Below are 70,214 nucleotides of genomic sequence, written 5' to 3'. Positions count from 1 at the left end.
AAAGGTAAGTGAACATTTTTGTTGTTGCTGTTAATCCTCTCTCGAGGATATTTCTCCGTTGATTTTTAGAGAGAGTGGAAGGGAGTGGAGAGACAGAGAGAGAAACATCAATGTGAGAGAGACACATGGATTGGTTGCCTCCCGCACATGCCCTGACCAGGGCCAGGGATCGAGCCTGCAACCAAGGTACATGCCCTTGGTCGGAATTGAACCCGGGACCCTTCAGTCCTCCAGCCGACACCCTATCCACTGAGCTAAACTGACTAGGGTGAACTTTTATATTATTTTTTAACAAACTATTAAAGGAAAAGAATTTACAAACCTAAACTTTTCCATCCAGCCAAACTTTCATCCAAATATAAGGGTCTGACGAAACATATATACCAGTCCTGAGAAGGTTGGGTTATGGGCACATAGCCTCCTGCACACCTTTTACTGGGGATGTGCCCGTAACCAAGTGGTCCCAGATTACAAGAGGGATGTCCGACTGCCGGTTTAGGCCCGACCCCACAGGGATCGGGCCTAAACCGGCAGTAGGACATTCCCCAAGGGGTCCCAGATTGTAGAGGGTGCAGGCTGGGCTGAAGGACAGCCCCCACACTGTGCATGAATTTCGTGCACCAGGCCACTAGTATAATAATAAAAGTGTAATATGCTAATTAGATCCAACGTCCTTTGGATGAAGCTGGGGCTGCGAGGGAAGCCTGGGTCCCAGGTGCCGGAGGGAAGCCGGTGCCAGCAAGGAGGAAGGAATTTCCTGCATCGGGCCTCTAGTGTACATATAAATCTATAGACAAGCTTCTATGATATCTATTTATTTTTTTAAATATGTTTTATTGATTTTTTTTAAGAGAGAGAAAGTGAGAGGGATAGAGAGAGAAACATCGATGAGAGAGAAACATCATTGATTGGCCGCCTCGTGCGCACCCCCCACTGGGTATCGAGCCCCCAACCCAGGCATGTGCCCTGACCGGGAAATGAACCAGTGACCTCTCGAACCAGTGACCTCCTGGTTCCTGGGTCGATGCTCAACCACTGAGCTACACCAGCCAGGCTATCTATATTTCTTTATCTGTATTGAAAACCATGCATTCACAGGACACCTAGAATTGCACTCCAGCCCCACAGGGAATATTGTAGCTACCCCCACCCCCTTGCATATTTGTAACTCCCTTCTCTGACCTGGTGAAACTTGATTTCCATTGTCTTTGGTAAGTTATATGATTAATCCCCTTGTACGTAGTTAATCTGTTATTGCAATTGCCACCCTCCTCCATAGACACCTTCCTTATCTCTCTTGGGCTCTGTCTCCCCACAAAGGGTCACCTCCCCCACATGAACCCCTTCTGATCCCTCAGCTCACGCCAGGTTTCACCTCCTGTTTAGAAACATCGATGAGAGAGAAACATTGATCAGCTGCCTCCTGCACACCTCCTACTGGGGATGTGCCCACAACCAAGGTACATGCCCTTGACTGGAATCGAACCTGGGACCTTTCAGTCCGCAGGCGGACGCTCTATCCACTGAGCCAAACTGGTTAGGGCCCTCCTACTTTTTAAACACTTTATGTTCTAGTGTGAAACTTGCTATGGCAAACCTTCTCAGGCCTGGTATATATGCTTCATGACATTTTTCATCAGACCCTTATATTTGGATGACAGTTTGGCTGGATGGAAAAGTTTAGGTTTGTAAATTCTTTTCCTTTAATAGTTTGTTAAAAAATAATATAAAAGTTCACCCTAGTCAGTTTAGCTCAGTGGATAGGGCGTCGGTTGGAGGACTGAAGGGTCCCGGGTTCAATTCCGACCAAGGGCATGTACCTTGGTTGCAGGCTCGATCCCTGGCCCTGGTCAGGGCATGTGTGGGAGGCAACCAATCCATGTGTCTCTCTCACATCGATGTTTCTCTCTGTCTCTCCCCTCCCTTCCACTCTCTCTAAAAACCAATGGAGAAATATCCTCGGGGGAGGATTAACAGCAACAACAAAAAAATGTTCACTTACCTTTTTGCATCCTGTGCTGCTATTGAAAAATTGATGTAAATCTGATGTTTGTTCCTTTGATAAAATCTATTCTTTTTCCTTGTACACTTTCAAGTTTCTCTTTGTCTTGGACGTTCTGAAGTTTCACTGTAATTTCGCCAGGTGTGGCTTTTCCTTTTCTCGTCGTTGTTTAAGTCTAATCAATCTGTCGCCATTATCTTTTTAGTTATTTCCTCCTATATAATCCTCTCCCTCCTTCCTGGAGGTTTATTTCTTCTTTTCTGTTTAACCCTGTTTCTGATTGGCTATACTTTTTCTGTGGTCGGCAGAATGATGGCCTCCCGAAGACATCCATGCTCTCATCCCCAGGACATGGAGCATGGGAAGTCCCATGGCCAGGGGGAAGCCAGGCTGCAGATGCAATAACGGCTGTGAATCAGCTGACCTAAAGACGGAAGCACCCTGGGTGGTTTAGCTCAGTGGATAGAGCATCGGCCTGCAGACTGAATGGTCCCAGGTTTGATTTGGCAGGGGTCCTCAAACTATGGCCCGCGGGCCACATGGGGCCCTCCAAGGACATTTATCCGGCCCGCCGGGTGCCGCTGCCTGTCTTGCTTAGCAGCCGACTTGTCCCAGGCCCGCAGTGCACATAGGAATTTGTTCATAGTTTTTTTTTTTTTTAACTATAGTCTGGCCCTCCAACGGTCTGAGGGACAGTGAACTGGCCCCCTGTTTAAAAAGTTTGAGGACCCCTGGAAGGGCACATGCCCGGGTTGCGGGCTCGATCCCCAATAGGAGGCGTGCAGGAGGCAGCTGATCTTTGATTCTCTCTCATCATTGATGTTTCTATCTCTCTCTCCCCCTCCCTTCCTCTCTGATATCAATAAAAATACATTTTAAAAAAATAAATAAAAGAATGAATTATATTTAAAAAAACACTATAAGCTAATAAATGTGTGTTGTTCTAAGACACCAACTTTGTGATAATCTGTGTTAGCAGCATGAGGCAACCAATATCCTTTTTCTCCCCCTAACAAAATGAATACACTTCTTTATATTGTTTTTTTTTTTTCCGTTTCTTTTCCTACCATTTGTTGGATTAATCACATTTCTTTATTCCATCCCCCCCTCCCCCACACTGATGGTTTGCAAGCTCGAGATCCTATCTTTGTTATTCTGGTGGTTACCCTCATGTTTTCGCCTTTTCTCAGTGTCAGACGTGCCCTTAAGGTGAGAGCCCAATCATTGTGGAAGTCTCGTTATGAAAAACAGCATCTCCTCCGCCTCCCCCACCATTTCCTTCTCCGCAGCGGAAACCACTTTCCCTCCTTTAGCGGATCCCGCGCATATTTTCTTCTTTATCTCTCACCCGTATGCACGTATTGCTCCGTCTTGATTTCTCAGATTTAGTCACTGTCTGTTGACTTTCCACTGGAGAGGATGAAGGTTGAACTCTCACTGTTAGAATACATGTGCATGCACACACACACACACACACACACACACACACCCCTTCCAGTCCTCCTGAGGGGGTAGGAGATAGGAGAATGAATGAATGAATGAATGAACTTTAGTATCCTATATAATAAAAGGCTAATATGCAAATAGACCAAACTGCAGAACAAACAACTGAACAATCAGTCGCTATGATGTGCGCTGACTACCAGGGGGCGCACATGGATCATGGCAGGCATCGGCGGCGACGGGATGGTGGAGCAGGTGAGCGGGGACGCCAGACCAAGGTGGGGCACTGGTGGCTGTCATCAGGGTGAGCCTCTGATGGCACTGAAAATTCTTTGCTCTAGTATGCCACAGTCCCACCTGGCGCTGGCACCTGCTGCTGGCGCCGGCCCCGCTCCCACCCGCTGCCGGTGCCCAGTGCCAGCCCCGATCACTCCTGAGGGCTTCTCCACCTCCCCCTGCTCCTGAGGGGCGATCGGGGCACCAGCCCTACTCACACCCACTGAGGGCACCAGCCCCGCTCGAACCTGCTGCTGGTGCCCAGTGCCGGACCCGATCACTCCTGAGGGCTTCTCCACCTCCCCCTGCTCCTGAGGGGCAATCGGGGCACCAGCCCCACTCGCACCCCCTGAGGGCACCAGCCCGCTCGAACCTGCTGCTGGTGCCAGCGCCAGTCGCTCTGTGCCATCAGCAGAGCCATCAGTGGAGGCCAGCATGTGGGGGCGGCAGCAGCGGGAGCGTGAACCACCCCTGTGCCCACCGCAGCCTCTCGGCCCACAGTTCCTTGCAAGGTGCACTAGTGTTCAAATAGACTATCATACCGCTGTGAAAATGAAAGAACTATGGCTTCAGGTAGCAACCACTTCAAATCTGGACAGTGTAATGATGAGTGAAGAAAACCATGTCTCGCCCAGCTGGTGTAGCTCCATGGTTGAGCATGGACTTATAAAACAGGAGGTCATGGTTTGGTTCCAGTCAAGGGCACATGCCCAGGGTTGCGGGCTCAATCCCCTGTAGAGGTTGTGCAGGAGGCAGCCTATCAACGATTCTATCTCATCATTGATGTTTCTATCTTTTTCTCTCCCTCTCCCTTCCTCCCTGAAATCAATAAAAAAGATTTAAAAAGAAAAGCATGTCTCAGATGACTACATGGCATCTTTAAAAAAATCTATTATTATATTTTTATTGGTTTGAGAGAGAGACAAAGGGAGAGAGAAACATGGATTTGTTGTTCCACTTACTGATGCATTCATTGGTTGATTCTTTTTTTAAATTTCTTTATTGATTAAGGTATCACATATTTGTCCTCATCCCCCCATTCCCATCCCAAACTCCTCCCCACGCATGTCCCCACCCCCCTGTTGTCCATGTCCATTGGTTAGGCTTATATGCATGCATACAAGTCCTTTGGTTGATCTCTCCCTCTTACCCCCACCCTCCCCTACCTTCCGTCTGAGGTTTGACAGTCTGATCGATGCTTCCCTGTCTCCGGGTCTGTTTTTGTTCATCAGTTTATGTTGTTCATTATTTCCCCCAGATGAGAGATCATGTGATACTAGAAATACACTTATAAGAACCGAAAATGAGACAAGCAATAATGGTTATGCTGAGAGGCAAATGAATCAGTCTGTAGTGAGTTTCTTTCTGGGCCAACAGTTCTTTTGAGTCCCAATTTCAATGTCAAACAGTTCCTTATGTGTACATGTCAGCAATGATATTTCAGTTCTGGATGGTGGACAAATGGTGGTAATGCAGGTCCGACCCTCTCTGGTTTGGTCCTGGGCAACCTGCCGCGACACACAGCTGCTGACTGCTAGTATGGCAAGGCATCGTCAGCGTCTTCCATCTCTGGACTGTTTCTCATCTGTCTTCATGGCTGGAGCAGTCCTGTCAATTCCTCTCTGTTGCAGGAATCCACATGGTCTTGGAGTTGTTTTCTGAAAATATACAAACATATTCTCGACCAAAAGTTAATAAAGGAATCTTTTCTATAAATTTGACTTGGGATCCTTTTTCATTTTTTGCCCAAACGATTTTCCTTTGGCTTGTTTTGACACCATGTGTGTTTTTCATGGGTGTCTTGCTGTTAGCCATTGGTTGATTCTTAATGTGCCCTGGCCGGGGATGGAACCCACAACCTTGGCATATCTGGACGCCGCTCTAACCCACTGAGCTACCCAGCCAGGGCCCCGTATCTTGCATTTCTGAGTTAAGAGCCGCTAACTGCTCTGGGCTTCTGTGGAGTCATCTTCTTGCCTGTGGTTTAGGCTGCAATTTCCTCCTTTAATCTAGTCTCATTCTCTTTCCTTCTTTGAAGGGTTCCTGACCACTTCTGGTCTATTGAGAGCACTCCTGGTCTATCCAGTGTTGCCAGAGTGTGTGTGTGTGTGTGTGTGTGTGTGTGTCTGCCTACCTCACATTTGATCCAGTAACTATGATTTATATTCATGAAAAGAATAGTCAGCCTTATTATTATTTTTTGTTAATCCTCACCTGAGGATATATTTCCATTGATTTTTAGGGAGAGTGGAAGAGAGCGGGAAAGACAGAGAGAAACATCGATGTGAGAGACACACATCGGTTGATTGCCTCCTGCATGAGGCCCGACCAGGGCCCAGGCCAGGGAGGAGCCTGCAACCGAGGCACGTGCCCTTGACCAAAATCGAACCCAGGACCCTTTAGTCCACAGGGCGATGCTCTATCCACTGAGCCAAACCAGCTAGGGCCATTCTGGCATTCTAATCCTGAAGACAATTCACTTCTCCATAGGCACCAAGGACAAACAAAGGTTTAAATGCAGTCCCGTTGTGACAAGGTGAAGACGGCGCCCTGTCTGCTGGGGCAGAGGGGGGTCCAGCGATCAGAGCAGGGGAGCATGGCTCGAAGCCTCTGAGGTGACGCTCACAGAAATCCCACCAGCCTGTCCCTATCAGCGAGCATGACAAAGTTTGCCACTTTGAATAGAAGGACATTTATTTCCTAAAGCTCAGTGACTTGGAGATAGCATGGAAGGTAAAATCACCTAAGAAAGCTCAGCTGGTGTGGCTCAGTGGTTGAGCGTCGACCTAGGAACCAGTAGGTCACAGTTTGATTCCGGGTCAGGGCACATGCCCGGGTTGTGGGCTCCATCCCAGTGTGGGGTGTGGAGGAGGCAGCCGATTGAGATTCTCTCTCATCATTGATGTTTCTACCTCTCTCTTCCTCTCCGAAATCAACAAAAATATGTTTAATTAAGAAAAAAAACACCTAAGAAAGTGGTTGGAGGGCCTCTTAGGTGTATGCATGCAATATCAAGCTGTTTCACTTCTTTTTATTTCTCGGGCGTCTCAGCACCCCTGACACCCCTGTGCCCAGTGTGGAGACATCTAATCCAAAGAAGAACGGGTTTAATCAATTCATAGAAACAGGGAAGTTTCAAGTGCTCTGAGTACATTAACCACACGGGGTGAGCAGCAGAGGCGCATCTACTGAAACAGGACACTCCAGCCCTAGCCGGTTTGGCTCAGTGGATAGAGCATCGGCCTGTGGACTCCAGAGTCCCGGGTTCGATTCCGGTCAAGGACACGAACCTCGGTTGCAGGCTCCTCCCTGGCCTGGGCCCTGGTCAGGGCTGGATGTGTTTCTCTCACGTGGATGTTTCTCTTTGTCTTTCCCGCTCTCTTCCACTCTCTCTGAAAATCAATGAAAAAATATCCTGGGGTGAGGATTAAAAAAAGAAGAAGAAGAAGAAGAAGAAACAGGATACTCTTTAATATTCTGGAACGTGAGTCTGGGAATGCCCTTAGGCACACCTTGCTTCAAATAGGGAGGTATTGTCACTCAGACTGTGCCTTAGCATGGAGGGTTCTGCTGTGGGGGGAGAGAGAGAGAGAGAGAGAGAGAGAGAGGCAGGCCTGCCCGAGAAGCCCCACATCCTTTTGCCCTAAGCCCTAAAGCAGTGGTCGGCAAACTGCGGCTCGCGAGCCACATGCTGCTCTTTGGCCCCTTGAGTGTGGCTCTTCCACAAAATACCACGGCCTGGGCGAGTCTATGTTGAAGAAGTGGCATTAGAAGAAGTTTAAGTTTAAAAAACTTGGCTCTCCAAAGAAATTTCAGTCATTGTACTGTTGATATTTGGCTCTGTTGACTAATGAGTTTGCCGACCACTGCCCTAAAGGTTGATTGTCACTCCAGAGCTTCCGATTGGTCAGGAGTAGATAGGTACACCTATAGAAACAAGTGCAGGAGGAAAATTCAAGGTCAAGTTAAGAAGAGTGACAAAGGGGAACTTGCTTAGTTATGGAAAAATCTCATAGAACTACAGACATGAAAACATCACGGACCCACCCAGGCAGACAGTGGACCAGAATAAAAAGGCAAGAAATAGGCAGGTCAGTTGGTTAGAGCATCGTCTGATACGCCAAGGTTGTGGGTTTGGTCTGTGGTCACGGCACATATTAGTATAAGAATCAACCAATGGCCCTACCTCAGTGGTCGGCAAACTGCGGCTCACAAACCGCGGTTTGCTGCTCTGTTGACTAATGAGTTTGCCGACCACTGCCCTACCTGGTTTGGCTCAGCGGATAGAGTATTGGCCTGTGGACTGAAGGGTCCCGGGTTCGATCCAGGCAAGGGCACATGCCTGGGTTGCGGGCTCCATCCCCAGGAGGGGGCGTGCAGGAGGCAGCCGATCCATGACTCTCTCTCATCATTTATGTTTCTATCTCTCTCTCCCTCTCCCTTCCGCTCAGAAATCAATAAGAATATATATATATATATAATGAATCAACCAATGAATGCATAAACGAGTGGAACAACAAATCAATGTTTCTCTCTCTCCCTCTCCCTCTCTCTCGAATTGATAAATACATTTAAAAAGGAATATTTGCAAGTAGAGTAGCCATATATATTTTTTAAAGGATCTAGCAAAGATGGCATTTCAAATAAACTTTTAGGGATGCATTTAGTTCAGAATATAATGACAAATTGGGGATGGAGGAGGGAATATGAGGAGCTCTTATAGATGAACAAGAAATAGCTCGTATTTGATAACTTATATATAACTTATGATAACTCCATGACTTATATATATATATGCTCATTTCCGTGAGTGAAACATACAGACAGTCCCGGAGTTCATTTTCTCATATCCTCATCAGCTGTGAGCTTTATTCGTTTTGCAGTCCTTCCTAAAAAAATGTTATTTCCATGATGTTTTCATTTGCATCTCTCTGATTACAACTGAGATTGAATATTAAGATGTTTCCACCGTTTAAAAAATTAACTAGTTTTTAATTGAAAAAGTAATTCACGTACATGGTAAAAATATCAAAGAGCATAAAAAGCTACCCTGTGAAACATACATCTCCTTCCCACGCCCGAGGAGCCCCGGTCCCTCAGGCAGCCACCGCGATCCGCTCCTTCTTTCCCCTTCCAGAAATATTATGTGCACAAGCCAGCACATTATGAAAGAAGAAATGCATTTGTGTACCTCTGTATCCTCCTTTTTTTTTTTTTTTTACACAACAAGAACATGTTTTTAAAGTAAAATACAAATTCTGAGCCCTTTGTACCACTCAGATGTTATCTGTACCTTGGCTGGACTGGCCAGCATTGTGGCCCTTAGCGCTCTAAGCTCTTTCCTGCCTCTGGTTCTTGTTCTTTTCTTTTTTATATATTTTTATCAATTTCTGAGAGGAAGGAAGTGGGAAAGTGAGATAGAACGTCAATGATGAGAGAGAATCATTGATCGGCTGCCTCCTGCACGCCCTCTGACCCCCACTGGGGATCGAGCCTGCAACCAGGGCACATGCCCTGACAGGGAATCGAACTGTGACTTCCTGGTTCATAGGTTGATGCTTAATCATTGAGCCACACTGGCCAGGTCAACACCTAAGTAATTTTTTTAAAGTATTTTTATTGATTTCAGAGAGGGAGAGGGAGAGAGAGATAGAAACATCAATCATGTGAATCATTGATCGGCTGCCTCCTGCACGCCCCCTACTGGGGATTGAGTTGGAAACCCAGGCATGTGCCCTTGACTGCAGTCGAACCCAGGACCCTTCAGTCCGCAGGCTGATGCTCTATCCACTGAGCCAAACCAGCTAGGGCAACACCTGAGTAATTCTGATGCCACTTCATGCCAGAGGTTATCACCACCCACTTACCATTAGCAATCATGTCCCTTTGGCCATGGGAGCAATAGGCGATGCAATTTCTCAGGCCTCTCCGGAGAGGGCTCTTGTAAGGAGCACCCCGGGGACCGGTTGTCTGAGGGGGCAAGTGGTGTGGCGTGGCCAAAAGGTTCGGCGTGGAGGATGCTTCTGCCTGCAGCCAGTGCAGCCCAAGCGGAGCTGGTCACCACGGCGAGTGGCTGGGACAGGGTGCGTCCAAGGCCCTGTGAGGCCGAGAGGCTGAGATGCGGCAGGACGAGCTGTCTGATACGAAGGCCTGTCACGGATTTTCCTTCCAAACAAGGCTTGCCCTATTTGCATTTATTGATGCCACGTGATGGATAGGTTTAGTTCTTATTCTGACATCTTATTTTACATGATGTCTTCTCTCCTGAGTGCTTTCTTTGTTGTGCGTCTTTGGCTCTGTACCGTGTGTGTGTGTGTGTGTGTGTGTGTGTGTGTGTGCGCGCGCGTGTGTTTCCTTCAGGTAATGTCGCTGTATTTGTGGCCCTTTGGCATTCTAGCTCTGGAACCACCAGACTTTGTCAAGATGAGACAGACGTTGTCAGATCTGCTAAGATGTGATCTGACGCATAAAGACCTAAGACTCCAGCCCAGCTTGTGCACCAAGAGGTTGCCTGTTCGATTCCTGGTCAGGGCACATGCCCAGGTTGTGGTCTCAATCCCCAGGGGAGGGCATGCAGGAGGTAGCCCATCAATGTTTCTCTCTCTCTCTCTCTTTCTTTCTCTCTCTCTCTCTCTCTCCCTTGCTCCCTTAAAAAAAAAAAAAAGAAGAAGAAGAAGAAGCCCTAGCTGGTTTGGCTCAGTGGATAGAGCGTCGGCCTGTGGACTAAAGGGTCCTGGGTTCGATTCAGGTCAAGGGCATATGCCCGGGTTGTGGGTTCAAACCCCAGTGCGGGGTGCAGGAGTCAGCTGATCAATGATTCTCTCTCATCATTGGTGTTTCTATCTCTTCCTCCCTCTCCCTTTATCTCTAGAAAAAAACAAAAAACAAACAAACAGAAAACACCTAAGCCCTGGTCGGTGTGGCTCAGTGGATAGAGCGTCAACCTGTGTACCAAAGGGTCCTGGGTTCGATTCAGTCAAGGGCATGTACCTAGGTTGCAGGCTCCTCCCTGTCCCCGGCCCTGGTCGGGGGCGTGTAGGAGGCAACCAATCGATGTGTTTCTCTCACATCTGTGTTCCTCTCCGTCTTTCCCTCTCTCTAAAAAGAAAAAAAATGAATGGAAAAACATCCTGGGTGGGGATTAACACACACACAGACACACACACACACACACACACACACACACACACACACACACAACTAAGACTCCAGCCCTGTCCGATGGCTCAGCCCTGTCTGGTGGCTCAGCCCTGTCCGGTGGCTCAGCCCTGTCTGGGGGCTCAGTTGGTTGGAGTGCCAGCACACCCTAGAAGGGGACATATTTGGACAAAGGGCAGTGGGGAGCCTGCCAGGGGTCCAGGAATGTCAAGGGAGGACAGAGAAGGTCAAGTGCTGTATTCTGGAGTGAGTTTATTACTGTTTTTTAAAAATATATATTTTTTATTGATTTCAGAGAGGAAGGGAGAGGGAGAGAGAGGAACATCCATGATGAGAGAGAATCATGGATCGGCTGTCTCCTGCCCGCAACCCGGGCATGTGCCCTGACCAGGAATCGAACCTGGGACCCTTCAGTCCGCAGGCCGATGCTCTATCCACTGAAACAAACCAGCTCGGCGAGTTTATTACTCTTTACAGCCTCCCTGATACTAACCCCATTTTATTTTTAAAAATAAATTTTTATTGATTTCAAAGAGGAAGGGAGAGGGAGAGAGAAACGTCAATGATGAGAATCATGGATGGGCTGCCTGCTGCACGCCCCCTGCTGGGGATCCATTCAGCAACCCAGGCATGAGCCCTTAACCGGAATGGAACCTGGGACCCTTCAGTCCGCAGGCCGATGAGCCAAAACCGGCTGGGGCCTAACCCCATTTTACAGAGGAGGAATCACAGGCTCAGAGATTGAGGAACTTGTCCAAACGCGCACAGCTGGGGCGCACAGCGGGGGTTCCAACCCGCGGTGAGTCCCGGATCTGACACCCAACCCTAGGTTCCTGCATCGCAGATCCCAGGAACCTCAGCCATTGTGGGACCTGGGGCGGGGCCCCAAGAGCAGCTTCGGCGCCCACCACCGCCGCCCCCCCCCCCCCCCCCCAAGGGCTTTTCCCTTTTCTCCATTCCTGTTCTCTGGAAACCCGTTCTTTCAGAGCTGATCCTACAGGATCTCTGGGCTCAATTTCTCTGTGCGCGTGTTGGGGCAGGGGTCTCTCTCCAGTAATAGGAAAAGGGAGAGAAAAAGGAAGGAAGTGCTAGGGCCCCAGCCCAGGGTCTTCCCAGATGCCCCCTCCCAGCGCGCATGGTCCCAGGGCAGGAATGAGGCTCGGCCCCTTTAGGTCCCGCCCAGGAACTCCCAGCGCCGCGGCCTTCCCGGAACCGCAGCGGGAATCGCTAGTCTCTGCTCCTTGTCCCGGTCCCGGCACAGCGGCCTGGCCTGGGGAGAATGAGCCGCATCTACCAGGACAGCGCGCTCCGGAACAAGGCGGTGCGGAGTGCACAGCTGCGCGGGGCCTGGGAGCCGGCCGCCCACCAGGGGTAACCCGCGCGCCCCGCCCCGCGCCTCCGCCGGGCCTCCCGCCCGCCCGGCTTTAACCTGGGGCTCCTGGATCGGGTGGGGTCTCCTGGGCGGGGGCCGGCGGGAGGAAAAGCAGGCGGTGCCAAAGCTCCTCTCGCGCCCCCCTTGGGCCGCAGGCGCGGCGCACCCCCTGACACCGATCGATCGGTTTAAAGCGCCCCTGCTCTCCCCAGACCCTTGGAGAGGGTTGGGTCTCGACCCCCAAACATGGCTCAAAAGTGGGTGCTGGGTTCTCAAGATCTGGGTCTCCACCCCACTCCCTGGCGGCCACTTGCCAGCTTGCCGAGCCTTCCTTCTGGCCTGGGCACGGGTTGCACCGGATCCAGAGTCCAGAGTGAGAACCACCAGCGGGTGTCGGGGCCGAGGGGTGGGGCGGGTGTGGGATGGGAGGTCCAGGCCTGCCCGGAGGGACACAGAGGTTCTGAGAACGAATGGGCCTTTGAGGGTTGAGGGGGGTGATAGGGGCACTTAGGTACAGCCAGTTGCCATGTTTTGCACCCCCCCTCCTCTCCCATTCTGTGGTTCCCCGAACAGGAAACCCACAGCTTCTGCTTTCAGGAAACGTGGAATTGGGAAGTGGGGTCCAGCTCCTCTCAGTGGGAACCCCTCGATCTGGACTGTGGGAGCTTTGGCACCGCCTGGAGAGAATGCGGCTCATTCTCTCCAAAGTGGCCATGAGAACAGGAATGTGAGAGTGCTTTAAACGGGTGAAAAAGGAAAGACTTTATTTATTTTTTATTTTTTTATTTATAAGACTTTTTCCTTTTTTTCTTTCTTTTTTTCATTTTTTTATTGTTTAAAGTATTACATATAGTAGTACATATATCTCCTTTTTTTCCCCCAATTGACCTTCCCCCAGCCTTCCCCTCCCCCATCCCATGCCCTCATCCCACCCCCCAAGATTTTATTTTTTAAAACAATTTATTGATTGATTTGAGAGAGATAAGCATCAATTTGTTGTTCCACTTATTTATTCATTGGTTGATTCTTTTAAAAAATATTTTTATTGATTTCAGAGAGGAAGGGAGAGGGGAGAGAGTGAGACAGAAACATCAATGATGAGAGAGAATCATTGACCAGCTGCCTCCTGCATGCCCCCTACTGGGGATCGAGCCTGCAACCCGGGCATGTGCCGTTGGCTGGAATCGAACCTGGGACCCTTCAGTACACAGGCTGATGTTCTATCCACTGAGCCAAATCGGCTAGGGCAGGAAAGATACTTTATAGCAACTTAGACACTCCTCCTAATTTGGTTAAAATAAAAAAGTAAAACCTTTTATACTTATTAAACACTGATTAGTTTACCAAACACCTTCACATATATGATCTTACGTCATCATCATAGAAGCAGAGTGAGATGCCTGTTACTCTCCCATTTTGCAGATAGGAAGACTGAGTCTCTGGTTACAGTCCTCCCTGCAGGAGGGGCCGTAGTTTGGCCTTGCAGGCTGACAAGGTTCCCTCCTACCCCCTGCGCAGCACCCCAACCTTTGGGACCCTCAAAGGAATGGAGGCCCCACGTGGGAAGCACAGAAAAGGGGGCTGCTCATACACATGGGAGTTGCCTCAGTCCCGGTGCAGACGCTGACCTGGGCTTGGAACTTGTGGCTCTTTCCTGACGACTGGCAGGACCAGCTAATCCCTCCTTCTCCTCCCATCCCAGGGGAAATGGTGCCCTGCTGGAGGGAGAACTGGTTGATGTATCTCGGCACAGCATCTCGGACGCCCATGGCAGGAAGGTGAGGATGTTGGGGGCACCTGCAGGAACAGACACCGGCCCCTCAGTCCTCACCCACCCAGGCTCCCCGTGCTTGGCTCAGTTAGTGCCAAGTCTCAGGTCCAGCTCTTTCCTCCTTGAGGGACTCCGGTGGGAGATGGATCGGGAGATTAGCAGCCGAAAGAGGCCACCGAGTGGAAAGGGATCCGTTACAGCGCACTAGGCTGTGGACAGATGGGAGGGTCTGGGTTCTTTCTGAGAAGACAGACCAGGCCCTGAACCCAAGTGGTGTGTTGGGGTCGGAGGTTGGGAGGGTCGAGCACAGGAAGGGGGTGAGGTGAGGTGAGGTGAATGGTTCGGGACTAAGGCTGTGGGTGTGGAGTGGGCTGGAAGGCCCTTGGAAGAGGTCCCGTGGCCTTCTGATGGGAGAGATTTATTTCATTTATTTACCAGAGGCCCGGTGCACCGGTGGGGTCCCTCGGCCTGGCCTGTGGGGATTGGGCCAAAACCAGCTCTCCAACATCCCCCGAGGAGTCCCCGATTGCAAGAGCATGCAGGCCAGGCCGAGGGACCCCACCAGTACACTATGGGGGCCAGGGAGGGACCTCGGGAGGTTGGCCAGCCGGGGAGGGAGGGCTCCAGGGCGTGTCCAGCCTATCTTGCCCAGTCCCAATTGGCTGGACCCCAGCAGCAAGCTAACCTACCAGTTGGAGCATCTGCCCCCTGGTGGTCAATGCGCATAATAGCAACTGGTCTAATGGAATGGTCGAACAAACAGTTGGACACTTAGTATATTAGGCTTTTATTATATAGGACTAGAGGCCCGGTGCATGAAATTCATGCATGGGGGGGGGGTCCTCTCAACCCAACCAGCACCCTCTCCAATCTCAGGGAATGTCTGACTGCTGGTTTAGGCCCGATGTGGATCGGGTCTAAACTGGCAGTCGAACATCCCTTTCACAATCCTGGACCGCTGGCTCCTAATCGCTTACCTGCCTTCCTGCCTGGTTGCCCCTAACTGCCCACCCCCCGCCCGCCCGCCGGCCTGATCGCCCCTCACTGCCTCTGTGTGCCGGCCTGGTCACCCCTAACTGACCCCCTGCCTGCCTGGTCACCCCAACTGCCTTCCCTGCTGGCCTAGTTGCTCCAACTGCCCCCCCGCCGGCCTGGTCACCCCTGATGGCCCCCTTGCCGGCCTGGTCGCTCCACACAGCCTGCTGTTCAGTCGTTTGGTCGTCCCTCACTAACCCCCCTGCCAGCCTTGTTGTAGGCAGCCATCTTATGAGGGCGTGAGGGTTAATTTGCATATTACCTCTTTATTATATAGGATTTTTAAATATATTTTTATTGATTTCAGAGAGGAAGAGAGAGGGAGAGAGAGAGATAGAAACATCAATAATGAGAGAGAATCATTGATTGGCTGCCTCCTACACGCCCCCTACTGGGAATCGAGCCTGCAACCCAGGCATGTGCCCTGACCGGGAATCGACCCTTGACCTCCTGGCTCATTGGTCGACGCTCAACCACTGAGCCACGCTGGCCGGGCTGATGGAGCAGATTTAGTGCCGGGTGCCTTGCTGGTGGCTCCACCTTCAGGGCCTCGCTTTCCTTCCCTGTTCCTCCCCGGAGGCGCTTCCCTCTTCTTCGGTCCCTGGAGCATTTTGCCGCCTGCTTTGATTAGAGCAGCTGCAGCCAGCCCTACAGAGTCTTCATGCTTTCTGCTGTGCTTGCTCCTGCGTTCTCTCACTGAACCCGTGCGACATTCCTGAGAGCAGACATCACGTTGTCCCCGTGCAACAGGGGAAGTGAGGCTAGGATGCGCCCCAGTTCCCGTATCTGTTGGAAGAGGCACAGCGGCTGCCCTCAGTCACCTCTCCCTGTCAGCGCCTTTCCAGGGCATCTTGGCTGCTGCCGCGCCTGCTGCACGGTATTTGGGGCCCTTGGCGCTCTGGTTGGGGCTGTCTGTGTATACTTTCTTTCTTGGCTGTGGGGGGACCTTGGGGTCAGGCTGTGGGCCCACCCTCTCATTGTGCCTGGTTCATTGTGTGAGGTGATACTCTACTAAACACGTGAATGGCCCATCCCGTGTGGCTCAGTGGTTGAGTGTCGACCTATGAACCAGGAGGTCACGGTTCGATTCCCCGTCAGGGCACATGCCCGGGGTGCAGGCTCCATCCCCACTAGGGAGTGTGCAGGAGGCAGCCGATCAATGATTCTCTTATCATTGAATATATATATATATATATATATATATATATATATATATACATATATATATATATATATTTTAATATATTTTATTGATTTTTTACAGAGAGGAAGGGAGAGGGATAGAGAGTTAGAAACATAGATCAGCTGCCTCCTGCACACCCACCACTGGGGATGTACCTGCAACCAAGGTACATGCCCTTGACTGGAATTGAACCTGGGATGATTCAGTCTGCAGGCCGACGCTCTATCCACTGAGCCAAACCAGTCAGTGCCCATTGATATATTTTTTAATTAGATTTATTTATTCATTTAATTTTAATCTCCACTTAAGGATATTTTCCATTGATTTTTAGAGTGGAATAGAGAAATATAGATGTGACAGAAACACATCAATTGGTTGCCTCCTGCACGAGCCCTGACCAGGGCCCGGGCCAGGGAGGAGCCTGCAACTGAGGTACATGCCCTTGACCGGAATCGAACCTGGGACCCTTTGGTCCGCAGGCCGACAATCTATCCACTGAGCTGAACCAGCTAGGGCTATCATTGGTATTTCTATCTCTCTCTCTCCCTTCCTCTCTCAGAAATCAATAAAAATATATTAAAACAAAACAAAACATGTGAATGAATGAATGAACGGGTGTATGTATGGATGGACAAATGGATCAATATTGGAGTAGGGATCTGCGGAGCTTGAATATTTTTGGAGCTGAGGGTGGGGTCCCAGGGTAGAGAGTGAGTTTGGGGAGGGCTGCGTGGAGCCCTGCGGGGAGTGTGTGTGTATTGGGGGTGGGGTAGGGGGAGGGGAGCAGCCCTCTAACTCTCTGCCTGCCCCCAGGAGCGCTACTACGTGCTGTATGTCCGGCCCAGTCACATCCATCGCCGTAAGTTCGACCCCAAGGGAAATGAAATCGAGCCCAACTTCAGCGCCACCAGGAAGGTGAACACGGGCTTCCTCATGTCATCCTACAGTAGGTACCTCTGCCCTCGGCCCTCCTCTCTCCGGCCCTGTGGCCCGAGAAAGGGTCTTTTATTGATTTCAGAAAGGAAGGGAGAGGAGGAGAGAGATAGAAACATCAGTGATAAGAGAGAATCATGGATCGGCTGCCTCCTGCACGCCCCCTACTGGGGGGATTGAGCCCGCAATCTGGGCATGTGCCCTGACGGGAATCGAACCTGAATCTCCTGGTTCATAGGTCTACTCAACTACTGAGCCAAGCTAGCCCATGTCTGGCCTGAAGGCCCCGTGGCTGGAATTCTTCCTGTACCCCGTTCACTCAGATGATCCAGTGCCCCCCCACCCCCCTCAGTCTGGGAGAATTGTCCATGAACCTGGCTCTGGGCTCTCACTGCCTTGGTGCAGAGCCCAGGCCAGGGCCCTGGGGGCCTCCACTTTCCTCCCCAAATTCTCATTTGGGTCTTGGGCCCTTCGGGATGTCATGTCTCTTCCCGGTTTTGGCAGTAGCGGGACCTCTGCTATCTACCCCTGTGTGGGAAGGTTTTGAGGTTGCATGACATCCATCCATCCCTCTCTCATTGCATTCATTCGTGCTTTCCACAGCTCATTCATTCTCTGAACATTGTTGTTGTTAATCCTTACCTGAGGATATTTTTCCCATTGATTTTTAGAGAGCAGAAAGGAGGGGCAGAGACAAAGAGAAATATCGATGTGAGAGAAACACATTGATTGGTTGCCTCCCACATGTGCCCCAACCAGGACCGGGAATCAAACCCGAAACCTGTACGTGCCCTTGACTGGCATTGAACCCAGGACCCTTCAGTCCGCAGGCTGATACTCTATCCACTGAGCCAAACCAGTTAGGGCTGAACATTTATTTATTTACTAGAGGCCTGGTGCATGAAAATTTATGCACTGGAGCGGGGGTCCCTCAGCCTGGCCTGCCCCCTCTCACAGTCCGGGAGCCCTCAGGGGCGGGAAGTGACCCAGCGATCAGGGGAAGGCGATGCCCCATCACACCTCTGCTGCTGCCACTGCCAGCAGCACAAGCCTCATTTGGCCCTGGGCAGCTGGGCAGCTGACGTCTGAGGCTTGCCTGCGCCTCGGGCCGGCCCTAGGCGGCTGGGGGCTGAGGGCGGGTCCAGCAGCACTATGCACATGTCGCCCCCCCAGCTGGGCTGAAAGGACTGTGGGACTCCGGCGAGGTTGAGGGGACTGAGTGCCACCATCTTTGTGATGGTGTGATGGTCAATTTGCATATTCCCTCTTTATTAGTTAGGATTTATTTGTTTTTACTGATTTCAGAGCAGAAGGGAGAAGGAGAGATAGAAACATCAATGGTGAGAGAGAATCATGGATTGGCTGCCTCCTGCATGCCCCCTACTGGGGATCAAACCCGAAACCCAGGCATGTGCCCTGACTGGGAATCGAACCGTGACCTGCTGGTTAATGGGTTGATGCTCAAGCACTGAGCCACACCAGCCGGGCAATTGTCTGCACATTTAATGAGCATCCACCATGAGCCAGGCCCAGAGCCCATGCCTGACCTCCTCCGCTGTGAGCTCCTTGAGGATTCCTGGAGGAATGGGCTCACTCCTGCCCTCAGGTGGCCGTGAGCACGTAGGTTGCCCAGCCCTCACCTGGCAGTTCCCTCAATGCTGGTCTTTTTTTTTTAATTTAATTTATTTGTTTTTGTTTTTTTTAAAATATATTTTATTGATTTTTTACAGAGAGGAAGGGAGAAAGATAGAGAGTTAGAAACATCGATGAGAGAGAAACATCGATCAGCTGCCTCCTGCACACCTCCTACGGGGGATGTGCCCGCAACCAAGGTACATGCCCTTGACCAGAATTGAACCTGGGACCTTTCAGTCCGCGGACTGATGCTCTATCCACTGAGCCAAACCGGTTAGGGCTAATTTATTTGTTTTTTATCTCACTCGAGAATATTTTTCCATTGGTTTTTAGGGAGAGTAGAAGAGAGAGGGAAAGACAGAAACATCGATGTGAGAGAAACACATTGATTGGTTGCCTCCTGCACGGAGCCAGGGAGGAGCCTGCCATTGAGGTATGTGCCCTTGACCGGAATCGAACCCGGGATCCTTCGGTCGGCAGGCCGATGCTCTATCCACTGAGCCGCACTGGCTAGGCCTCAGTGCTGGTCCTACAGCGGGAACAATCCTCTTGTGCTATGTGCCTGCAGAGGTGGACGCCAAGGGGGACACGGACAGACTCACGCCCGAGGCACTGAAGGAGCTGGTGAATAAGCCAGAGCTGCTCACTCTGACGGAGAGCCTCACGCCCGAACAGACCGTGGCTTTCTGGATGCCCGAGTCAGAGATGGAGGCCCTGGAGCTGGAGCTGGGGGCCGGGGTTCGGCTGAAAACCCGAGGCGACGGCCCCTTCCTGGGTGAGCAGTGCAGCCCTCGCTGTGGCCTTGTGTTCATTTGGCCTGTGGGCCCTCCCCACTCCTGCTTAGAGATCGGGAGCAGCCAGGTCTGCCTCTGTGGGGACAAGACCCCTTGAGACAGATCCCTAAGTCCCAGGGCAGTGCCCTGCGGCCAATAGTCTGGACACCCTGGATTGTGGGGTGCTGTCCAATCCCATGGTACCTGTGGGTGCCCTCTCCTAGCTGGTGCCTTGGGGGTCCCATCCAGGGTCTCCCTGGGGTCCACACCCAGGCCTGCAGAGAACAATGACTTACCCCGGCCGCAGGGACCTCGGTAGAATGGGGCCAGCCCCCCACTGTGTTTCCGCTACAGGAAGAGAGGCCACTCAACTTCTTTCCTTCTCTCAGATTCATTAGCCAAACTTGAGGCTGGAACAGTGACCAAGTGTAATTTCGCTGGTGATGCAAAGACGGGCGCATCGTGGACCAACAACATCATGGCCCGAAAGTCTTCCGAAGGGGCCACGGCGGAGACCCGAGAGCAGGGGGACGGGGCAGAGGATGCGGAGTGGGTAGGTCAAGGGCAACGACTATGGACCTGGCGTTGGAGTGGTTTACCTCTTGGCAGGGGTTGTGTGTATTTATTTATTTATTTATTTATTTTTTAAATATACTTTATTGATTTTTTACAGAGAGGAAGGGAGAGGGAGAGAGAGTTAGAAACATTGATGAGAGAGAAACATTGATCAGCTGCCTCCTGCACACCCCCTCCTGGGGATGTGCCCGCAACAAGGTACATGCCCTTGACTGGAATCGAACCTAGGACCCTTCAGTCTGCAGACCGACGCTCTATCCACTAAGCCAAACCGGCCAGGGTGGGTTGTGTGTTTTTAATATTTTTTATTGCTTTTTAGAGAGGAAGGGAGAGGGAGAGAGAGATAGAAACATCAGTGATGAGAGAGAATCATGGATCGGCTGCCTCCTGCATGCCCCCTACTGGGGATCGAGCCCACAACCCAGGCATGTACCCTGACCGGGAATGCAACTGTGACCTCTTGGTTCCTGAGTCAGCGCTTAACCGCTGAGCCACACCGGCTGGGCTTGGCAGGAGTTCTGTTCGTACCAGCGGTAGTTGTGTGTAGGGCAAGGAGCGAGCAGCGTAAACTTGACCCTCCAGCCTTGTTGAACGCCGTGGCCTTCCTGAGCGTGTGTTGCATCGGGAAAATTCAAGGTGTGAAGGGGGACAATCTGGGACCTTCCTTTTTTTTTGTTGTTCTCACCTGAGGATATTTTCCCAGTGATTTTTAGAGAGAGTGGAAGAGAGCGGGAAAGACAGAGAGAAATATTGATGTCAGAGAGACACATTGATTGGTTGCTTCTGCACGTGCCCCTACCAGGGCCCAGGCCAGGGAGGAACCTGCAACCTAGTTGCGTGCCCTTGACCAGAATCGAACCTGGGACCCTTCGGTCCACAGGCCAATGCTCCATCCACTGAGCCAAACCGGCTAGGGCCTGGGACCTTTCTTTTTGGAGGATCTGAACTGTGCCAATCTACAAGAAATCCCCAGAGATTTGTAAAAGCAAGGGATAGCCCGGATTGAGGGCTTGATCCCCAGTGTGGGGCATGCAGGAGTCAGCCGATCAGTGATTCTCATCATTGATGTTTCCATCTCTCTCTCCCTCTCCCTTCCTCTCTGAAATCAAAAAAAAAAAAAAAAAAGCAAGGGACAGAAAGAATGGACAGCAGAAGGGACCAATGTGACTTCAGAGGAAGTCTGCAAACACTGTCCCATCAAGCGACTACTATTAGCCTGGCTGAGGCAGTCAGGCAATATATGCGCATATTGTTTCTCCTTTGTTGTTTTGCGGAAGTATATTTCACCTGAAGATTTGAATTGATGTCAAAAGCCCCAAATTGAACATTTAGAAACAGTCACAGAAAAATGGGCTGTTTGTCTCGGTGATGGAGATGACGGCCTTTGCCAGAGAAAACAGAGCAGGTAGACTAGAGCAGTGGTCGGCAAACTCATTAGGCAACAGAGCGGTTTGCCGACCACTGGACTAGAGGGTCTGGATTTCCATTTGTCTTAATAAAGTGAGTCTTGGCCCGGCCGGCATGGCTCAGTGGTTGAGTGTCGACCTATGAACCAGGAGGTCACAATTCGATTCCCGGTCAGGGCACATGCCTGGGTTGTGGGCTCGATCCCCAGTATAGGGCGTGCAAGAGGCAGCTGATCGATGATTCTCTCTCATCATTAATGTTTCTATCTCTCTCCTTCTTCCTACCTCTCTGAAATCAATAAAAATATATTAAAAAATAAACGAATAAAGTAAGTCTTGGACAGAGAAACAATTGGAGATGTCAGCTGACTCCCTGGGCCACCTCTAAAGAGGTGAGACTGAATCCTAGCCAGTTTGGCTCAGTGGATAGTGTCGGCCTGCGGACTGAAGGGTCCCGGGTTCGATTCCAATCAAGGGTACATACTTGGTTTCAGGCTCTTCCCCACCTGGGCCCTGGTCAGGGCACGAGCAGGAGGCAACCAGTCGATGTGCTTCTCTCATATCGATGTTTCTCTCTGTCTTTCCCGCTCTCTTCCACTCTCTCTGAAAATCAATGGAAAAATATCCTCGGGTGAGGATTGACAAAAAAATAAATAAAGAGGTGAGGCCGAGGCAGGGGGTGAGGGACATCACTCAGTCAAGCCTTGTTGTCCGGTGACTTAAAGACTTTTATAAAATGTGCTCATGCCCTAACCGGTTTGGCTCAGTGGATAGATCGTCGGTCTGCGGACTCAAGGGTCCCAGGTTCGATTCTGGTCAAGGGCACGTACCTTGGTTTCGGGCACATCCCCAGCAGGGGGTGTGCAGGAGGCAGCTGATTGATGTTTCTCTCTCATCAATGTTTTTAACTCTCCCCCTCCCTTCCTCTCTGTAAAAAATCAATAAAATATATTTTTAAAAATGTGCTCAGTTCACGTCTCTTTGCTTTATCCCCAGGACGACTGAGGTCCCTGGGAGAAGCGGTCACCCCGGGGCTCGCCCACGCTGAGAATTTCTGCCATCAACTTCCATTCTGGAGTTCAAGGAAGAGTCCCTGCGCAGCCTTACTCGCTTTGAACAAGCCGTGCTGAGACCAAATCCACAACCACACCCTTAGCATCAGGGCCCTGGTTGTGGCTCACAGAGGGGCCCCCCCTGAGTGGGAGTGTAGCCTCCTAGTGTCATGACAACCACGGCCTGCGGGCAGCTGTGTCTCTGGAGGCAGGTGGTGAGCGAGTGCCCCAGCGGGGTCAGAGGAACTGGGCTTGGTCTTGGTGAAAACTGGGGAACATCCCTCTTGTATATGCAAAGCGGCTCGGAGGAGAAGCTGGCAGCCTCCTTCCTCTGCCCTGGTATTGTCCGCTTTCCTCCCTCACCTGCCCTCCCTGGTGCTCTGGGCTGGGGTTTCTGCTCTCCTGCTCAGGCCTCCCGGCCCCTGCGCCCTTTTCTCTCCCTGAAGCTGCCAGTTCTCTGTTCCTCCTCTGGGTCTCTGCCACCTTGGGGGTTCCTGCCTCCTGGCCTCCCTGTCTGCTTGCCTGGGGACGCTGTGCCCAGGGGTGGCTGGCTGGTCCTCACCTCTCAGATACACTCTGCCAGGCCACATTTTTGATAGCACCCTTTTTTTCTTTTTTAAACAAAGCATTTTTATTTTTTTTTATTTCAGAGAGGAAGGGAGAGGGAGGGAGAGAGAAACATCAATAATGAGAAAGAATCATTCGATCAGCTGCCTCCTGCACGCCCCCTACTGGGGATGGAGCCCGCAACCTGGGCATGTGCCCTGACTGGGAATCCAACTGGTGACCTCCTGGTTCCTAGGTTGATGCTCAACCACTGAGCAACACCAGCCGGGCATTTTTTTTTTTTTTTAATCTTTATTGTCGTAAGTATTACATATGTCCCCCTTCCCCCCCATTGCCCTCTCCTCCCCCTCTCCCCCCAGGCCTTCACCACCCTATTGTCTGTGTCTATAGGTTATGCATATATGCATACAAGTTCATTGGTTGATCTCCTTCCCTGCCTTCCCTCTGAGGTTTGACAGTCTGTTCCATGTTTCTATGTCTCTGGGTCTATTTTTAAAAAAATATATATTTCTTTATTGATTTCAGAGAGGAAGAGAGAAGGAGAGAGAGAAACATCAATGATGAGAGAGGATCATTGATTGGCTGCCTCCTGCACGCCCCCTACTGGGGATCAAGCAGCAACCCAGGCATGTGCCCTTGGCCAGAATCGAACCTGAGACCCTTCAGTCCGCAGGCTGACGCTCTATCCACTGAGCCAAGCCAGCTAGGGCTCTGGGTCTATTTTTGTTCATCAGTTTATGAGATTATCGTTTTCCAATTATTATATAATCACTTTCCATATTGCTACTGAGTTTTCATAACCATTTTTTTAAACATCAACTACCATTGAATACCTCTATCATTGTCCAATTTTGGGGTAATTCATTGGTCCTTTTTTGAGCTTATGTAATTAATGTGTCAAAACTGTTGTGAATTAAATAGTCCCCTCCCCTCCCCCCTCCCCCCTTCCCCGCCCGTGTTCCTCTCCCCACAATATGTTTGAGTGATTTCTTTAGGGACAGTCCAGGAATCAGGTTACGGAGAATCTAGGCGTTTTTTGTGAAGGTCTGTTATATAGCCAAATTGCTTTCCAAAAGGGTTGTTCTAAACTGTAATTTCACCAGTAAACTAGGAGACGACATTTTCATGCTATCCTTGCCGGAAATGGATATGCTAACACTTTTAAAAATTGTATTTAATAAGGTGAAAATACTTTAATTTGAAAGTTAATACTTTATTTTAATTAGCCTTTTCCCCATTAATAGTGAGCTTAAACATTTTTTAAAAGTTTTCATTTCCTAGATGTACGTCCTCTTTTGTTATTCCGTTTCTTTGCCCATTTACTTACTAAGGGAGTAGCTCTTTTTGGTTTATCAGTCATTTCTGTTCTAAAATATAACCATTTGCCATATTTTAACAACTTTTCCATTTTTATTTGTTCCCACATTTAAAAATTGGTTTTAACAAATATAAAGTCTTTATATAGAGCTGTTGACTTGTGATTTTTATCGCTTCTAAGATATTCTTTTCAGATGTTACACAACTTCATTTTCCTCCATTTTGGTTATTATCTAGTTTTATATTTAAGTCTCTAATCCACTTTCCCTTTAATTTGTAGAAGGATATGAAGTGAGATAACTAAATTGCTAACCAGTTATCCCAACATATTTATTGAATTTTTCCCCACTGTCAGGTTATCATTTCTCCTACATCACATAGTAAATTATTTCATATTTCAGTTAGCCATTATATTTCAGTAGGTCTACTATAATGACAATGTGACTATCACAGTAGGTTTTGATAGTTGGTAGAACTAGGGCCCCTCATTCTTTGTCTGTTTTAGAATTTTCTTTGGTACTCCTCTCAACATTGAAAACATTTTGTCAAGTTTCGGTGCATATTCACTGCCTTTTGGATTTTTTTGAATTAAAAAACCTTGGCTACAAGAGTAATACATATTTATTTTAGAAAAAAATGTATTGATCGATTTTGAGAAAGAGAAACATTCATTTGTTGGATCTAATGTTATTTTTTAAAAATACTTTATTGATTGCAGAGAGGAAGGAAGAGGGGGAGAGAGAGAAACATTAATGATGAGACAGAATCATTGATCAGCTGCCTCCTGCACACCCACACTGGGGATCCCGCCTGCAGCCCGGGCATGTGAGGGCGGGGCATGGGTCCAATATATTTTAAAAGTGTTTGAAACATTCCCATTTATCTAAATGATCCAGTTTGCACCTCGATCTGTAGCATAAGAAGGTGCTCCACCTCACCCCGACTGTCATTAAACGTAAAAAAACAACAACAAATTTTACCAATATGGGGTCGCCGGTACCTTTTAAATGGGATTGCATTAGAAATCTCTTGATTCCACCATTCACCATCTACCATGGATGGAATAACAGGGGGGAAAAGAAAAGGATCTTAATGTGCCCCAACTGGGGAATGGCTAAATTAGCCTGCATCTCACAGCGGGAGAGCAGGACATTATGTCGGGATGCGGACGGTGAGAAAGGGAGGCCCCCGCCGCTTCGCGCAGGCGGTCCTGCGTGGGAACCTGCTTCTCCCACGTGTTCAGTGAGGCGAGCGGTCGGTCTGGGCAAAGGACACAGATCCGGGCTCGCGTCCCGGCCAGGCTGACCGAGGAGACGACCCTCCCAGGCTCGGTGCCGTGGTCCCCACCAGCCCTACCCCCGCGGGCCCGCGGCGGGGCCTGGATCCTCCTCCGCGGCCGGGAAGCCGTACTCTTCGCGGCCCGGCCCCAGGGCGCCGGGGGACGTTTCCGCCGGCCACTTTCAACGGCGCACCCACCGGAAGTGTCCGTGTTGTGGCGGAAGTTGATGTTTTCTGGAAAACAGCAGGGTTGAGAGGAGCGTGGCCGGCAGAGATGATTCAGGCGATTCTGGTTTTCAACAACCACGGGAAGCCGCGGCTGGTCCGCTTCTACCAGCGTTTCGTGAGTGCGGCCCAGCTTCGTCACGTCCCTCCTGGGCCCCGCGTCCCCTTCCTCCCGACCCTTAGGCCCCGGCGGCGCCCGCGGGCCCCGCCCGCTGACCACCTCGGGCTCATGCACCACGCGTGACCCTCACACGCTAACCTTTTTCCCGCCCCGGGCCAGTGTCGGGCCTTCTGTCCCAGCCCCGCTGCTCCCGTCCCGCTCTCCCTGACCCCTTTCCGGACCCCGGCATTTCTGTGCCATTTTGTGACACCTCCTCGGTCTCGGGGCTCTCTGTAAGTGACCGGGGTGCCTCATGGAGACCCTGAAAGATTTAAGTCACTTTAATCTTGTTTAGCCAGAGAGTCAGGAAAGATGCTTTCTTGGAATAATTTCATTTCAGAGTTGCCTGGGACTGTTAAGGGACTTGGAAAAAGTCAGTTTAAAAGTGGGGAATGTGCCTTGACGGTGTGGCTCACTGGTTGAGCATCGACTTATGAACCAGGAGATCACGGTTGGATTCCCCATCAGGGCACATGCCCAGGCTGCGGGCTGGGTCCCCAGTGAGGGGCGTGCAGGAGGCAGCTGATCTGGGATTCTCTCTCATCATTGACTAGTGACCCAGTGCACGAAATTCATGCACATTAAAAGGGAACTAATTAGAGGAAATATTTTAATATTGCTATTTGCCCTTTCTCTATAATAGAAGTGTCAGAGATGAAAGAAAATTAGTAAAATGTATATGAAAATCTTCCTCCTGTCAGAGTCTGGGGCACGCCACGGGAAGCAGAGTCAAATCCCTACCCACCCACGTGCGCCCTAAAATCATGCAAAGCCCTGACCCAGCCGGCCCTACCCCCATTGGACTAGATCCAGACCTGGCTGGCCCTACCCCCATCAAGCCCCACCAGGTGGGGGGGGCGCGGCCTCAGGTCGCCTGGCCTTGCACCGGGGCAGGGTGCGTGGCCTGAGGTCCCCTGGGCCAGAGCAGGGGTCAAGTCTTCAGGTCCCCATCAAGCCCCGCCGGGCAGAGGGTGCGCCTTGAGGTCCTCTGTTAAGCTCCTCGGTCGGGGGGTGTGGCCGGAGGTCCCCTGTCAAGCCCCACCAGGCGGGGGTGGGGTGGGGTGGGGGGCGCGGGTCACAGCCTCACGTCCCTCCTGATTGCTCATTAATGCTTGTTAGGGGAACTTGGCCTCCACTGTGGGCACAGCCATCTTGTTATGGCACAGTGGTCAATTTGCATATTCCCTCTATTGGATAGAATATGATGTTTCTCTCTCTCTCCCTTCCTCTCTGGAATCAATACAAATATATATATATTTTTAAAAAGTGGGGAAGGGGAAACTATACATGCTGCTGCGTGAGGGCTCAATAAATAATAATGTGAACTTGGAATTTTTCCAAAAGCATTTCTGTGGAAAAACACAAACATCATCATTTGCCTCCTGTCCCCGAACGTTTTATTTCTCAGTGGCTAGGTTTCATAATGTTACATATGCAATTGGTGGACTCCTGAAACCTTGGAGGGGGAAAAAGAAAATTTATGTTCAAGCCTTAACTCCACCTTTTTTACCTTTGTGTCTATTAACGAACTTCTTTTAGACTTTATTTCCTCTTCTTCCAAGTAGAAATAATAAACAAAAAAAACACTACCTTTTCAAAGAATTTTTTTCAGCTAGATTACATTTTATTAAATAATTACATCGAGGTAAAAATTTGCATTTTGTGTGCGTGCGTGCGTGCGTGCGTGCGTGTGTGTGTGAATTTTCCCCTATGTTTTCTATTTTTTTTTAATATATTTTATTGATATTTTACAGAGAGGAAAGGAGAGGGATAGAAAGCTAGAAACATCGATGAGAGAGAAACATCGATCAGCTGCCTCCTGCACACCTCCCACTGGGGTTGTGCCCGCAACCAAGGTACATGCCCTTGACCGGAATCGAACCCGGGACCCTTCAGTCCGCAGGCCGACGCTCTATCCACTGAGCCAAACCGGTTTCGGCTCTGTTTTTTATTTTTATTTCATTTTGATTTCAGAGAGGAAGGGAGAGAGATAGAGAGATAGAAACATCAATGATGAGAGAGAATCATTGATTAGCTGCCTCCTGCATGTCCCCTACGGGAGGTTGAGGGGGGGTCAAACCCGAAATCCAGGCATGTGCCCTTGACCAGAATTGAACCTGGGACCCTTTAGTCCGCAGGCCGACGCTCTAGCCCAGCCGTGGGCAAACTACGGCCCGCGGGCCGGATCCGGCCCGTTCGGCTGTTCTATCCGGCCCACGGAGCCGAAAGAGCGGAGGGTTCTCTTGCTCTCCCCTCAGCTCCTTTACTTTGAATTTATATTAGTTCACACAAACACTCCATCCATGCTTTTGTTCCGGCCCTCCGTCCAGTTTAAGAACCCATTGTGGCCCTCGAGTCAAAAAGTTTGCCCACCCCTGGTCTATACACTGAGCCAAACCAGCTAGGGCCATGTACTACAAGTTTTTATGTGGACGTGTTTTTCATTTCTCTTGATTTTATACCTAGGAGTAGAATTTCTGGGTCATATGGCAACTTTATGGTGAACATTTTGAGGAACTGCCAAATTTTTTCAAAGTGGCTGAACCCTTTGGCATTCCCATCAGCAGTATGCGTTCCAATTTCTCTATCTCCCTAGTGACTTTTGTTAATCTTTTCCATTAAAGATGTTTTAGTGAGTGTGAAGTAGATTTTTATTGTGGTTTTAATTTCCATTTCCCTAATGTCTGATGATGTTGAGCATTTTTTCCTGTCCTTATTAACCATTTGCATATCTTTGAAGAACATAGTATTTTTGTAAGAACCATATTAGCTCAGGAGTGAAATTTAACCTTGTAAAAAGAAGAGTATTGAAGAATATGAGGGATTATTAAAATAATTGAGGACTTGCCGAAACCGGTTTGGCTCAGTGGATAGAGCGTCGGCCTGCGGACTGAAGGGTCCCGGGTTCGATTCCGGTCAAGGGCATGTACCTTGGTTGCGAGCACATCCCCAGTGGGGGGTGTGCAGGAGGCAGCTGATCGATGTTTCTCTCTCATCGATGTTTCTAGCTCTCTATCCCTCTCCCTTCCTCTCTGTAAAAATATTAATAAAATATATTTTAAAAAAAATAATTGAGGACTAGCCTTATCTGGTTTGGCTCAGTGGATAGACCGTTGGCTTGCAGACCGAAAGGTCCCGGGTTCGATTCCAGTCAAGGGCGCATGTCTGTGTTGTGGGCTCAATCCCCAGTGTGGGGTGTGTGGGAGGCAGCCAATCAATTATTCTCATCATTGATGTTTCTATCTTTCTCTCCCTCTCCCTTCCTCTCTGAATTCAATAAAAAAAAAAAAAATTGGTGGTTTACCTTTTTGTTGAATTAGTAATTCAGTAGCTTCATCATTTCATATCATTTTTCCACCATCTGCTGCCACCTCCACCCTAGAGTCAGATTAAAGGCTTTAGTTTGAAAGATGTTTTTCTCAGTTTAAAAAAGTGCTGATGCTTCCCTCGGTGAGCTTCAAATGGAAACCAGGAAAGTACCTGGTGGATTTACTCAAATTTACAGAAGCAGTGATTAGTAAGTTTTCATTCATCCGTCAGTAAATACTGAGCCACTGTACTAGTGTACCCATGGCAAGTCAAAGTTCTGAAAAATGGTTTGTCCACAATGACATTTTCCCTGTTTTTACCTCTATTTCTTTTCCTTTTTTTTAAATTTAATAAATCTTTATTGTTCAGATTATTACAGTTGTTCCTCTTTTTTCCCCCATAGCTCCCCTCCACCCGGTTCCCACCCCACCCTCTTCCCTTACACCACCCCCCCGCCCCACTGTCCTCATCCATAGGTGTACGCTTTTTGTCCAGTCTCTTCCCGCACCTCCCACACCCCTTTCCCCCCCGAGAATTGTCAGTCCACTCCCTTTCTATGCCCCTGATCCTATTATATTCACCAGTTTATTCTGTTCCTCAGATTTTTAATTCACTTGATTTTTAGATTCACTTGTTGATGGATATGTATTTGTTGTTCATAATTTTTATCTTTACCTTTTTCTTCTTCTTCCTCTTCTTAAAGAATACCTTTCAGCATTTCATATAATACTGGTTTGGTGGTGATGAACTCCTTTAGCTTTTTCTTATCTGTGAAGCTCTTTATCTGACCTTCAATTCTGAATGATGGTTTTGCTGGGTAGAGTAATCTTGGTTGTAGGTTCTTGCTATTCATCATTTTGAATATTTCTTGCCACACCCGTCTGGCCTGCATAGTTTCTGTTGAGAAATCAGGTGACAATCGTATGGGTGCTCCCTTGTAGGTAACTAACTGTTTTTCTCTTGCTGCTTTTAAGATTCTCTCTTTGTCTTTTGCTCTTGGCATTTTCATTATGATGTGTCTTGGTGTGGTCCTCTTTGGATTCCTTTTGTTTGTGGTTCTCTGCGCTTCCTGGACTTGTAAGTCTATTTCTTTTACCAGGTGGGGGAAGTTTTTGGTCATTATTTCTTCAAATAAGTTTTCAGTATCTTGCTCTCTCTCTTCTTCTGGCACCCCCATAATTCTGATGTTGGTATGCTTGAAGTTGTCCCAGAGGCTCCTTACACTATCTTCATATTTTTGGATTCTTTTTTCTTTATGCTTTTCTGGTTGAGTGTTTTTTGCTTCTTTGTATTTCAAATCTTTGACTTGATTCTTGCAATCCTCTAGTCTGCTGTTAGATCTCTGTATAATTTTTTATTTCAGTCAGTGTATGTTTAATTTCTAGTTGGTCCTTTTTCATATTCTCGAGGGTCTCGCTATATTTATCGGCCTTTTCTAGAAAATTCTTGAAAAACCTTATAACCGTGGTTTTTGCCCTAACTGGTTTGACTCAGTGGATAGAGCATTGGCCTGTAGACTGAAAGGTCCCAGGTTCAATTCTGGTCAAGGGCATGTACCTTGGTTGCAGGCACATCCCCAGTAGGAGGTGTGCAGAAGGCAGCTAATCGATGTTACTCTCTCATCGATGTTTCTGACTCTCTATCCCTCTCCCTTCCTCTCTGTAAAAAATCAATAAAATATATTAAAAAAAAAAGAAAAAGAAAAACCTTATAACCATGGTTTTGAACTCTATATCCAGTCGTTTGCTTTCCTCCGTTTCTTTCATTTGTGACCTGTTTCTTTGTCTTCGCATTTTGGCTGCTTCCCTGAGTTGATAGAGTGGTTTTGTGTGCTAGGTGTCCTATAGGGCCCAGTGGCTCAGCCTCCCCAGTTACCTGAGGTGGACACTCTTGGTGCACCCCTTTGTGGGCTGTGTGCACAGTCTTGTTGTAATCAAGCCTTGATTGTTGTTGGTATCACTGGGAGGGATTGACCTCCAGGCCAATTGGCTGTGAGGATCAGCTGTGTCTACGCTGGGAGAACTTCTGTGCTGGAGACACCCTTATGAGATAAGACTTGCAAAAGCCTCTGTGCTCAGCTTGGATGGGGCGGAGTCTCAGGGCGGAGCAGACAGCATTGGTTTCCCGTCAGCCCTGCCCTAATAGGCCCCTGTGTCTCAGTGTCCCGTGGTAATCGTTGCAAGCACCTCTGAGAGAAAGCCGCCCTCGAGTTCCTCCCACTGCCAGACAGTCCCATTTCTCCTCGAATGAGTCGGGGTTCCCAGAAACTTGCCCAGAACTGGAGTTCAGTGCAGTTGGGAACTTTTGTCTCCCTACCACTTGAGAAAGCCAGCCACGTGCTCAGTTGCCCGCCCTCTCCGCGCGCGCCTCCGGACCTCTGCCTTCCGCAGTTTGTCTGAGTCTCAGTGTGCTTTTCTCTTTCCTGACAGTCCAGTTTCACCCCGTATGAGTCTGGGTCCCCAGAGTCTCGCCCTGAACTGGAGTTCAGTGCAGTTGGGAGCTTTTGTCTCCCTCCTGCTTGAGAAAGCCAGCTGCGTACTCAGTTGCCAGTCCTCTCCGCCTGCGCGTCTCAGTACCTCTGCCTCCTGCAGCTCCTCTGAGTCTCAGTGTGCTTTTCTCTTTCCTTCTAGATGTAGAATTTCTACTCCGCCAGCCTTCCTGTGGTTCTGGATGATGTCCGTTTTGTCTTTTAGTTGTAGTTTTGAAATTGTTGTGCGAGGCAGCAGTTTAGGTGTTTACCTGTGCCCTCATCTTGGTTTCTCCCTCTACCTCTATTTCTTTTCAATAACTAAACATTTCAAGTATAAATTGCTGCAGAAAGAAAGGTTTTAACATTTTTTAATCTGTTATCTGACTCTTAGGGCAAGTCCAGTCTGAAGGTTTGCTTAAGCTTTGCTCCTCAAAGTGTGGTCCCCAGAAGCATTGGTATCACCTAGAAACTTGTTAGAAATGGTCTCAGGACTTACCTAGACCTACTGAGTCAGAATAATCTGCATTTTAATAACATTCCCACATGATTTATTGCACATTTATTGAGATTTGAGAGCACTGGTCTAGAGCTTTTGACTGCTTCTGTAATGACTGGTTTCTCCCATTTTTTTTTTTAAACCATACTCATTTTGAACCTTATATGTATAAATAGAAATCAAATGTGAATTATCAAGAGATTCCATCATAATCGACCTTTCTCGGATGTAGTAAGTGGGTGGGGGGGGAAAGTATTTGTAACTCTGCGATTATTCCAAATTCTTATTCTCTATAGAACTATCTTTCTCAGTAATACTGTTGGTAACACATCTTACATGTAATACCTACATCACCAGCAGATAAGATGGCAAGTTGTTTTGTTTGTTTTTTAATGTGTACACAATTACGTCTTGACCTCTTTAAGGTGTAGACCTGTTGACATTATTTACCCTGCCATGGATGTTTTCGAGGGCAAGACAAAATATTTGAGGACCAGGCCTTCTACTTATTCTTTCACCTTGCTGGAGAGTTGTCAATTCTCCTTTCTTCGTTATTAACTATAAAGAAATATTAGCTTACCTGTCAGGACAATGGTTAGTTACTAGATAGCTAGTTAATATACCCTTTCTTGTTTGTTTGTTTTGTTTTTATAATATTTTTGTTGATTTCAGAGTGGAAGGGAGAGAGATGGAACCACCAATGATGAGAAAGAATCACTGATCGGCTGCCTCCTGCACACCCCACACTGGGGATCGAGCCTTCAGCTCAGGCATGTGCCCTGATGGGAATCGAACCATGACCTTCTGGTTCATAGGTTGACGCTCAACCACTGAGCCATGCTGGCTGGGCAATATACCCTTGCTTAATTCCTATAACAGAGCCTCGTCCATTTTTCCTAAGATTCCCCTATTATTATTTTTTTCTCTACTCATCACTTTTTTCTGGAATCTGGTACCATATGTTCAGATCATTCCCAGCTTGGAAGCACTTCTCTCCCTGTCCACCTCCATCAGTGGGATATATTTTCAGATACCCCCGCCGATTCACTTTATTTCTTTTATTCCACAGCCAGAAGAAATTCAACAGCAGATTGTTCGAGAGACCTTCCATCTAGTTCTCAAACGGGATGACAACATCTGTAATTTCTTGGAGGGTGGAAGGTAAGTGATCAGCTTCAGTTTTCTCCCCATGTGTCCTCTTTTGGGTGGCCTTCATCATTACTTCTTGAGGCAGTGCTCAAGTGTCAGGTGGGTACCCAGTGCAGCCAGAGCTGACCTTAGCATGTTGGGCTGAGGGAGAGACCCCATTCTGTTTGGAAGCTGTTGAACGGTTGTGTTTTGGATTTTTCTTACTTAGATGTTTGGTGTCTGGGAGGATGGGCAGAAAAAAAGGTGAGGAAAGTGATTTAGGCACCACGGCCAAACGTGGTCACACTCACCTGGTGGAACTGGACTATGCTTTGGCCCATCCTCCCCCTGTGTGTTGGCTCAGTTCTCATTCCCTGGGACAGGGTTTCTCTTTGATGTGTTTAATTAAGAGGCAGGGATTTAAATGTTTCCTGTCTTCCACAGTTTGATTGGTGGTTCTGATTACAAACTGATTTATCGGCACTATGCTACCCTCTACTTTGTATTTTGTGTGGATTCATCGGAGAGTGAACTTGGGATCTTGGACCTCATCCAGGTATGTGAAGTCAGCTAATGATGGCAGGTGCTTTAGGGTTCGCTTTGGGTTTTTGAGTAGCCATCCTGTAGATCCTTTTGTCAGTCTCTTTACTGATACTGGTAAAAGTTGCCAGATGTCCACCAGATGGTGCTATGAGAAAGCACCATAGCAACCCTTAAACACTCAGAGCTTTTGGGTTCATTGGTTCCTACTAGCAATCTCGCTGCCCTTGGTTTTTATGTTCATTTCTGACACCAGTTTCGATGTATATGTTTTTCCCCACCACCACCAAGCAAATAACTCAGTTCTGTGGACACTGACCAGGTGTCTCATAAGTTTAACTCAATTCTGACACTGTATTTGTGGAGATAGTCTATATATGTGGAGACAGTCTATATATGTGGAGACAGTCTATATATGTGGAGATTGTCTATATATGTGGAGATAGTCTATATATGTGGAGATAGTCTATATATGTGGAGACAGTCTATGTGGAGGTAGTCTATATATGTGGAGATAGTCTATATAAGTGGAGATAGACAGCAAACGCAAGATCATATTGTCTATCACCTGTGCTTCTGACTGAAGGGCTATAGATCAGAGTCCCATGACCTCCTCCGTGGGCTTGATTAGTTTGCTCACAGAACTCTCTAGAGAAACACTGTACTTGCTAGATTGGCAGCTTGTTATGAAGGGATAAAACACAGAATACCCCGATGGAAGAGATGTGTAGAGCGAGGTCTGGGGAAGGGCACACAGCTTGCATGCTCTCACCAGGCACACCATTCTCCCCACATCTGGTGCTCACCAGCCTAGAAGCTCTCTGAGCCCTGTCCTTTGGGGTTTTATGGAGACTTCATGGCATAGGCAAAGTTAACTAAAAATCATTGGCCGTTGGGGATTGATTCAAGCTCCAATTCCCATCCCTTCCAGGGAGGGGTGGATGGGAGAAGGCACTGAAAGTTCCAAACCCTCTAATCACATGGCTGGTTCCCCTAGCAACCAGACCCCATCCTTAGGTGTTCTCCAAAAGTCACCTTAGTAGGAACGAATAGTTTCCTGTTCCCTCAGTAGGTGCTCAGAGAAATGATCATCCAAATTGTATTCCTAAATACTCTTAAATTGGAATCGGAAGCATTTTTATTTGATTACTTAGTGCGTGTTTATTTAGCATAAACTATTTATTATTGAAGAAATAATACATTTTTGTGGTTCAAAATTCAAAAGGCACACCAGATGTATACAGTGGAAAATATCTTTCTTCCCCACCCCCGCCACCTAGTTTATTTTTCTAGAAGTAGCCAATTTTAGTTTTAAAACCAAGAACCAGGGGCAGTGTTACCGCAGGGGCACTCAGGTAAACAAGGTGTATCCTACTATTTACTTCCTTTTGGACAAACATTTGTAATGAGTGATAAAAAAATAAATGAAGTAACATAGTAAAGGAAGAGAGAGAGAAGTTATCATTGTAGGTTGGCCTAATTATGTACCTAGAAAACCTAAAAAGAAAAATGCAAAAAGTATCACAAGTAATGGTTGATATGAGAGCAAAATAGCAGAATATGAGATTGAATTAATCAAAATTGAATTTCTTATTTCTGCAGAAATAGCTAGAAAATTCATAATTAATGAAATTTCACTTAGAGCAGTAACAAAAGGTATTTAGTGTTTTGAAATTAACTTAGTATGGAATACTTGACATTGATTCCAATAACGTTGTAAAATCTTAAAGGAAAAACATAAAGGAATCCTTAAAATAAATGAAGCTATAAGCCTTCCCCTTGTTGGGGAGAATCAAGCAAAGATGACGGTAGTAATCAACAGATTAAATGGGAAATCCAGGAATAATTCCATCAGATCTTACAGAACTTGGTAAAGGAAAACTTCCAGGAAAAACAAACAGCCAGGAAATCTAAAAGTATGTTTTGAGGGGAAGAGGGCAGTATTGAGGTATTGGCTTTACTAGCCTTAAGAATATGTAATGTTTGGCTCTTGATGGTGTGGCTTAGCTGGTCGGGCGTCATCCAGTGCACTGAGAGGTCAAAGGTTCGATGCCCTGGTCAGGGCACATGCCCGGGCTGCAGGCTCCATCCCCAGTAGGGGGCGTGCAGGAGGCAGCTGATCCATGTTTCTCTCTTCTTCCCTCCCTCTCTTCTTTCAAATCAATAAAAACATAATTAAAGAACATGTAATGTTTGCAGATGAACTTATCTACCTAGATAATCCAAGACAACTGGGAAATAATTAGAAGTAATACTAGAGTTCAGTAAAGGGACTGGATACATGTTTAATATATAAAAATGAATAGTTTTATTTTATAACTAGAGGCCCGGTGCATGAAATTCGTGCACTGGGGTTCGGGGGCGTCCCTCAGCCCAGCCTGTGCCCTTTCACAGTCCGGGACCCCTCAGGGGATGTCCGCCTGCTGGCTTAGGTCCACTTTCTGTGGGGAGTGGGTCTAAGCTGACAGGTGGACATCCCTCTCGCAGTCCAGGACCCCTCGCTCCTTACCGTCCACCTGCTTGCTGCTCCCTACCTCTCGGCTCAGGGGCAGCTCCTGCATTGAGCGTCTGCCCCCTGGTGGTCAGTTCATAGCAACCAGTCATTCACCATTTGGTTAATTTGCATATTAGGGTTTTATTATATAGGATTATATAGGATGATAAGTTAGGAAGCAATATTTGAAAGGGGCCCACTTGCAATAGCGAAAAGGTCCATAAACCAGCCAGGAATAAATGTAAAGAACGTGCACGGTCTATATAAAGAAATCTTTAAAACTGAAAATATGAAAAAAGAGCAAAATATATAAATCAAACATGTTCTTTACCGGGTGAGAAAACTCATTAAAATGTCAGTACTTCCAGGTTATAAATTACTGAAACCCTTGTCCGAGTCCCAGAAAGATTATTGCTGTTTTATAAATTACGTTTGAGTGTGAAACATACTGTGTATACAAAAAGTATGCAAACATGACTGTATAGTGTAAAAAATGCCAATAAAATGAAACTGTCCCTCAGATTAGCAACAGTATGTTACCTAGTCCCTTAAAGCTCCTGTATCCTCATTCATTGCATCCCTCCTTAGACTTTTGAGTTACCATTCCTTTGCTTCTCGTTATAGTTTTTCTAGGTGATGTAATTCCCTAAATGATAAAAAGCTAAGCACAAACTTAGCTGTGTAAGGAAAGAGTAATTTGCCACTTTTATTTATTTTGTTAATCCTCAGCCAAAGATATTTTTTCCATTGATTTCTAGATAGAGTGGAAAGGAGGAGGAGGAGGAGGCAGGAGAGAGAGAAAAACATTGATGTGAGAGAGACACATCCATTGGTTGCCTCCTGCACAAGGCCCCGGTCGAACCTGCAACCGAGGTATGTCCTCTTGACTGGGAATTGAACCCATGACCCTTCAGTGCTCAGGCTAATCCTCTAACCATTGAGCGCCCCAGCCAGGGCGAATTTGCCACTTTCAGATGCAGGCTCCCAAGAGGAGATAAGCTGAACGAAGTGTCTGGGTCACGGACTGGCTTTAGTATCCCTGATAGTTCACAAGAGCCCCTTCTGGGGAAGTCTGAGGTCAAGGGTGAACCCCAGGAAACTTAGAAGATTTGATATTTATAAAAAGTGATAATTTTCTTTTTTCCTTAGCTTCATTGAGAGATAATTAACATATAACATTGTGCAAGTTTAAGGCGTACAGCCTGTTGATTTGGCACTGGTATGTATTGCAAAATGATGACCACCATAGCGTTATCTAACCCCACTTATCACCCACACAATCACCTTTTTTGTGTGCGCAAGAACCAGATTTTTTAACAGATTAAAGTGCAACACCCTTGCAAGCTAGAATGCCAGCTCTTTGGTGACAGAGGACCTAACATTAGAACAAGAAGTCTGTAAAGCCCCAAACTTTAAAAGTGTGACCTTTTTCCAACTGCTTCCGCTCCTGGACTGAAGCCATAAACCGCACTCCATTCCTCTCGGTGTGTGGGTTTGTGATCTCGCCACTTCAGGCTGAGCTTCTCGGTTTCCAAATACTTCTTCCTGTTGTTCAAAGTCTTGTCACTTTATCAACTGAGCTACATCCATCTTCACCGTTAATACCCATTCATTTTCTAAATTTGACATTTTGGTCTTCATTTTCAAAATTCAATTGATCCCATATGTAAGCAGGCTTGGATCTGTCTCCTTGTTTCTTGCCTCGCCGAAGCGTTTCCCTGTTTTTCTCTTGTTCAGCAAATTTCATGTGATCCCCAGCTGCTGGCTTACAATCACTACACACGGTTATTCTGCTTTCTGTGGAGGCTTCAGCTCCGGGGCTGCCATGTGAGCGCCATTGCCAGCCAAGGAGCTCCTTGTGTTCCTGGGGCCCACAGGCCCGCACATTGAGAACTGAATTTCCAGTAGCTTGCTACTTGTTGTTTTTGCTTTTCAACCATTTCCTTTTCTCCTGTTCTTGTCATTGCTGTGCCCTTCCCAACCCCCCAACTAGAACTTCTCGTGCATCCATTGCCGTATTTTTGCCTCTGATAAAACGGAGGCTAGCAGTCAGGCTTAAACTTTCGCTAAATCTTTTTTTTTTTTTTTTTAAATATATTTTATTGATATTTTACAGAGAGGAAGGGAGAGGGATAGAGAGCTAGAAACATCGATGAGAGAGAAACATTGACCAGCTGCCTCCTGCACACCTCCCACTGGGGATGTGCCCGCAGCCAAGGTACATGCCCTTGACCGGAATTGAACCCGGGACCCTTCAGTCCGCAGGCCGACGCTCTATCCACGGAGCCAAACCGGTTTCGGCAACTTTCGCTAAATCTTGTTGCTTTTCCCATTCTCCTCTTTCTCTCTCGACTTCGGCTTTTTGGGGCGCTCCTTGACCTTGAGCAGGAACGAGGTCTGGTCGCAGTTTTCTTGGCTTCTGGATCAGGATTTCTTCTGCTCCCAAGTCCTGGATGGAGACTCTTCCCACTTACAGCTTTTACTACGATGGCGCGTTTATGCAACTGAGATCTTGAGTGACTTCTGCCTCGTGCTTATTTCCTTTGCATTTGTGTGTGTCCTCACCATTTGCAGATGAATTTAGTCACTCGCTTCCTCTGTGAGACGAATGTTCTTTGTCATTTTGTTCCTCAGAGTTGTGTTTCTTGGGGATTGAATTTTAGATGCATATCTTACTATTTTGCTGTCTGAGCCTGCAGTACCTTCATTTCAGTCTCTTCACGAGTCAGCACGCCTTTTGCCTCTATTTTACTCCTTCGGTTCTTGATCTTGATCATGAACTTGAATAATGGTGTTTTGAGGCTTGAGGAAAAACATACATGTGACTGCTCTTTTTTTATCTATATATATGTTCTTTTTTATTGCTTTTATTTTTTTAGAGGGAGAGGGAGACAACCCCTTATCTCTAAGCCACAGAGCAATAAAGGAAGACAAACATGGGCTGCTAAACAAACAAGAAACACAAACAAAATGATCTCTTAGAAATTAAAAACCTGAGAGGAAAATGGGAGAGAAAAGATAAGAAAAGAAGGTTTGGTTTGGTTTGAGATTTACGTAAGGTAAATGGTATCATGACTTCCCCTTTACTTTCCAACGTGATATTTATGAAGATGTGAATATTCCCTGTTTCTCTTCTTTACCTGTTTCTTTATGTTTCCTAGGTGTTTGTGGAGACCCTGGATAAATGTTTCGAAAATGTTTGTGAATTGGATTTGATCTTCCATATGGATAAGGTACCTTCTCTCCCAAACCAGGGTTACCAGAAAGCCGAGAGCCTCAGCCATCCCAGCCACCTCTGCACCTTCGGGTGCTTGCTTTTGTGCTTTTTCACTCTGGGGATATTCCTAGAGCCTGGTTTTTCTTTTTCTTTTTTTTTTTTTTTAACAGGAAGAGACAGGGATAGAGAGTTAGAAACATCCATGAGAGAGAAACATCAATCAGCTGCCTCCTGCACACCTCCTACTGGGGATGTGCCCGCAACCAAGGTACATGCCCTTGACTGGAATCGAACCTGGGACCTTTCAGTCCACAGGCCGACGCTCTATCCACTGAGCCAAACCGGTTAGGGCTGGTTTTGCTTTTTCTTAACATGTTTTTTTGACGCTCAACCAACTAAGCCACACCAGCCGGGTCTAGAACCTGTTTGTTTTTTTAATATATGTATTCATATATATATATATGTATATGTATATATATGTAAATATACACACACACACACATACACATGTATGTAATATATATATACACATATACATATATTACTGATTTCAGAAGGGAAGGGAGAGGGAGAGAGAGAGAGAAACATCAATGATGAGAGAGAATCATGGATCAGCTGCCTCCTGCAGGCCCCCTACTGGGGATCGAGCCCACAAGCCAGGCTGGGACTCGAACCCTGGCCCTGACTGGGACTCGAACCCTGACCTTCTGGTTCATAGGTCGACGTTCAACCACTGAGCTACGTCAGCTGGGCAGAACCAGTTTTTATTTAATAACTTAAGTGTGATAGTTTTGGGGATATTTTGCAAAGATCTGTTACCAGTTGTAACACAGAGATTACTGTTGGGCCTGTATCAAGGTTCAGCTTTTCATACAGACCTCCTGGTAGATGGCAGTGATGTCTCTAGAATGACTGGCTGTCGGGCTGAAAGTGAGATCAATAGATTTATGTTGGTTATCAGATGAGTTTCCCGCAATAGTTCAGTGAGAGTGAAGCTTTCGAATAATCACGACACAGAGGCTTTGACTTCCCTAGTGAAATTTTTACTTTTCCTGAACCGTAAAGCAGTGACTAAGGCATCATTATCGTAGTTTCAGGTCATGTGATGCTCGTAGGGAAGCTGATGTCAGGCAGGATTGGAGTGGTTCATAGTCCATGTTCTCTGGCATGGCCTCCGCCCTCATGATCCAGATTAAATGTGGGCGATTGCCGGCAAGGGGACAGCAGCTGCCGTATTTGTTTTCTCCCCGGGCACACACCCCAGCCAGTGCTGCTCACTGGTGGAGGCCCATGCATCTCAGGTTTGCCTGGTCCTGGTGTTTCTTCAGCTGATTGTCTCTGTGATCCTTGGCCCTTGGAGGCTGGTAGTGATTTTTTGGAGACTATGTGCTCATTGCTAAGCCATGGTCCTTTATTACTGTTTCCATCCCGATGGGGCAGATGTTTTTATTTTTATTTTTTTATACGTATTTTTAATCCGCACCTAAGGGTATTTTCCATTGATTTTTAGAGAGAGTGGAAGAGAGAGAGAAAGACAGAGAAACATCGATGTGAGAGAAACACATTGATTGGTTGCCTCCTGCACATGCGCCCCAACCAGGGCCGGGCCAGGGAGGAGCCTGCCACCTAGGTACATGCCCTGGATGGGAATCGAACCCGGGACCCTTTAGTCCGCAGGCCGATGCCCTATCCACTGATCCACACTGGCTAGGGTGAGGCAGGTGTTGTTAGAGCCCTCACTGCTAGCATTGCTGTCTAGGGGACTCTCAGTCTCAGTGCCCTCTCCCAGGCTCTCAGGTGGCTCTCTGCAGGCTAGCGCAGTCTGGCATTCTCAAGCTTGGCTATTGGAGCGTAGTGAAGTTCCTCTCAGCAGCTACCCTGACTCTGCCTCCACAAGGAGCCTGGTACAGGGGAATCACAGGGCCCATTCCTTCGGGTCTTTGAATAACGTCCTTGTTTAGTGTCGTTTCACTATGACATTGGTGAGATGTTGTTCCTATCAATTAGCCCATGGTATAGTGGATTCATGTACGTAATTTCTTTGCAAGTTGCGTTAACCTGTCGTTGACGTTAAACGAGGACTTGCTGTACTTGACTTGGTGCTCCCCGAGCCTCACAGGTGTCCAGAACCCTCGTTGCCGGTTCGATTCCCAGTCAGGGCACATGCCCGGGTGGTGGGCTTGATCCCCGGTAGGCAGTGTGCAGGAGGCAGCCGATAGATGTTTCCCTCTCACGATGTTTCCCTCTCACATTATTATTTCTCTCTCTCTCTCTCTCTCTCCCTCTCTAAAAGTATTTTTTTTTTAAGTTTTTCTTTTATCTCCTGAGATAATGTGAGCTTTTATCTTATCACTCTCATGTTATTTTAAAAATATTTGTGAGGATACCTGCTAGGGCAGTAAAGTAATTTGAGGCCCAAGTACTTCACTGGACGTGGCTTTAAAAGGAAATAAAAGGCCATAAAAATGTTGTTGTTTCTCGTATGTCTTATCGTCACATAAGTTCCATGCAGCATTTTGATACGGTCTGTAGAGCTGTAATGTTGGATTGTTCTTAAGACATCAGGAAGTTGCTCTCCCTGAGCCCTGGGGTTTCTGAAAGTGATGATGTGAAGAGGCGGACTCTGACTCTGCCCACCTGTGGAATGCCTGGATGTTTTCCGGCAGGTGACTTCCTTTCCCTGGGACTTCAGGCTTATCTTTGCCCTCCCCTAGAGCCCTTTCTAGTTCAGCCATGCCTTCTTTCGAGAATAGAAGGTGATCTTTTTACTCAGAAGCAAAGGCCACGTTGTAAGATCATTGGAATAACAGCTTGAACCCTCCATTCTTCTTAATTGAAGACTCTCTCCAGGAACTCCCTAGACCTTTACACTCTGTGTGGATTGTCCTGGGTGCGGCCGTCACCCCGAGCAGGTGGGGCTGGAGCAGCAGGCCTGTGGGAGGACCAGAGGGGATCCTGCTGCCTGGCAGTTTGTCACTTTCTGATCTTGGAATTTCTCTTTCTGCTCCTGTGTTGTTTTTGTTGCTATCCTTTTATTACCGCTGCTCTCTTCACCTCTTCTCTCTCCCCTTCTTCCTGTCTTTCATTCCATTTCTGGAGCTTATAGTCCCCTTCCTTTCTCTTCCCGACATACACCGGTCTCGCTTCTTTGCCTCGTCGCCAAGGTGTGTCTTTATTGATTCAGTCTCCTGTAACCACAGATCTCCCCAGTCTCCCCCAGAACGCCGCTTCTCCCATGCTTCTCCCCCTCTTCCAGCTGGCATTCCATCTCTCATTCACGCAGGCGTCCTCAAACTACGGCCCGCGGGCCACATGCGGCCCGCCGAGGACATTTATCCGGCCCGCCGGGTGCCGCTGCCTGTCCTGCTTAGCAGCCGACGCGTCCCGGGCCCGCAGTGCGCATAGGAATTTGTTCATAGTGTTTTTTTTAAACTATAGTCCGGCCCTCCAACGGTCTGAGGGACAGGGAACTGGCCCCCTGTTTAAAAAGTTTGAGGACCCCTGCTTAAGGGGGACTGTAAAGAGTGAGTGGACCCTCTCTTGCGCTGCTCCTTCATCTGCTCCCTTTCGGGGGCCCAGTCGCCTGGTTTCCACTCCTGCCCAAGCGAAAGTCCCTGGTTTCCTGATCCCATTTGCCGGCCATCACCTTCAGCTTTCTGCTGTATTTGGAGCTGTTGACCATTCGCTGGTCTTCCTCATGCTGCCTTCGTTCCCGTCACATAGGCCCCTCCTGGCTTTTCTCTTACTCTCCTCCCACCTCCTACCAGTAAGTTACATCGGCAGTGATCTCTCACCTCACTCGTCTCCCTCCCCTCCTTCTATCTGAGATCTCATCCGTTTCTCTACTTGGTACCCATTCAGGTGGGCACCGCCTTGCTAACTACCAAGTGGCCTGAGTCTTGTTCCTATTTTTCCAACTTCTTCCTCACTTCCTCCCAGCACCTGTTTCTTCCTGCCGCCTCTTACCCAGAGCCAGATTTAACATCTGTCTCCTGAAAACCGGTTCTTCCCCAGCACCCTCTTCCAGGGGTGCAGCCCCGTCCCCTGCCAGGTACACCCCAAACCTTCCCTCCCTCTTCCTCGCCCCAGCAGCCAGTCAGGCACTAAAATCTCAGCTTCTTCCTATGGAGTCCCTTTTAAAAAATTTTCTTTTCTTTATTGATTTCAGAGAAGAAGGGAAAGGGAGAGAGAGATAGAAACATCAGTGCTGAGAGAGAATCATCGATCGGCTGCCTCCTGTACACCCCACACTGGAGATCAAGCCCGCAACCCGGGCATGTGCCCTGATTGGGAATCGAACCATGACCTCCTGGTTCATAGGTTGACGCTCAACCTCTGAGCCACACCAGCAGGCCCCGTAGAGTCCTTCTTATATCTGGTTCTCGGTGTTCACATTTGGCACACTTGCTTTTGTATCTTTCTAGATATGTACCTTTTTCCTGAAACCCCTGAAAGTTAGTTGCAGGCATCGTAACCTTCCACCCCCAAGTACTTCAGCAGACATCTCTGAAGAACAAGGACATTGTCTCAGGTCATATGCTGTGCCTACTTCTCTAACATACTCACTGGCGACATAACTAATTAGCAACCACAACATAATTAACTTATTTAGGAAATGTAATGCTAATAAATACTCTTTTTAAAAAAAATTTTTATTGATTTCAGAGAGGAAGGGAGAGGGAAAGAGAGATAAAAACATCAGTGACGCCGAAACCAGTTTGGCTCAGTGGATAGAGCGTTGGCCTGCGGACTCAAGGGTCCCGGGTTCGATTCCGGTCAAGGGCATGTACCTTGGTTGCGGGCACATCCCCAGTGGGGGGTGTGCAGGAGGCAGCTGGTCGATGTTTCTCTCTCATCGATGTTTCTGACTCTCTATCCCTCTCCCTTCCTCTCTGTAAAAAAATCAATAAAATATATTAAAAAAAAAAAAAAACACATCAGTGACGAGAGAGAATCATGTGCCCTGACTGGAATCGAACCCAGGACCCTTTAGTCTAGCCGTGGGCAAACTACGGCCCGTGGGCCGGATCCGGCCCGTTCGGTTGTTCTATCTGGCCCGCGGAGCCGAAAGAGCGGAGGGTTCTCTTGCTCTCCCCTCCGCTCCTTTACTTTGAATTTATATTAGTTCACACAAACACTCCATCCATGCTTTTGTTCCGGCCCTCTCGTCCAGTTTAAGAACCCATTGTGGCCCTCGAGTCAAAAAGTTTGCCCACCCCTGCTTTAGTCCCTGGGAGGACACTATCCACTGAGCCAAACTGGTTAGGGCTCGTCTTGTTCTCTCTCCTGGGAGCAATCACAAGCACTGCATCTAGTCAAAGATACATAGCAAATCTGCACATCGCACTTCATAGAACTGTGTGTAAATTATACCGAATGATACAGTAGCTACCCAGGAGCTCTTTTATTTAAGGACATTTGATCAGAGGTAGAGAAAGAAGAAGGGGACTGTGAAGAAATGGCTGTTTCAGAGACTGGGCTCTGCAATGCAGGGGGCAGGAGAGATAGGGGCCCATTGGCAGCTTTTGGCTGAGAGCCTGGGGTCCTGGATGTGGGAGCACGTTGGGCAGCACTGGTGGCCCTTGTGTCGCAGCCTAAGTGAAGCTGGGTGAGCCCCACAGGAGTGACGACAGTTTGAGGTGGATCGGTGCCACGTGAGAAAGCAGGGAGGCTCTATAAATTCCTGAGAGGAGCAGTCACCAAGGGCAGGGTGGCCAAGGGGACGGGCCTGTGCTGGGCGCTTCATATCCAGCTGTCTTACATAACGTGGGTGTGATCACCCAAGTAACAGATCAGCAAGCTGAGGCTTAGACTAAAGGGCCCGAAACCTTAACAATTCATGTTTTAGCCGCCGGCGTGGCTCAGTGGTTGAACATCAACCTGTGAACCAGGAGGTCACAGTTCAATTCCCGGGCAGGGCACAGGCCCGGGTTGTGGTCTGGATCCCCAGTGTGGGGCGTGCAGGAGGCAGCTGATCCATGATTCTCTCTGATCATTGATGTTTCTATCTCTCTCTCCCCCTCCCTTCCTCTCTAAAATCAATAAAAACATTTTTTTTAAAATTCATGTTTTATCTAGGAAACCACAGATTGGAGAATTTAAAAGCATGATTATTATAATAGACATGATATGTAAAATTTTACAGAATTTGGCGATTTCTGTTTCTAAAATCAGAATTCTAGGAGAGTCTACCAGGCGTCCTCAAACTACGGCCCGCGGGCCACATGCGGCCCACCGAGGACATTTATCCGGCCCGCCGGGTGCCGCTGCCTGTCCTGCTTAGCAGCCGACTCGTCCCGGGCCCACAGTGCGCATAGGAATTTGTTCATAGTTTTTTTTTTAAACTATAGTCCGGCCCTCCAACGGTCTGAGGGACAGTGAACTGGCCCCCTGTTTAAAAAGTTTGAGGACCCCTGGAGACTTTCAGAATCTACACACCTAACTCAGCAGGAACACGAGCTCAAGGTACGGTGAGGGGCGGAGAGCAGTGTGTGAAGGTTAGGGGTGAAGGCCACTGGAGATTTGGAACTATACCTAAACTCCAGCTCGACAAAAGATCGCCAGAGGCGCTAGTGACATTTTGGCATTTTTTCATGGAGTTGCTGATACTTAGCATCGCTGACCCCTCTACTAAATGCCAGCAGGACCCCTGCCTGACTCCTCCAGATGCCCTCAGGTGGCAGCAGTACCGTCCTACATGAGAGCACTGGGTAGGGTACACAGAGTGTATGCGATTAGTCAGAAGCCTAAAGAAGAAGAGGGAGATCAGACTGTGGAGAGCCTTGTCCTCTGCGTTTCTGACTCTGAAGGACACTTCCCAGTGTCCCTTTCACCAAGGAGTTTTGATGCTTCCTCATTCTTTGCTTCTTTAAATATGTTTGTATTGATTTTAGAGACGGGAAGGGAGAAGGCGAGAGAGAAAAACATTGATGTGAGAGACATCAAATCCGCTGCCTTCCGTACACACCTCGACTGGGGACCGAACCTGCAGCCTGGGCATGTGCCCTGACCGGGACTAGAACCAGAGACCTTTGGGTGCACAGGACAACACTCAGCCAACTGAGCCACACCAGCCAAGGCACTTCCTCATTCTTAAAGTGTTCTTTGTTCCTAATTTCCGTGATACACATGTACCTGGTATTTTATCTATCTGGCTGTTCCATCCGGCCTTTTCTTTCCTCTTAAATGGTCACTCTTCTGTTTCTTTTTTAGACTTTCTCTTAGGAAATCTCATACAATATCATGACTTCAGTGGTTTGTCTGCTGGAGAATCCTAAATTTCCTCCCAAATTCACTTCACTTAAACTCAGTTATGTCTAAAACTGAATCTCCAGCCTGGCTCAGAGGTTGAGCATCGACCTGTGAACCAAGAGGTCATGAGATCGATTCCCAGTCAGGGCACATGCCCAGGTTTCAGGCTCCATCCCTACTGCGAGGGTGCAGGAGGCAGCCGATCGGTGATTCTCTCTCATCATTGATGTTTCTCTCCCTCTCCCTCTCCCTTCCTCTCTGAAATCAATAAAAATATTTAAAAATAAAATGAAACTGAATCTCCAGCCCTTGCCTCTCCAGACTGATAATTCTGACTCACCCTTCAAGGAAATTGGTTTCCAGAAAACCCTTCTCGACATTACTGTCCCTGCCCATAAACTGAAACACCGGACTTGTCTCATTACCCCTCTCCCCCAACACCCTCACCCACTGGTGCTGTTGCATTTAACAGTGGGCTGTTTTGCTTATTTGCCTGATTAGGAGCAGACACTCCAGAGCCCGCCTGTCTGCGCTGGATCCTGGCTCTGCCACTTAGGAACTGGGTGTGGACAGGCAGTCATGGTAGCACCTGGCTTCTGTGGTGGGTGTGAGCATTACATCTATGGAAAGCACTTAGAACAGGGCCTAAATGTAATATTTCTTTCTTTGGTTTATTTGTCCTCCCTCCTAACCCCCCAGATATTATTAAGGTAAAAAAACTATTCAGTTTTGTTTTTTTTTAATTCTCACCTGTGACATGTTTTTATTGATTTGAGAGGGAGAAGGAGAGAAACATCGATTGGCTGCCACACTGTCCATATGTGCCTCAACCGGGGATTGGACCCACAAGCTAGGTATGTGCCCTGACGGGGTATTGAACCTGTAACCTTTCAGTGCTTGGGCTGATGCTCCAACCAACGGAGCCAGCTGTCCAGGGCCAGGATCAGACTGTCTTGTTCACCAAAGCTTTTCCAGAAGTTAGCACAATACTTGGCACATACTAGTTACTCCTTGTTGAATTCGTTTATCTATCCACTATTCCGGTGCCGGGGAAATAGATAATAAAACATCCTATCTTCATGAATCTTGTCTGTTGGGCGGGGGGGGGGGGGGGGGGAGGGGACACAAAATAAATGCTATGTCGTGATGAATGCAGGGGAGAAAATAATGCAGGCGAAGGAGTGGGTAGCTACGCTTGATATTTTATTTGGGGTGGTCGGGGAGGGCATCTCTGAGAAGGTGGCATTTGAGCATAAACCTGAAGGAAGTAAGAGAGTGAGAGGTGTGTGGCTCTCCGGAGAAGAACATCCAGGTGCATAGAGGAAGTGCAGAGACCTTGAACTAGTATGGCTGAATGGGAGTGAGAAAGGGAGGAAGGAACGGGGTGAGGCAGGGGTGGGGAAGGGGATCGGATCCGTCCTTGTTACGTGAGGAATCCGTCCCTGCCCCTGGGGAGGGGGCTTGGTACGCGTGGGCACTCCCTTTCAGAAATGTACCATGTGCACGCGGTGTGGGCATCCCCTGGCCCTTCGGGCCCACTGCACTGGGAGTACAGAAAGTCCTCTCTCTCAGCTTTATTGCCGAGCACGTAAACAGTTTAAACTCTCCGCTGCTCGAGGCAAAGTCTGAGCTAGAAGGCAGATGAATTGATATGTTGTGTGCACATTCTCCCTTCACCCTGGGCTAGGAGCTACATTAACTCCCAGAGCCCCAGTGGGGAGGGCCGCCGGAGTGTGTGCACAGCGACGGTAACGGCTCTGTGGCCACGGGATACGTTTGTGAGTCTGGAAGCAGATGGATCTGTTAGCTTGGGGAACACATTCCATTTATATGTCTGTCATCTATGGGTCTCCGTGACCTTATCTGCCTATGACCTCGAGTTAACATTCTGTAGAGAAGTTTCTGAAGTCAGCCAGGTCTGCACCCCAAAACAGCTTATGGCAGAGGGATGGCCAGGCCCCTCTCCGGTGCCTTAACTGCTGGGAGCCCTAAGGACAGTCATCCTGTCACAGCCCGGAGCTGAGCATTTCCTAGGTCGCTCCCTCCCCCCCTCTCCCCGCCTGCCCGCCCGCCCATCACTGCACAAGTGCACCCCTTCAGAGTCTCAGAATCCATGCACCTGCATTTACCCATAGGCATCAGGGTTAATGTTGGTTGTGGACACCTCAGGGAAGGAGGGGAAGATCCCCCGACGGGCCCTGACCCCTGGGCTGCTCCTCTTCCTGCCCACAGCGCGCCCATCCCCGCTGCTCCTCTTCCTGCCCACAGCGCGCCCATCTGTCCCTGGACCCTGCTGCTCTCGGTGCACCCCCGGGCACTCCTCCACAGTGACCCCCAGGGGACGCATCTGGACCTCACGCTGACCCCGGTGGGGGCGTGTGCTTCCAGGGCTGTGCAGCACTTTCCCAGGACCTGCCCCACTTCCAGGTCAGTGTGCACCGAACCACTTTCCCCTCCGAGTCCGCCTCTTTTCCTGCCTCCCCACCCACCCAGCATCTTCTCTTCTTACCTTTCCTGGTTCTACTAGTGGTAGCCATCTTTCCTCAGGCATCAAATCCCAGTGATGCCTGCTTTCCCTTCTGCTTCCACGTGGTCACCAGATGGCATTGGTTCTTCTTTCAGTGTCTGCTTCAGCCACCTCTCCCTTCTCTGTTCCGTTTAAACTCACTGTCCCCGAATCCAGGTAACTAACATCTCAGCTCTTCAGCTCTATCCAGGCTTCCCCAGCTCCCTCACCTGGTCTAATCTCCCTCAGGAAACATTGCTCTCGTTTTCTTTTCCATCTACATTCTCCCCTCTGGCCTCCAAGGATCTCTGGATTGTAGGCCCTTGGGGCCCTCAGGCTCTCCCTGACCTTCACTGACCCCGAGCTTTCCAGACCTCAGGGCCCAGCTCAAGTTTGACTTTCCGTGAAGTCTCTGTGCTCCCGTGTGGTCGTTCTCCAGCCAGTTTGTCTTCCTGCTTGTGCACTCAAGGTTTTCGTCCTAATTGTTTCCAGTATATTGTAAACTCCTGGAATAGTGTCCATATGTAATACTTCGGCCCTGGCCGGTTTGGCTCAGTGGATAGAGCGTCAGCCTGTGAACTGAGGGGTCCGGGTTCAATTCCGGTCATGCCGAGTTGCTGCGGGTTCGATCCCCAGTAGGGGGCGTGCAGGAGGCAACCGGTCAGTGATTATCTCTCATCGATGTTTCTGTCTCTCTCTCTGAAATCAATAAAAATATACTTAAAAAATGCTTTGTTGGTTATCAGAACAGTACAGGACACTCAAATAGGATTGGTTGATTGATTGTCCAAATTTTTAAAAAATTTTCATAGTACTTTTCAGATGTAATGTCAGATGTGCATATTTAAAAACCCGATACCCTACTTAGACCCTAACTTTCAGGCCGATGACCTGTACATGCTCCCATTTCAGGGTGCTAATCGTGTGACTTAGCCAACCCTCTTAAAGACCGCTTTGTGGCTCAGTTTCTTCCGTTGTAAAATGGGGATGATACCATATTTTATCAATTTAGTCTTCCTTTTTTCTAATAATTACGATTTTAACATATCAGATCAAGATTTGTCTTACAGTCATGGCATTTATAGTTTGATTGACAATGTTTTTCTTTTTTGGTGGTACCTACAGCAGTGGTGTGATTTATAGACAGTGGAGTCTTAGCTGTGATGAAAAACATTAACGTCCACTATTAGTGGTGATTTTGAGGATTGCAGTTAGTAATTGCTTAGCTCAGTAAATGGTGGTTTTTGTCTTTATTTTTACTTTTTTCCTACTGTTCTCCCTCCAAATTCTCCCTTCACTCCATCCTTACACCTGCTTGATGACATAGTTAAAGGGCTTTTGACTCTCTCACCCCCTTGTTTGAGCTATTCTGTGGCTCTGTGCCCCCTACAGCAGCTGTTCTGATGGAGGAGGACATGCCTCACACCTCCGTCTGCCGTCCTCAAAAGCCTTCTGAATGCCGAATGACACCGAGTGGTTGAGGGACGTGTGTTGTGCAGGTGCATTCCCGGGAATGTACACAAAGAGATGGGGCCGCTGCCAGAAGGGTGGAGCGAAGGCCCCTTCACCTGCAGACCTTCCCCACCTGCCTCTCACTCCCCACTTGCCATTCCCGCCCTTGCACTTTGTGCTGCAGCAGCACTGAGCTATTTTAGACCTCGTCTGCAGGGAGGTTACAGCTTTGTAAGGTTTCGATTCCCCGTAAAGGGCTAGCGAGGGCGGGGTGGGGCCCAGGGCCGTTCCAGGAACAGTGCTTTACAAGGAACAGGAAGCCTGGGATGGAGATCATCTCAGAGAGGAAGGGAGTGGGAGAGAGAGAGAGAAACATCAATGATGAGAGAGAATCATGGATCAGCTGCCTCCTGCACATCCCACATTGGGGATCAAGCCTACAACCCCAGCATGTGCCTTGACTGGGAATCAAACTGTGACCTCCTGGTTCAAACTGTGACCTCATGTCTCAGTGGTCGACACTCAACCACTGAGACATGCTGGCCGGGTGAAAATTTTTCTTGATGGTGGCCAAGTGATTTATGCTTCACTTACCTGCCTGCCTGCCATTTGGTCAAATTAGGAAAAGTGATAGAATCCTGGGGTGTATGCCCTGGCTCATTTTGCTTAGTGGTTAGAGCATTGGCCCAAGGACTGAAGGATCATGGGTTCGATTCCCGGTCAAGGGCACATACCTCGGTTACAGGTTCCCCAGCCCTGGTAGGGGCTCATGCGATAGGCAACCAACCAATCGATGTTTCTCTCTCTCTCTCTCTCTCTCTCTCTCTCTCTCTCTCTCTGTCTCTCTCTCCCCCCTCCCCTCCTTCCCTTCCACTCTAATAATCAATGGAAAAAATATCCTTGGCTGAGGATTTAAAAAAACAACAAATAATCCCAGGGTGTAGAACCTCAGAGTGGTGGGCAGGGACTTATTCTTTGCTACCAGGGGGCACAGGTCAGGCCGGGGATGGACATGGCTCCATGCACATGGCGGCTCAGTAAAGACCTTCCTGGCAGTTCCTGCTGCTGCTCCGTAGACCAGGCAGCTTGGGAGCAGCGTGAGTTCTCTGCACCGAGGTGAAGGGTTTGTCTGTCTCAAAAGCCAAGAATCAGTCCCTGTGTTGGGAAGGAGGTTGGTCAAGAAGACGGACTGTAATTACTCCATCAGCTAGTAGTCATTAACTGCTTAAGTATCCACGTAACGGCTCCATCATCTTGTTTTAGCTTTGGAATAGGCATCAGTAAGGAGTCTAGTTCTCCCCATTTTACAGATGAAGAAACTGAGGTTTAGATCCTGAGGTTTACACTAGTAAGTGGCAGGGAAGTGGCTTCACAGAGAACTCTGACTCATAATAGGAATTTGTTTCTTATTTTTTAAGGAAGGAATCCTGTGCAATGAGTACACTTTGCTGCAGTCAGCTATATTTATGCAAAGCTGAGAAGTGAGTGATCCTTTCATTGGAGAAGAATCATTACCGGGGCCCAAAGCATAGTTAATGAGTTGCTGGGAGATTTGTCATTCCTTCCTCCATTTACCGTTTGTTCAAGCCCCACCCTTCTCTGCACTTTTATAGCATTTGTCCTTGGTCCTGGCACTTATCACAGTCTTCCTTTTATTACAGTTATTTTATGTTTGTAGTTATTCTGAGCCCTGTGAGGACAAGGTCCACATGCTGTCCTCATTTCTTCTTACAGCCCTGACCATCCTGGGATGGGAAGCACACCTGACAGTCGACATTGCTGCAGGTCACATTTTCTCGGTGAAAATGAGCAAGAGCCTTGACCTTGACACGCGATCTTGTGTCTGGCGGGTCCAGTGGGCTCACATGTGCAGACTTAGCTTATACAGAGTCAGCTCGAGCCATTCGGCAAAAAGAAAGAGAATAAAAACTCTAAATACAGAATGACTCTGCCCACAATTCTGCTCGCTCAGCGTGGGCCTGGAGTGGGACGGGAGGTTTGAATTGGCTCTTCTTTGCCTCTGCCCTTGCATGCCTGTCACTTGCCTGTCATAGCATGACACGTGCCTGGAGTGATGTTAGTGCTTAAAGATGCAATTCAGACTTTCAATCTGTGAGGTCCCTAAATAGACCACTTCATCTAGTGCTCAACTGGAAAGGAAAAGGAATCCTTGTCATTGGTGGAGGGAAAAGGGCCGGGTCGGACTGCAGAGGTGATGTAAGGGATTGTTGGCTGTATCTACTTTCCTCTTAGTTGGTGACTTCAGGACTTGATCTTATGTAAGATGAGGTTTCACTGGATTCACTTGTTCATTGAAAGAATGAATGATCACATGAGTGAAAGAGAAGAAAGAAAGTCAGGAGCTAGGGATTGAATCTTAGGGAATTTCATGGCGAGAAGACGTCTGGAGAAAACGGTGGAAATGCCCAGTCTGAAGACCACGCAAGGTCATAAAAGAGGTGCAGGAGACACTGATAGCAAGCAAAAGAGAGGCAAATGGAACTGGACAAAGCAGGTTGCTTTCTTCGCTTTAGCGGAGCTGGCGAGGGCCAGACAGCGCTACGTGCGCGCGTTCCCGAGGGCATCTCGGCATGGAGTAAGTTCACTGATCGCCGTCAGCAAGGAGGGGCAAAGGACAGGCCAAGTTACGGTCAGAATGTTCTGATTTAGAAGTCACGGGAGTGCGTAGTACACTTGAAGGTTCTCCTTCTGATCGTTCAGTGGTGACGGGACGTGTGATTGGTCCCATTTGTGTCCTCTCCCGGGTGTGCCGGCGCTGCTCCGTGTCCTCCGTTTTGTTCATGGCAGATGGACCTGCAAAGACACTCAGCCCACAGCGGTTGAATGTAATGACCATGTGTTCATTTGTGGACACGTGAGATATAAGGTGAGATAAAGGGTGAGCCATGGGGACAGGCAGTCCTTAGCGTGACTTAAAACACTGATAAAACATTGGACTTTGGAACGAAAGTGGGGGTAAGAGAGAAGGCTTATGTGCCAGGTTTCTGGAGGGTGTTTTTAAGCCCTCTTCCTCTTTCATTTTCTTTCTAGAATGGATAATTTGGGAACTAGAGATTTACTCTGGACCAAGATGAGTCAAATAATTTCCTCTTCCCCGTCACTGCTCAGTCCTCTTAAAGTGTCCCCTGTCCTCTTCCTTGGCTTATTTGCCAACCACTGCATGCTCTGCAGGGCCCAGAGGTGATACGTACCCCGGCCGACCAGAATTCCCCTCCTTACGCTCGGGAGCCCTTTCCTAGGAATTAAGCCACTAAGGGGTAGAAAACCTTACCCACACTTCGCTGTTTATAATGGTAGGCTAGATATTTATTTATTATTTTTTAATCCTCACCCAAGGATATTTTTCCATTGATTTTCAGAGAGAGGGAAAGACAGAAACACTGATGTGAGAGAAACCCATTGATTGGTTGCCTCCTGCACTCGCCCCGACCAGGGCCTCAGCTGGGGAGGAGCCTGCAACCAAGGTACATGCCCTCGACCGGAACCCAGGACCCTTTGGTCCACAGGCTGACGCTCTATCCACTGAGCCAAACCGGCTAGGGCTAGACTAGATATATTATTAGTGATTACCACTTCCTTTTTAAAACTTGAGTCCTGCCGTATGGGCACCCTCACATTTCAGTACAAGCCCTGTGCTTATGCTCTTTGGGTTTTTATTCGTTTTATTGTCTTTAGTGCAGTGACACAGTTTTGAGAAAGATCGGCGAGCCTGCATCGGCGATGTGAACCTTGTTTGTGGTAAAGCGGGCTTTTGTCCTCTAATGAAAAACACCCCGGGAGGGGTTGATCTAGTCTAAAGGTTTCTGTGGGGGTGACCGAGCTTGGGCTGTGGTGTGTTAATGTGCCACTGGTGTCTCGCAAGATCTTCCCTGCCCTCTGCCCGTGGAGTTCGGTAGATGGGTCCTGCCATCCCCGTATAGGACCGCGTTTACTGTAGAAACTGTGCCACTCACGGTACTTACCTGTAGCTTCAGGGTGCTCTGCGGTACCACGTCCTAGGTGGCATTGTGGACTTGAGTCAGCTCTTGTGAGCTGTTCGCTTGAAGACCTTACTTCTTATATCTACAGAAAAATGCATTGTACGTTTAATACTGAAGTTTATTAAGGAAATAAACTTTTAGGACAGGCCAGTTTAAGGGTTGGAGCTCTGTTTTCACTAGCGGAAAAGAGTCCTGTTCGTTGTCTTCTGGCTCCAGATCCTGTTGCTCCTGGTGATGGTCTCTGTTGCCCTGGGATTGGACTCAGATCTTTTTTGTTTTGTTTTGTTTATTTTCTGGACTCAGAACGTTTTTGACTTCAGTGCGAAAACATAAAGGATGGATCTCTTGAAGATCCTGCAGTTCTCTGTCCTCGGGTGGGGTTGACACTGCCTCGTCTCCATCCCCAGCAGTCCCAGAGCTGTGTCCCTACGGAGCGCCTCTGTCCTTGCGGTGACACTTGTCTTTCCTTCTGTCCATCCTGACACGAAACTAGCAAGCTCGTCTGGACCCCCTTTCTCTGTGGAGGATAAGCCTGCCCAGGCAGGAGCACGTGTTTCTCTGAGTCGTGTAGGTTGCAATAAAAGCCACACAAGTAGGGTTTTTATTAAACTCGGGAACGGGGTAGGAAGCCAGGCCACTCAGAAGGCCTGTCTCCTCAGAATCGGGACTTTTGAACCACACGAGCCTCTTTCATAAGTTGCACCAGCGCGTGTGAAGTTCTGCTCTTACCAAGCACAGCGCTCAGCACTGGGGACCCAGAGAGGAATGTGTAGAGGACCTGCCCTCAGAGAAAATCAAGGTCGAGGAGAAAAGACAGACCAGTGGCAGTGCCCTGGGTTGAAGACCCGATGGAAATGCATACAGCACAGCGATGCCAGACAAGAGGGCGATCCTCTCGGCCTGTCCTCGGCCTTTCTTGTGTTTGCTTGGCCCAAACGTTGGGTGCTCAGCACCTCGGATCCTGGAAGACTGTCTCTGATTTTTGCAGACCTGCTTAGCAGGATCCCCGTGACGAGTGGTAGGAGGTAGGGAGGGTGAGGACTGGCAGTGACGGCAGAGTCGGCTGCACCGCCAGCCCTCGCGCCAGTTTGCAGAAGCGCTCTCTGCATCAGGAAGCCACAGCAGGTGAGCTGGTCACGGAGCTCCGTGGTGGCTCTCAGTGTGGCTGTTCCCTTTCTCTGCAGCTCACAGTGCAACTGCAGGCCGGGCCTTGCTTGGCACAGAGCCTCTGATTCGAGCTCCTCAGAACAGGAGAGTCACACCCTGCACAGTCCCCGAGCTGGGCCTGGGCACGGTCGCCTCCTTGGCCCTCACGGGATTTCCCCCTTTCCTCTCTTGGTACAGTAGAGCCCTGGGCCCAAACTCTAGGTCTCCATTGTCTTAAAAAATAACATTTATATGGATTTCAGAGAGGAAGGGAGAGAGAGAGAGAAACGTCAGTGATGAGAGAGAATCATGGACCGGCTGCCTCCTGCACACCCCCTCCTGGGGATCAAGCCCACAACCCTTGACCAACATTGAACCCGGGACCCTTCAGTCCGCAGGCCAAATCTATCCACTGAGCCAAACCGGCTAGGCTAGGTCTCCATCTTGGTCAGGACATTCAGAGTGCCTCCAGGGGAAGAGGTGGGGAGGGCTCAAGCAGTTCCCTTCTATTGGCAGAACAGAGGAGTGGAGCCAAACTGGATGCCCAGTGGATCCGATTATAGAAGCAAATACCTCGGGGAGAGGGGCGGGACTATGGGACAGCTTCCTGAAAAAGAAACATGAAGGACAGATGTCCGGGTGTGTGGGGAGGACGGAGTAGATAGAGGCTTGGTAGTGGGTTAGGGTGCCTTCAGAGGGGTAGACATTTTGACTCTGGTAATCCTTTTTTACTGTTTTGAGGGGTTTTAAGAGAAAGTTTTTAATAGGACAGAATTGTAAACTGCAACTCTCAGTCACTAATGTGTGGCCATACATTTCTGTATTTTGGTCTTGTAAAAAACATGTTTCCATCCAGCATTTTACCTGTTGAGATTTCAGCTTCATCACCAAGAGTTTTTTCTCTGGCCCTAGCTGGTTTTGCTCAATGGATAGAGCGTCGGCCTGTGGACTGAAGGGTCCTGGGTTTGATTCCGATCAAGTGCACGCACCTCAGTTGCAACCTCCTCCCGGGCTCGGGCCCTGATCAGGGCATGTGCACAGGCAGCCAATCGATGTGTTTCTCTCGCATCTTTATTTCTCTCTGTCTTTCCCTCTCTCTCCCATTCTCTAAAAATCAATGGGACAATATCCTCAGGTGAGGATTTTTTAACAAAGAGTATTTTCCCTGTTGCCTTCCCCTTCCATCAAGATAACATGTGGTTTATTGGGGTTATCATAATCTTTATGTTCAGATGAAACTCTTCCTGGTTGTGATTATTCCTGGATCGAATTGCCGGTGCATTTGCCAAGAACTAAAGAATCAGTGGCACTCTTGTTCTCTGAACAAACACTTCTGAATGACTTTAGCTGGTGTCATTGTTTTAGGTGGTTGCTGAAATAGCAGGATGTTGTGAATTGTTATTAATTGGCAGTTCATTTTTGTTCAGTGCCCACTGTGTGTGGCTGGGGTTAGGGCTCTTGAGGACCTTCACCTCTCTGCTTTCTTCTACTTCTGTGGTTTTGTTGTTGTTTTTCAATCCTCACCCGAGGATATTGTCCCATTGATTTTTAGGAAGAGTGGAAGAGAGAGGGAAAGACAGAAACATCAATGTGAGAGAAACACATCGATCGGTTGCCTCCTGCAAAAGCCCCAACCAGGGCCGGGGCCAGGGAGGAGCCTGCAACCAAGGTACGTGCCCTTGACCCGAATCAAACCTGGGACCCTTTGGTCCGCAGGCCAACACTATCCAATGAGCCAAACTGGCCAGGGCTACTTGTGGGTTTTTGTGTGTGTTTTTTTAATATATTACATTGATTTTTTTTTTACAGAGAGGAAGGGAGAGGGATAGAGAGTTAGAAACATCGATGAGAGAGAAACATCGATCAGCTGCCTCCTGCACACCCCCTACTGGGGATGTGCCCGCAACCAAGGTACATGCCCCTGACCGAAATCGAACCTGGGACTCTTCAGTCTGCAGGCCAGCGCTCTATCCACTGAGGCAAACCGGCCAGGGCTACTTGTGGGTTTTTTTTGTTTGTTTTTTTTTAAATATATTTTATTGATTTTTTACAGAGAGGAAGGGAAAGGGATAGAGAGTTAGAAACATCGATGAGAGAGAAACATTGATCAGCTGCCTCCTGCACACTCCCCACTGGGGATGTGCCCGCAACCAAGGTACATGCCCTTGACCGGAATCGAACCTGGGACCCTTGAGTCCGCAGGCCAACGCTCTATCCACTGAGCCATACCGGTTAGGGCTACTTGTGGGTTTTTATTGCCACCTTCATGACTCAGATTTCAGGTGTCCCTTTCCCCTGCCTCCCTTTGTCATGTTGGTCCTTTAACTCTCGGGGCCCTCTGAGGTGTTGACCTACGTTTCTCTTGACCTCAAGATCACCCCATCAGTCCATAGCTGTCATTGGACAGAACCAGGCTTTGTGATTTGACTGACTCCCCAGTTTGTTAGGAACACAGTTTAGTATCGATTCTTTTTTTTTTTTTTTTTTTTTTTTTTTAATATATATATTTTATTGATTTTTTACAGAGAGGAAGAGAGAAGGATAGAAAGTTAGAAACATCGATGAGAGAGAGACATGGATCAGCTGCCTCCTGCACGCCCCCTACTGGGGATGTGCCAGCAACCCAGGTACATGCCCTTGACCGGAATCAAACCTGGGACCTTTCAGTCCGCAGGCCGACGCTCTATCCACTGAGCCAAACCGGTTAGGGCAGTATCGATTCTTGACTGCCTTTTCCCCACACCTGTGCTTGGCAACCTCTGACTTTCGCAAGTTCCCTCGATCGCCACTCAGAGAACGATGCCCACGTTCCGAGGAAGAGGTCTCCCCAGATTGTCAGGTGGACACAGGCCGCTGGGCAGCTGTTCCCTAGTGGCTTGACCTTGCTTATTTACCCAACGAGAGACTGTGTCCACCCCAGGTCAGTGTGACGTGTTCAGACCTGTTGATGCCACTTATACTGGTATTGTAATCATGTAATTTACTTAATAATAGACAGGTAAGCCATGCGTGAGAATCGAGATCTGTCCTATGAAAACAAAGGTGAGTGCTCTGGAAAGGCCAGTTCCCTGGAAAAGGAAATGACGTTGAATTAGCCCTAGCTGGTTTGGCTCAGTGGATAGAGCGTCAGCCTGTGGACTGAAGGGTCCCAGGTTCGATTCCAGCCAAGGGCACATGCCCGGGGTTGCCAGCTCGATCCCCAGTAGGGGGCGTGCAGAAGGTAGCCAATCAATGATTCTCTTTCATCATTGATGTTTCTATCTCCCCCCTCTCCCTTCCTCTCTGAAATCAATAAAAATATTTTTTTAAAATTAAAAAATGACGTTGAATTAGGTTTAGACAAGGAACTATGAAGATGAGGGGGGTGGGGTGGACAAAAAACCTCCAAGGGTTCTGTACTGACTGCTTCACTGGAGTCTGAATTCTCCCTCTTCAGGGAAACTGGAAATGGTAGGGGATGCGTTACGGGTGGATGTTATGCCAGAAAAATGGCATAGAACTCATCAGCCAAAAATGTCTTGTTGGCCCTAAATCAAAAGTTTGGTGGCTCTGAAAATATTGTTCATAGCAAATGATGGTGGGCTTGGACATGGGGTGGGGGAGATCATAAAAGTCATAATGCCTGTTGCTTTATAACGTGAGTTGTCAGTTTTAAGTGCTGTCCATCAGCTCTCGGCCATTGAGGATGGGGAATCGTTATTGTTATTCTATCTACTGCCCTCCTATTCCCCCGTGTCTTCCTAATGTTGGTGCCTTGTCAGGGCCCAGCACTGACATTCTGTCATCACTCTCGCCTTTAGTCTTAGTCCTACCAGTACGCGGACTCAGTGCTCACCACCCGTCCTTCTGCCGTCCATCTTCCAGTCACCCCTCGGCTGCCAGAGTGCGTCCTGGAGATCCGTCCAGAAAGACTGTGGGAGCAGTGGTTCCCGCTGTATTACTCTTGGTTGATGATCAGCGCAGTATAAAATGCTCTGGTCATTCTTTTTCTCCTTGGGCATTTTTGTAGGTATTGCTCCTTTCTCTGCTAGAATTTTACTGGGGAAATTTTCAAGATTTGCCCCCCCCCTTTTTTTTTTATCCTCACCGAGGATATGTTTATTGAGAGAGAGAGAGAGAGAGAGAGAGAAACATCAATGTGAGAGAGAAACATCTATCAGTTGCCTCTTCTATGTGCCCTGACCGGTATTCGAACCCACAGCCTTTTGGTGTGTGGTATGATGTTCCAACCGACCAAGCCACCCAGCCAGGGCAGATACTGCCCCTCTCAGTGATGTGCTCTCTTGCCCACAAGGTCTGTCTGGCGCTGCCTGTGGAGAGTCAGTTTTCCCTGGGACCCACGTGTCCTTTCAGCATGTAGCTCCTCTGGTATCCCAGCCACACCTTCAGGTCTATCTTTATGGACTCTATGAACAAGGCTCTGTATGTTTATGGATTCTTTATGAACAATTCACTGTATATTTATGGAATCTTTATGAACAATTCACTGTATATTTATGGAATCTTTATGAACAATTCACTATATATTTATGGAATCGTTATGAACAAATCACTGTATATTTATGGAATCGTTATGAACAAGTTGCTATATATTTGTCCCATTCCATTTTAGTTTGGGGCATGTATTGCATCTCCTTAGCTGTCTTCGGTAACTCGTTTTCGCTCTGTTCCTTTTAACTATTTTTTGTTTGTCTGTTTCCGTTTACTTGCTGTTCTTCATTGCTCTCCTTTTTCGCTCTTTACTGTGTTACAGCGTCTCTCCTCCTGTCTTTCCTCGCAGCGCCACCTTCATTTCTGCACGTTTCTCTGAGCTGTGCTGGTAGGCGTCTTCTTCCCTTCCTGCTTATCCCATAAGCTCTCGCTTGCATCTCTGCTTTGAGCTCTTGCTTCAGAGTTTTCTTTTTTTAATTTTACAAAATATTTTAGGACAATTTAATCTGCCCCGCGGCAGCATTTTCCCACGGTGTACTATCAGCCTGCTTTTTTTTTGCTTTCCTGTTTCTTCCCTAATTGTTTCTTGTGACGTCTTTATAGAAACCCTTTTTTATAACTCATCTTTAAGTGGGTGAGTTTTTCAGGAGCCGGCTGTTTGCAGAATGCTTGGCCGGGGAGGTGTCAAGTCTGTGTCCCCGGCTCCCGGCAGTTCCCACGGTGTGGGATTCCGGGTGAGTCCACTTACCTGTATTCTCTCCAGCCAACAGGCAGGCACCGTGAGCCTGCCCACAGTGCACGGCCTGTCGTCTCTGCAGCCGCGGGGACCAGCTCTGGGAAGCAAACAGAACTGGTATGTGTGGTTCCTCGTTTAGCCTCAGCTCCAGCTCCAAGGAATCTGTTTGCTCCCAGAGGGTGTGCCTTTACCTCCAGGAAGTGGATTTGTACCGTTTTTCTGAGCTGCGCAGCCTGTGTTCTCTCTCCGTGGCATCCTTTCATCCTTTCCTGCTCTGAAGGAGAGGGGCCCTTGCATTGAGCTCCCTGCTCTTGACAGCTTTTGGGGGGCCTGGACTTCTTTCTAGTGTTGTTGAAAATGGAGTTTGCATTTTTACTTATTTCTCCTTTTTGCACTTTGCACTGATATATTTTGAATAGCATTTAAAAGTTACGAGTTCATGATGCAGCGTTCACATCAGAAGTCTTAACTGCCGTTGTCTACTAGCTAACGGCTGGTCCTGTATTAGGCCTTTCATGCCTTCTCCAGGAGGCCTCCCCGCCACACTGCCACCCGCCTTCTAAGCACAAGGAACACGCTGCTCCGACTTGCAAAAGGCCTGTCACTCATTCAGTGCGCCTGCTCTGCCCGGGCCACTGTTCGGGCCTTGGGGATAAAGCGTGGAAGAGGTCCTACAAGATCCTTGGCACACCAACGGCAAGTCTTAAGCGATTCCATGTGGACGAGGGGTGAGGGATGAGCAGAGTGGAAGGCATTTGGGATTTCGCGGAAGTGTGGTGGGAAGGGTAGAAGCGTGAGCTCTGCAGCCAGGAGCGTGGCTCCGTTCTGCTGCGAACACACGTGACACTGGGAGGCTCCCTGGCTGTTCCATGTGTCCGTTTTCTCATCTGTAAAACGAAGACTGCATCACCCGTCTCGGGGGGATGGTGGGAAATTAAAATAAGTTACATATACCGTGCTCAGCAGGTAGTGGATGTTCTGCAGGCGCTGCTTCACTACTAGGAGGATAGGTGAGGAGACCTGTTACTTTTTATTGTGGTGAAAGTTACACAACGCGAAGTTTACCGTCTTCATTTCCAAGTGCAGCTCAGCAGTATTAGGTGCATTCGCTGTTTTGTGCATCCATCTCGGAACTCTTTTCATCCTGCACAACTGAAACTCTGCCCATCAAACAGCAACCCCCGTTCCCTCCCTCCCCCAGCCCCTGGCAGCCACGTTCTGCTTCTGCCTCCAGGATTTTGACCACTAGGTACCTCACAGAAATGGAATCATACCCTGTTTGTTCTTTGGTGTCTGGCTTATTTCACTTAGCATCGTGTCTTTAAGGTTCATCCATGTTGCAGCAGGTATGAGAATTTTCTTCCTTTTTAAGGCTGAATTATAGTCCATTGTATGAATATGCCACATTTTGTTTATCCACTTATCTATCAATGGATGTCGATGAGTGATGATAATGTAATAAACGTCATCATCATTTATTTAGGATCCACCGTGTGCAGGCACCAGGTTATCCTGTTCAGTCTTCGCCACCATCCCGGAAGCATTGAAAGGATAGTGTGGCCCTGACTGGTTTGGCTCAGTGGATAGAGTGTCGGCCTGTGGACTGAAGGGTCCTGGGTTTGATTCTGGTCAGGGGCATATATCTTGGTTGCGGGCTCTATCGATGTTGCAGCTGATGGATGTTTCTCTCTCATTGATGTTTCTAACTATCCCTCTCCCTTCCTCTCTGTAGAAATCAATAAAATATATTTTAAAAAAGAAAAAAGAAAGGATAGCGTGCCCAAGTTCACAGGCTAATAGCAGAGCAGAATTTAACCAGGGTCTGCCCGACCTCAGAGCCCATGCTCTCAGCACCGCCTCCCTGCCTTGAGTGTGAGCGGCACCTCTACCCCTGCTCCTGGGAGATTCGTGTGTGACGTGTGAGCACGAGGGAAGCCCCTGTGACCTCCTTTGAGAGGTGGATGACCCCGGGGCTTCTGTTGGGGAGCCGGTGTCAGGTCCCCCGGCCCTGCTGCTGCAGGAGCGCCCGCGAGGCTCCCACGCTAACTGCGCAGAGCGCTCTGACCCTTCTCATTTCTGCCCCCTCTAGGTGCACTACATCCTACAGGAGGTGGTGATGGGAGGGATGGTGTTGGAAACAAACATGAATGAAATCGTGGCTCAGATCGAAGCTCAGAACAGGCTGGAGAAATCGGAGGTGAGCGCACAGCTGTCCTGGCCCTGGCTGGTTCAGGGCACTGGGCGGGGTGAGGAGTGCATGCTGGGTCGGTTTGTGCTGCTGTGACACCTTGGGGATGTTTTACACTCCTTTCTTCCATGAGTGCATGAAAGCTCATTGATTTGAAGGCCAGGTAAGAAGGAGGCAAAAAGTGTGCATGGACAAGCCAGATGGCACCGGAAGGCAAGCAGCTTCAGGGGCTGTGGCCCATGTTTGTGGCTTGTAATTCTTCCTCTGAAAGCCACACGTTCCCTGCAGGGGCCCAGCGCCCCTTCTCCAATTGCAGTGTGGTCTCCTAGTTTGTGTGCTAGATGAGTCTGATCTCCCAGCAGCCATTTCTCGCGGTGTCTTTCAGACCTCAGAGTCGCCAATGTCCGTATTTACAGTGAGCCTTATAAAAAGCTACAGGAGCGATTGAGCTGGGTTTGACAGTAACGTGCCCCAGTCCACCCCCACGTGGTGCAGATGCTCCCGGTAAATCTGTCCAGTCCCCACTGGGCCTCCATCACCTTCATCCGTCTGGCAAGGGCCCACCTTCACACGCTGCGAAATCGGGGGGCAAATGACCGCTCTCATTTTCCCAGTGTCTTAAGCAGCTTCCTTGCTTTGGGTAACAGAACTTGATCTTGCGAAACCAGGAATTCTTGTTTCTGTGAGGACTGGCAGTCCTGCTGAGGAAGCTTTTCCAGACCACAGCTATTGTGGCAGCCGTAGTTCTAGAAATGCAGGCTGGGACGGTTCCAGGAATAGTAAGTGACTCAGAGGCAGGCGGGCTGGGAAGCAGAAGAAACGGAGTCTTGCGGGGCGAGGGGGGAACCGAGGGTGAAGTGGGCCTCAGGATCTAGAAGGCAGACGACGAGGAGGAAATGGTTTGGAGTCTTTGTCAGTCTGCCCCTCTCCTCTGCACAGCAGGCGGGAGCCCGGAGGGTGAGGGCTGAGCGGAGGTGCCTTGACTGCCTGGGTCTGTTACCAGTCCCTGCGGGTGTGGGTCCACTGACCTCCTGCTGGTCCTTCCTCCCGTCTGGCTGCCCATGACGTTGCGAAAGCCAGTTCTTTCCCATCTCACATTATTAGTTGGCAAGCAGGTGCCCTAAGCAGTGACACTCATTTTCCTTTTAAAAATTTCCCCGTGACTGCACTTGTTTATAAGAGTCCGCAGTCTCTTGAGGAAAGGGTTTTGCTTTGTTTTGTAACCTGAAGAGTGCCCACTACTGAGTGTGACTTGGTTAAACCATCTCGGATTTTTCCATAAGCATTTAGCGAGCACCGCCCGTGGGCCAGGCACTGTGAGGTGCTGGGGCTGTGAAGCTACCTAAGCGACTGCCTTCAGGAGCTCAGGGTCTGGACCCCTGTTACCATAGCCCCAGTCACCTGAAGATTGTTTTGTTGGCTTTGAGGACGGGGGTGAGGGGGGCGAAGCTTGCCTTGTGTGTGCTCAGGCTGGACATTTTAAATATATATATATATATATATTTTTTTTCTTTTTATTGATTTCAGAGAGGAAGGGAGAGGGAGAGCGAGAGAAACATCAATGATGAGAGAGAATCATTGATCGGCTGCCTCCTGCATGCCCCCTACTGGGGATCGAGTCACAACCTGGGCATGTGCTCTGACCACGATTCAAACTGTGACCTCCTGGTTCATGCGTGAACATTCAACCACTGAGCCACACCAGCCAGGCCAGGCTGGACATTTTTGAGACCTCTGTCACTGGGTTTTCTGAGCATTAAGCCCGCGGCACCAAGGGTTTGTCTCATTCCCTCCTCTCATTTCTCCCCAGGGCGGCCTCTCGGCAGCCCCCGCCCGGGCCGTGTCTGCTGTGAAAAACATCAACCTGCCCGAGATCCCTCGGAACATCAACATCGGTGATCTCAACATCAAAGTCCCCAACCTGTCCCAGTTCGTGTGAGGGGTGAAGACTCGGCTGAACTGGAGGCCTTGAAACGAGCAGAACCAAGCCAGTCCCACGACAGAACCTACCTGCGCCCTGGGAAAGAAGCCTCGGACCCGACGCGCTGCCAGGGAGCGGGAGGGGAGCCCTGTGTCACTGTGCGAGTGCTCCGTTCTCACGTGCGCAGCCTGGCCGGTCTCTGACGCACGTGGCCACTGCAGATGTGAGGGGGTCCTGGCTCCCCTAGTGGGGGGATCAGTGTGTCCAAGTCACTCGCCCCCTCTCCCTCCACATGCAGCCTTTCCCAGGGTTTGGGGTCGTATTGAGAGGCCCACCCACTTCCCAGGACCCCCACTAGGACGTTGTCCGACTAGAGTCTTCTTCCTTCGCACCACGAGGCGTCTGGTCCAGTCGCATGTACTTTTGCCGGTGAGGTGCCACGGCTGGGAAAAGGCTGCCCTTCAGCTCTGGGATGTGGTGAGTGGCAGGCAAGGGCCTGCTGGCTCTTCCAGGCGGTCAGCCCAGAGTCCTTTCATGTGGCCACGCTTCCTGGTTACCCTCCTGCAGAGCGCATCGCCCCTGCCATCGTCCCGGCTCTGCCCTCGCAGGTGTTATGTGCAGGAAGCAATCCAGACCATGAGCCCGGTGCAGGCCCACCACATTCCTGCTAACTGGGGGAGCACCCCCACACGGCATCTCTCCAGCCCAGCCAGAGGCATCCCCCGTCAAAGGGGAGCGGTTTCATGTCTGTAGAAGGTAAAGCTGGCACCGTATCGAGCACCTCGGAGTTACGACTCTTTCTGGGTTTAAAATACATTGTCCTCACGAGGAGCAGACGGGTCTGTCGCTGTGTTATGAATGATGAGTTTTCTTTCTCCGTCCGGGAAACCCACAGCCATCCGAACCAGCTTCTGGAGCAGGAGGGCCGGGGCTGGGGCCGGGGCCAGGGTGGGGCACGGGAAGCGGCAGCATCTTCCTCCCAGTGTGCGAGGGGCCCTCCCTGAGCTCTGTGTATGAGCACACCTTGTTCCCCGCAAGCGACGTTCTCGCACAGCTGGCTTTGTGAACATGTACACGTGGACCTGTGCTCAGAGCCCTTCCCACGGTTCATTTAGACTAAAACGGCTCCTGGGAGTAGTGCCCGTTGCTCCTGCACGGCCTCGGGTCTCGGGGACGGTGTAGAGATTAGGGAGCTCACCGCACCATCATGGCGCCCACTGGCCGGGGACCCAGACTGGTTCCCGGGCCTCCTGATGCTGTCGCAGAGCCCTGAGACATGGTGCCCAGCAGGGCCATGTGTCCAGAACACGTCTCTTCCCTCTTTGGTTTTTTCTAATAGTTTTTAATTGATTGATTTCTTACAGAGAGCGCACGGAAGCGGGAGAGAGAAAGAGGTAGAGAGGAACATCAGTTAGCTGTCCCGCCACCCATTTGTGCATTCATTGGTCGATTCTTGTCTGTGCCCTGACGGGGATCCAGCCCGCAGTCCTAGCGTGTTGGGATGATGCTGTGACCAACTGAGCTGCCCGGCCAGAGCCTCTTCCCTCTGGAAGGTGCTCCCGTGGCCCATTGGTCCTCTGTCTTTCAGATCCTCTCTGGTGACCTCAGAGGGGGACCGTGTTGGTCCCTTTCATGTCAGAACAGAGGAATGTAGGCGGCTCTATCTGATTTTGAAGGGTTTAACATTTTTACAGACATTTCAGCACATTCACATCCCTTTCTCTCCATTCATTCATTCTATCGTTCGTTCGTTCGTTCGTTCGTTTGTTCGTTTGCTGAGTGTGAAATAGGAACGAAGGGAGGACACCGATGTTTGTTTTGCACCTGCTGGGACGTGGCTGAGCAGGATCCTTCCACAGTCCTTACGGCAGACACCTCCGCTTTCTGGGTGAAGAAACTAGGACTCAGAGGCCAGGTAACCAGCTCTAGGTCACTCTGGGCTCAGCATCGAGCCTGCCAAAGTCCTTTTTCTTTTCCACTGCCCACCATGGCTTCTCCCAAGTTTGTCTGTCTGCTTACAGTTAAGGAAACAGTCTCACAGAGGTTAAGTAGCTTCTCACAAACTGACTAAACAGAGGCCTGGTCTTCTGAAGTGGCTGGTGACAGCATCGTAGAGTGGGAGCTGGAGGGCCCTCTGTGCTGCGTCGAAGTGATGAGGAAACGGAAGCCAGGGTGTTCGGTGTGTGGAGTGTCACAGGTCCTTTTCTTTTTTTCTTTCTTTTTTTAGTCCTCACCGAGGGTATTTTTCCATTGATTTTAGAAGAGAGAGGGAAAGAGAGAAACATCGATGTGAGAGAAACATGTCTATTGGTTGCCTCCTACACGAGGCCGACCAAAGCCTGGGCTGGGGAGGAGCCTGCAACAAGGTACGTGCCCTTGACCGGAATCGAACCCCGGACCCTTCAGTCCACAGCCGATGCTCTATCACTGAGCCATATACCCTTTTCTTGATTTGTTCGGGTTTAACGCGTGATGGCAGGAAGCAGTGTCCCGGCGATCCTGGGATAGTCTTCAGAGGTTTTGCTGCCGGCAACCAGTGGTTCCCACAAGCCCTTGGCTGGTCCTGTAGGTTCCAACAGTGGGCACCCCAGCAGCACCCCGCACACCGCCGCTAAGATGGCGCCCAACTTGAGCCCAGCTTTGTGATTGGAAAACTCGATCCCGTTGGGCAAGCCACAATCATTGCTCATTAACTACTTGAGGTTGCCTGCAAATCCAGCTTTCTTGCTCACTGTCAGCAGAGTCATAAACTTTTTATGAGGGAAGAGAAAACCCTTGTGGCCTGATATTGGCGAGGGGTAGGTACTGCTGCTGAGAGGTCAGTTTTGGAACCGGGGCCGGGTCTGAAGGTGGGAGTCCTTGGCCCTGGGTGGTATACACAGCATTTCCTAAAGTGGTGCAGAATTCTGGGTTCTCAGTGCTCCCTGCCACCGATTAAAGTCTAAAATCCCGTCGGTCTGCAGTTTCTAAGTGCCTGTGGGTGCCAGCCCAGGTGCAGGCAGTGAAGGTGGATGAGGCTCTGCTTCCTACCCTGGTCTCAGTGCTCCCATTGAGTGGCCGGCAGCCTGCGTTTGTGGAGCCTGGAGTCAGTCTGGGGGCTGTGTTCTATGGCATATTTAAAGGATAATACAGCCCTGACCGGTTTGGCTCAGTGGATAGAGCATCGGCCTGCGGACTGAAGGGTCCCAGGTTCGATTCCGGTCAAGGGCATGTGCCTTGGTTGCAGGCACATCCCCAGTAGGAGGTGTGCGGGAGGCGGCTGATCGATGTTTCTAACTCTCTATTCCTCTCCCTTCCTCTCTGTAAAAAATCAATAAAATATATTAAAAAATATAAAATAAAGGATAATACATTTCCCGCCCCAACATGAGTGCTCCCAGCAGCCTGTCTTAGTTCAAACGGCCATCACAGAAGTGCCACAGGCCGGGAGGCTTAAACAGCAGACTGCTCAGTTCTGCAGGCTGAGCAAGGTCAAGGTGCCGACAGAGTCAATGTCATGGGGAACCTGCTGCTTGTTCCATAGCTGATGGCGGAGGTAGAAAGCTCTGTCCCCGGTAAAGGCACCAGTCCCATCATGGGGGCTCTACCCCACGCCCTCACCCAAACTCGTCACTTCCCCAAGTCCCACCTCCAAATGCCTTCACCTTGAGGATTAGACTTGAACATACGGATCCAGGGGGATACAAGCCTTCAGCCCATACAGCGCACTAATTACCCACAGGTCCCCCGGGCGGTCATGGCCCTGTGCTGGTCACATTGAGGATGAGGTCAGAGTATCCTGTCTTCTCAAGTTCCTGTTATTCAGGCCTCTGCCACGGAGGAGCCAGCCCTCCCCCTCCCCCTCCACACAAGCCACCCCGGGGAGGCCCTCTGGCCCCAGCTTCACCAGCAAAGAAACGGGGCTGTGACACCAGGCTGCTGGCCCATCCTGGCTTGTTCCTGAGAGTGGTCTCTGTCCATGGCTTTCCAAAGAGGATGCAGCAGGGACCAGTGCCTGAAGGTAGCCATAAGCCACTCAAGTAATGGAGACACGGGGGATGGGGAGGGTGTTGGCCCCCAGCGAACGTCCTGGCCTTCAGCCCCCCAATCCTCTCACTATTGCGGTCATTGTAGCTGAGTGTGCACCAGCCTGTGTCAGTGCTCACGGGCCGAAGGCCTGCCCTTGTGGCTCAGACCTTGGCCTCAGAGCCTGGAGGTTCTACACCTGCAGCGTGCAGGCTGCAGGTGGCAGATACGCAAACAGGCCCCCTTCAAGGAAGTAGTTGCATGAAAATGATTAACCTTTTCCAAAAGACTGCCGCCTTCCCTATTTCAGTGACTGAATGGTTCAAAAAGGAAAAACTCTCCTGTGGTTCAAAAAGTAAGGTAACAAAGGCTGTTCAGCCAGACTCGCCCTGAACCTCCAAACCACTGAACGAACTCCGCCCCCCCCCCCCCCCCACACACACACACACACGTTCCTGGGAGAAGCAAGTGTTTCCATTTAAAGGATTAAGGAGTTCCTGCATTCTTCTTGCAGGGGCCTCCCAGGCCACCCATGTGAAACGGCACCCCCTTCCGCACTGCCTGGCCTTGCTCTGCCTCCCTTTCCCGAGGACTCGGACATGCTGGCTGTTCGCGGTGTTGCGGTCTGTCCCCTGCCAGCCCCTCCCGGGCAGAGGCAGTCCCTTGTTGGGGCTGCATCCCAGCTGCTGTGAGCACCGCCTGGTACCAACATCAGGACGCAACTTGAATGAGCGAGTGGTTGAGGCGAACAGTGGGCCCTG

At 49.1% G+C, this 70,214-nt stretch overlaps 2 protein-coding genes across 4 annotated transcripts; both read left to right on the top strand.

Annotated features, from left to right (window-relative positions):
• The first annotated feature begins 11,610 nt into the window (after positions 1-11,610).
• On the top strand, positions 11,611-24,647 carry LOC308239077 (arpin). Of its 3 annotated transcripts, XM_080651661.1 has the most exons (7): positions 11,611-11,678; positions 13,954-14,029; positions 15,808-15,934; positions 17,054-17,186; positions 19,377-19,583; positions 19,971-20,134; positions 22,560-24,647. In XM_080651661.1, the coding sequence occupies exons 2-7, from the start codon at positions 13,959-13,961 to the stop codon at positions 22,566-22,568; spliced, it is 711 nt and encodes a 236-aa protein (XP_080507787.1). In that variant the 5' UTR covers positions 11,611-11,678; positions 13,954-13,958; the 3' UTR covers positions 22,569-24,647. The 3 variants fall into 3 exon arrangements, with proteins under 3 accessions (XP_080507787.1, XP_080507789.1, XP_080507788.1); XM_080651663.1 differs by lacking the exon at positions 15,808-15,934 and having other exon boundaries at positions 11,667-11,678; positions 22,560-24,644; XM_080651662.1 differs by lacking the exons at positions 11,611-11,678; positions 15,808-15,934 and adding an exon at positions 12,040-12,250.
• A 1,099-nt stretch (positions 24,648-25,746) lies between these two features.
• AP3S2 (adaptor related protein complex 3 subunit sigma 2) lies at positions 25,747-66,276 on the top strand. Its single transcript, XM_080651664.1, has 6 exons — positions 25,747-26,120; positions 33,507-33,598; positions 34,010-34,121; positions 39,761-39,832; positions 63,429-63,536; positions 65,338-66,276. Exons 1-6 carry the CDS (start codon positions 26,052-26,054, stop codon positions 65,464-65,466), a joined length of 582 nt encoding a protein of 193 aa, XP_080507790.1. The 5' UTR covers positions 25,747-26,051; the 3' UTR covers positions 65,467-66,276.
• The last annotated feature ends 3,938 nt before the right edge of the window (positions 66,277-70,214 follow it).

Source organism: Plecotus auritus, assembly GCF_963455305.1.
Source record: "Plecotus auritus genome assembly, chromosome: 15".
NCBI lineage: Eukaryota > Metazoa > Chordata > Mammalia > Chiroptera > Vespertilionidae > Plecotus > Plecotus auritus.
Note: the sequence above shows the minus strand (reverse complement) of the source record. Positions and strands in the feature narration are given on the sequence as shown.

Coding starts and splice junctions, on each gene's coding strand:
- LOC308239077 (XM_080651661.1), top strand. CDS start 13,959: ATGGTGCCCTGCTGGAGGGAGAACTGGTTGATGTATCTCGGCACAGCA. Junction 15,935..17,053: donor GCTGCCGCGCCTGCTGCACG/GTATTTGGGGCC, acceptor GCCTGCCCCCAG/GAGCGCTACTACGTGCTGTA. Junction 17,187..19,376: donor CTTCCTCATGTCATCCTACA/GTAGGTACCTCT, acceptor ATGTGCCTGCAG/AGGTGGACGCCAAGGGGGAC.
- AP3S2 (XM_080651664.1), top strand. CDS start 26,052: ATGATTCAGGCGATTCTGGTTTTCAACAACCACGGGAAGCCGCGGCTG. Junction 26,121..33,506: donor TCCGCTTCTACCAGCGTTTC/GTGAGTGCGGCC, acceptor TTTATTCCACAG/CCAGAAGAAATTCAACAGCA. Junction 63,537..65,337: donor ACAGGCTGGAGAAATCGGAG/GTGAGCGCACAG, acceptor ATTTCTCCCCAG/GGCGGCCTCTCGGCAGCCCC.